The 72,089-nt window shown below is 40.0% G+C and overlaps 5 protein-coding genes across 5 annotated transcripts; 2 read left to right on the top strand and 3 right to left on the bottom strand.

Annotated features, from left to right (window-relative positions):
- The first annotated feature begins 7,785 nt into the window (after positions 1-7,785).
- LOC114583160 (vomeronasal type-2 receptor 26-like) lies at positions 7,786-10,736 on the top strand. Its single transcript, XM_077918173.1, has 2 exons — positions 7,786-7,894; positions 9,844-10,736. The coding sequence occupies exons 1-2, from the start codon at positions 7,822-7,824 to the stop codon at positions 10,734-10,736; spliced, it is 966 nt and encodes a 321-aa protein (XP_077774299.1). The 5' UTR covers positions 7,786-7,821.
- Positions 10,737-19,487: 8,751 nt separating this feature from the next.
- LOC144325317 (vomeronasal type-2 receptor 26-like) lies at positions 19,488-20,378 on the top strand. The gene has a single exon (XM_077918172.1). The coding sequence runs from the start codon at positions 19,488-19,490 to the stop codon at positions 20,376-20,378; it is 891 nt and encodes a 296-aa protein (XP_077774298.1).
- A 3,218-nt stretch (positions 20,379-23,596) lies between these two features.
- On the bottom strand, positions 23,597-46,033 carry LOC114583162 (vomeronasal type-2 receptor 26-like). Its single transcript, XM_077918171.1, has 7 exons — positions 46,024-46,033; positions 45,047-45,098; positions 42,932-43,223; positions 39,443-39,765; positions 34,596-34,782; positions 32,899-33,025; positions 23,597-24,510 (listed from the first exon to the last, which is right to left on the bottom strand). The coding sequence occupies exons 1-7, from the start codon at positions 46,031-46,033 to the stop codon at positions 23,597-23,599; spliced, it is 1,905 nt and encodes a 634-aa protein (XP_077774297.1).
- A 978-nt stretch (positions 46,034-47,011) lies between these two features.
- LOC114583163 (vomeronasal type-2 receptor 26-like) lies at positions 47,012-59,089 on the bottom strand. The gene is made up of 8 exons (XM_077918170.1): positions 58,497-59,089; positions 55,649-55,762; positions 53,581-53,872; positions 52,735-52,865; positions 50,697-51,309; positions 49,110-49,340; positions 47,993-48,119; positions 47,012-47,916 (listed from the first exon to the last, which is right to left on the bottom strand). The coding sequence occupies exons 1-8, from the start codon at positions 59,087-59,089 to the stop codon at positions 47,012-47,014; spliced, it is 3,006 nt and encodes a 1,001-aa protein (XP_077774296.1).
- Positions 59,090-59,802: 713 nt separating this feature from the next.
- LOC114583164 (vomeronasal type-2 receptor 26-like) lies at positions 59,803-60,704 on the bottom strand. Its single transcript, XM_028704509.2, has one exon. It carries the CDS (start codon positions 60,700-60,702, stop codon positions 59,803-59,805), a length of 900 nt encoding a protein of 299 aa, XP_028560342.2. The 5' UTR covers positions 60,703-60,704.
- Positions 60,705-72,089: the final 11,385 nt, after the last annotated feature.

Genomic DNA, 72,089 nt, shown 5'->3' with positions numbered 1-72,089 from the left:
TGTTGAGGGGTGTGGTGTATAGCCTCAAATGTTCTGGGCCGAGAGGAAGTTCCCAGGCTAGTGTGCCTTTTCTTCTTTTGTTCCTTAGTTGCTTGAGGGATATCTTGAGTGATTTCTTGAGTGATATCCTGAGTACCACTTAGGTGGGTCATTAGGTGTGGATTAGTTGCTAAAGCCTTTGTGTCTTGACCTCTTGAACTTTGTGAAGAGTTTTTTCTGAGAAGATGGCTGTAGTTGTGCTCTGGCTTGGCTTCGTGTATAGGGGCGAGCTGTGGTTTTGTGGCCTGTGCCAGCCAGATCTGTGTAGGGATTGCAGGGGGGTGCAGCATCCGGAGGTGCCATCATGGTTTGGCTACTGGATGGTGTCTGTAATTTATCTGTGGAGAGGGTCTGGGTTTGGGTCTGGTATGGTTGATTGGTGATGGCGTTCTGTGTGCCTCTGGATCCAAACCCAGACCCTCTCCACAGATAAATTACAGACACCATCCAGTAGCCAAACCATGATGGCACCTCCGGATGCTGCACCCCCCTGCAATCCCTACACAGATCTGGCTGGCACAGGCCACAAAACCACAGCTCGCCCCTATACACGAAGCCAAGCCAGAGCACAACTACAGCCATCTTCTCAGAAAAACTCTTCACAAAGTTCAAGAGGTCAAGACACAAAGGCTTTAGCAACTAATCCACACCTAATGACCCACCTAAGTGGTACTCAGGATATCACTCAAGAAATCACTCAAGATATCCCTCAAGCAACTAAGGAACAAAAGAAGAAAAGGCACACTAGCCTGGGAACTTCCTCTCGGCCCAGAACATTTGAGGCTATACACCACACCCCTCAACAGTATTTATAGGAACTCAAACACTGAGATCCTGCTCTGTTCCAGTAACAAGAAGCCGAAAGCACCAGCCTGAAGATGACGAGTGAGACCTCGTCGAAACGTCGCCTAGACACCCCAACTTTTACACGGGAAGACACCCGAGGACACCAAAACCTGCATATATATATATATATATATATATATGGTATCCTTTGAAGGAAGGGTGGAATAATGAATAAATAAATAGCCCTCCAAAAAAATCATTTCACTTTCTTTCTTAAAGACCAACACAACTAAATTAATTAATTATTTTTGACCTATATAAGACAGTATACTGTATTATGGTAAATTGGAATAAAATACATGTAGTAGTGAAAGTTAAAATTACAGTGCATTCTACTTGGAAAGAAAAAATAATTTAAAAATGTGTATATTGGGCAAAAACTGTGTACAAAATGTTCATATAAAGAGAAAGGCACACTAGAATTTTCATGATATTTTTTAAGGGAACTAAATTTAACAATGGAAAAATGAGAAACCGCGGAAGACCCACCCAGGTGCAACCATATTTGCATTGAAACCATAATTTTCATTTTTATCTATCTCAAATTTCTTGAGATGCAACTTCAAAATAAGTATTCCCCTAAGGAATTCATAGAGCCAAACATGTTTGCTGAAGCAATACCACAGAGGCACTTTCTGAAAACAGGTAATTTTCATCCACCTCCCTAGATCATTAATTGGAGTGTGGTCAGTTTTGCTCCCTTTAGAATACACTGCCAAGTTGTGCAGGCACTAGCAAAACAAAAAAATCAAGAGCACAGTGAGTGGTTTAAATACCCCCTACACTGCTTCTACCTGGGGCATCAATATCTGAGGCCTTAAGGTTTGTATTTCTGGCTGCAGAGTAGAGTATCAGTGAAGTGGAATCTGACTGGCATACTCCTAGACGTTCTAAGGAGGATGGGTAAACAAGGAATTCGGTGTTTTGAGGGAAGATCTGGGGAAAGATTTGCATTTGCGATATTACTGGTCTTGTTGCATATTATGATGCCTCACATGGCACACAAACGTAATCATTGCATTATTAGTGATCCCATCACTGTTCGTCACAGGTATCTACAGTCTGGTGATCTCATAATTGGTGGAATTATTTATCAGTTCTTGCTGCCTGATCAACTGCATAGCTTTGATAAAGACCCTCATGATGAATTGATTGAAGAAACTCTGTAAGCCTGCCTTCCTGTCTGTCCTCCCTCCATCCCTTCTATTAAGTAGAGCTTTCCGGGTCATATACTCACAAAGACCAGCTGCATGGATGGAAATAAGCAACAATAATATGTGAACTGTTTTCTTTGCGTAGAGTATATGCATGGGCTGCAGCCAGTAAAAAAGAGCATGTATTAGTGGGATTGCCATGGGCACCACAAAAGGCTCATCCATGATTAGGTTTGCTCTGCACTTTCCAGGTCCAGATTTGAGTGTGTGTTTTTGTCCTGGCACTTTGTTCTGGAAAACCCGTTTTTTAATGTTGAATCAGAACAAATTGCAATCGATGGAAAATCCGCTGTGATCGAGCAGTAAAACACGGGTTTACCTGGGGAAAGCAGCAGGACATAAAAAAACAACAACACCAACCCACTGAGAGCTGGACCCAGAAATCCCAGACCTGTGCCCAGAAATGCAGCCAAAAAGGAAGTGAGGATGAGCCCTGAGTGTGGGCAGAGGAGGCTGAAGCCTCTCCTTCTCTGCTGTGACCTTAGTAAAAATTGCCCTGTGCTATTATGTGGGAATATATCCTGAAATCATGGCTGAGAAAGGAGAGCTTAAAGCTTCCCTTCCCAAATGATATCCCCTACACAAACACACACTCACGTCTGGCATTTAATTTTTAAGCCCTCGTGCTGTGAATACCAATCATGCCATAGTTATCAAAAATTGTCCATTAAAAGAAGAAACAATATTTTTCATTTCAGGACAATTTCTATCTTAAATTCAAGCTTTTAAAAGATTGAACCCTCAACTATATCGGAAACCAAATATTTTGCTACTGAAAATAATCTCTGAAATAATTAACTGAAAAGTTGGATGAGCTGCGTCAAATAATTAACTGAAAAGTTGAGTGAGCTGGGTCAAATAATTAACTGAAAAGTTGAGTTACATCTGCTGCAGCATATGCTTTTGGTGAAGAGCAACAGTGTAAAAGTTTTACTAAGAACAAACTCTTACTTTCATCTTTCATCCAAATCTCATTATAGTATACTGACTAAGAACTATCTGCACACTCTAGCATTGGTGTATGCTGTGAAGGAGATAAATGAAAACCACTATATCTTACCAAATGTTACCTTGGGCTTCCATATCTATGAATGTTATTCCATTGCACATTGGACCTACATTGGCATATTGCAACTTCTCTCAGCAGAAAACAGATTTTTCCCAAACTATAAGTGTGGTGTTCAGAACCAACTGATGGCTGTCATTGGGGCTCTTTATTCTGAAACCTCCCTCCACATGGCAACACTATTGGGCATGTACAAAGTTCCACAGGTAGGATATATCATGGCCAGTCACATATGACTTTGTGCTGTGGATACATCATGTTTGAGATAAGCTTTCAGATCTGCACATATGACATACAGCAAAGCTAAATGACAAAATCACTTGATCTTGGCTTGTGGTTTTGAGCCCCATGTTGGGTGAAAGATTCCTGTATTGCAAGGATATATCCAGTAAAGCCACTTGTAAAAGGGGGTTTGACCAAATGGCCATTGTAGTCCCTTCAAACTCCATAATTCTATGTTTCTAAGGCAAAATGTATTTGGCCATCACTGTGCACACCCCTGTATAAATGATATATAAATACATTATAAACATAAATAATTATATAAAAATAATAAATTAAGTATACATATATAAAATTATATTTACAGATTATAAAAGCTAATAATTAACTTATAAATAATAATTATAACTGTGATGACATTTAAAATGAATATTTATTACTCATGTAATATAGAAACACATTGGAATGTGGATTCAAATTATACTGAAATATAGTAATGGTTAGTTGTTATTATGTTATTACTTCAGGGAATCAAAATGCACAGTCAGGCTTCTTTATTTCTCTTAACGTATCCCATTCCATCCTATCCCCCTTATATCTTTCCACAGTTCACATATGGCTCTGTTCCACTGATACTTGATAAAGCTGAAACTTATTCATTCTACCAGATGGTCCCAAATGAAACTTATGAGCATAAAGGAATTCTCCTGTTGCTTTTGCACTTCCAATGGACATGGGTTGGGGTCATTGCCACAAACGATGAGAATGGAGATAGATTTGTGTGGACAATAACAGCAATGTTTCCCCAACAGGGAATCTGTTTTTCCTTCATAGAAAGAATTGAAGTAATTTATATCAATGATCTGATTGGAGCTATAGGTTCAATGGTGAGAATATATAATGTTTCCATGGAGAGTAATGCCAATGCAGTTGTTGTGTATGCAGAAAACATAATAAATTTCAGGTGGCTGTTATACATTCCAGAAATTGAATATGCTATAATGCCGCCCAAATGTAAAGTGTGGATTCTAACAGTCCAGCAGGAACTCAGTTCATACCCTTATCAAAAGGGCTGGGATTTACAAGTCATCCAAGGTGCTTTGGGCTTCACCATTCAGTCCAATGAAGTATTAGGATTCCAGGATTTCTTACGGACCAGAAACCATCTGGGGACCAAAGAAGATGGTTTTATCAGTGATTTCTGGGCACAGGCATTCAAGTGCCTTTTACCACATGTTTTTGTTAGCACAGAGGGTGAGAAATCCTGCACTGGAAATGAGAAGCTGGACAGCCTCTCTGGGGATTTTTTTGAAATGAAGATGGTTGGCCACAGCTACAATATCTACAATGCTGTCTATGCTGTGGCCTATGGCTTGCATGCCATGCAATTATTCAAACACAGAAGAGCAATGAATTTTCAGGATCCGCAGCCCTGGCAGGTAATGGCCCAAGCATGGAAATATGAGTTAGCACCATGTTTGTGTGTGTTTTTTAACAATTCCTCCATATGCAGCGTTTTCATGAACTTATTTTCTTTACCACTTTCATATCACCATATTTCAATGTTAAATGGAGAGAGAGAGAGAGAGATGATAGATACTACAGATATATATTCACTAATACCTTTTTATATGGAAACTGTTGCGTTTTAGGAGCACTACACACATTGTAGTCCTCCAGTTATCTATTGGCTCCAGAAAAGTATTCTTTTCTCCCAGCACCATCAAATATTTCATTCTGATATTTCTAAAAGAATCCAAAGGAAGGGGAATGAATTCTCATGCACACTCCATTCCCTTCTCCTTCATCTACATCATTCTTTTCTGATCAGGGAATCAGGAATGAATTATTTGATAAAGTGACGGTCGTTAGCCCACTATAACACCAATTTGTGAAAGTAATATTGTGAATGATGAGTGGTGAAGAGTCCAACGTTAGGAATGGGATAAAATGCAGCTCCAACCATTGCTTTTTCCATAGTGAAACACTGGCTATTGCTGAAAAGCTGCCTATATGGGATGTATCTGGAATCTTCTAGAACAACATGATAGATATCCTTTTGTGCTGTATTTCTTCACATTTCTTCTTTTGGCCTTCTTTTTATACCACAGGCCTTTGATTAGGGAAAACAAAACTTAAAATAGTCTGGATATGTTCTTTGGCTTACAGGTCTCCCATTTACGCACTAGTCTGCTATGCATTAATGGAATGGTGTTCTTAAATCAAAGATGTTTTGAATCATAAGCTATTCTAGGCTCGGTAGATCTTGTAGAATTTGTATCAAGTGGAGTAGACAGTACTGATATTATTAGAAGACAGTTTCATATGTAGGCCATCGAAAGCTTTGCAGAATATATATTTTCTTTCTCATCTTAGCTCCACCACTTTGTGAAGAGAGTCTCATTTAACAACAGTGCTGGCGATGAGATTTCTTTTGATCAGAATGGAGAACTGGAAGCTGGATTTGATATTATCAACTGGGTGACTTTCCTAAATCAATCCTTTCGAAGAGTGAAAGTTGGGAGGTTGCAAGCCAGAGCAAAAGCATTCACCATTAATGAAGGTGACATCACATGGCACAGTGGTTTCAAGCAGGTAGTTTCAAGTAATTTTGAAATCTTGCCAATTAAGGCCAAACAGTAAGGGAACATTCCTAAGGATGGAAACCCACCACAAATTATGCCATCTTAAATTAAGCAAACATACCTTACATAGAATCAAAATTCCATGCAGGAGCAGGGCTACCATTGGCTGATTTGGTTTGAGCTCAGCAGAGGGAAAACAAGACTTTAAAATACAGTACAGTTAGAGTTACACCAGAGTAAAGGAGCAGATCCCACATTGATCTGATCATTTTTACTTGTTCAGCCATCAATTGCTGAACAATACCAACAGTCACTGGGAGATCCAAAAGCATTTTTACTACCCTGGATGCTTTTGATGTTCTGTTTAATATTAGCAACTCAGCTTACTTTAACATTTCCTTTTCTTTTTTATAATTTTTATTACACATTTTTTGGTTTACGAAAGTAATTTCCACCTAAGAATTATAGCTGCAATGTATTAATTCATTAAAAAAATCATTTTTCATGGCTAGCGATAGCCACTTCACTTTCATTTTCTTAGTTTTTTAGTACAGGAAACAGAAAAGAAATAAAGATTTTCACACAGGGATTCACCTCATCTGTTTAATCCTTCTGGTCAACCATAAATCAAGCTTATCACTCAGTTTTAGACATTTAACAATCAGTTTTCCTATCACTTTTTCTTAAGTGAGAAAAGATGGTAATGTAATTGCAAATTTCCAGATTGCACATTTCCTCCACAAGAGGATTTCCTCCTCTTAACAGTTACAATTTTCCCTGTCCCAGAAGTATTTTAAAAAGAGTCTTCTTTACCAATAAAAGTGATCGTGCAGTGTTTGGGCATGTTAAGAACTTCTCAGCTTGCCAGCTTGCTCTAACACAATCAAAGCATTTGAAGTTAACTTCCTAGATCACCCTTATCTCCAAACTAATAGTCATACAATCTGCCTGACTAATCAGTCACCACATAATTATCTTCAGTCAGCCAAAGCCAACAGAGAGACAGCCTAACTGCTATTCCTCTATCCCAGAAGTCCTCAAAAACTGTAATGATGGATATTGCCCTTTTTGGCTTCTAACAATGCGAAGTCATTTGAAAACAATGAGTTCCTGATTCTTTCCATTTGTGTACAGTTGCAAGGGGTTGCTAACATGGTGTAGCCAGGATTTATGTTGGCGGGGGGGGGGGGCAGAACCTCAGTTAGTTAAGTATTTTTATTGATTTTTTATTTTATTTTGAGGGCAGCTACCCCCTGCCTCCATGTCTCTGCCCATGGTTGCAAAGTAGAGTAAAAGTTCAAATATATTTGAACAAAAGAGCACATATCAAAATGATAACTTTAAACAATGCTAGATCCTAAATGCTGACTAGGAAAACATTCTAAAGTTTAAGATAGAACAGAGGCTGATATGCACACAAAATTATGTTCAGAATACACCCACCGAAATCAGTAGACCCATTGAAATCAGTAAATTAAGACACTGTCATTGCTTTGCTGAAATCAAGTCATGTATTCAGTTTTCTGTCTTTCTACCATTTTATGTTGAAAATTAATGGAAGAAGATGGAAAAGTAAAAGAAAGAAAAAGGGGAAAGAGAAAGCTATAATTCAGAGCCCTGAGATACATACAGAGATATAGAGGTAATTGAGTTTGTGTAAAATGTCTATGTAGTTGCCCAAATATATTTGCTGAATAATTTTTGTTTGTTGTTTTGAAATTTCTGGGTTACCGATTATTTGTATCACTGGTATGTAATGACAAGGTTTTCATCATTTTCTCTCATTTATGCAAAGGCCCAGCCTATTTCTGTATGTTCAGACAAGTGCCATCCAGGTTATAGCAAGAAAATGAAGGAAGGGGCACCATTTTGCTGCTATGATTGCATCCCCTGTCCAAATGGGAAGATTTCAAGCCGTGAGGGTAAGGTTTTTGGTGTACAGGGTTATCATACATTCCTGAAGAACTTATATGAAAGATCCATGGACAAGTGACAGTTGAGGGCAGAGCACAAAGATTTCCCCCACCTTTCCCATCCCCTAACAGCAGACATCAGTTTCCACATGAAGGAGTAAAAATGCTAGTTTTCATTAAAGGGTAGGTGAAAATATTGTAGTGACAATTGAGGTTGTGCTGCTGCTGATGTTGTTTTTCATTGGCTTAATCAGAATCAGAATAGGCTCTGGATCCATTCCAGTCCGGCTTCCGCGCTGGTCATGGGACCGAGACGGCTCTGGTTGCCCTAACAGATGATCTCTGCAGGCAGCTGAATCAAGGCAGGTCGAGGCTGTTGATTCTTCTAGACCTGTCAGCAGCCACAAACTCCTGAACCACCGCCTTGCCGACGTGGAGATCCAGGGCACAGTGCTTCAATGGCTGCGCTCATTTCTCTCTGGTTGGGAACAGAGGGTGGCGCTTGGGGGGGAATTGTCATCGCGCCACTCCTTGGTGTGTGGAGTGCCTCAGGGTGCAATACTCTCCCCGATGCTTTTTAACATCTTTATGCACCCCCTCACCTAGCTTGTCCGGAGTTTTGGGCTGGGCTGCCATCAGTATGCTGATGACACCCAACTCTGTTGATGGATGGCCATTCTGACTTGGCCCCAGACACACTGATCAGATGTGGCTGGATGGTTTGGAAGCTGTGGCTGGATGGTTACGTGGAAGCCGGAAGTTAAATCCTTTGAAGTCAGAGGTCCTCTGGCTGGGACAGGACGATATGGGATTGAGGGGGTAACTCCCATCTCTTGCGGGGGTGCAATTAGTGCCAGCACCGTCCGTTAAGAGTTTGGGTGTAATCTTCAATACCTCCCTCTCCATGGAGGCGCAGATTACAGCTATAACAAAGGCGGCATTTTTTCATCTCCGCCAGGCTAAGCAGTTGGCTCCTTACCTCTCTCGCCCTGACCTAGCCACTGTGATCCACGCTACGGTCACCTCCAGACTGGATTATTGTAACTCGCTCTATGTGGGGCTGCCCTTGAGACTGACCCAGAAACTCCAGCGGGTGCAGAATGCCGTGACGAGACTTCTTACGAGGTCTTCGCTGCGAGATCACATTCACCCGGTGCTATACCAGCTGCACTGGCTCCCGGTGGAGTACAGGGTCAGGTTTAAGGTGCTGGTTTTAACCTTTAAAGCCCTATACGGCCTAGGACCCTCGTACCTACGGGACCGCGTCTCCTGGTATGTCCCACAGAGGAACTTACGGTCTTCAAATAAAAACATCCTGAAGGTCCCAGGCCACAGAGAGGTTAGGCTGGCCTCAACTAGAGCCAGGGCTTTTTCAGCTGCGGCTCCAATCTGGTGGAACTCTCTGTCACAAGAGACTAGGGCCCTGTGGGACTTGACATCTTTCCGCAGGGCCTGCAAGACAGAGCTGTTCCACCAGGCCTTTGGCCAGGGCACAGCCTGATTCCCTCCTTTGGCAATCTTCCCAGAACTTTAGCTTAATGGTTGCCATCAATTTGATTTTAATTAATTGTTATAATGAAATGTTTTTTAGAATGTTGCACTATTTTATTGTTGTTAGCCGCCCTGAGCCCAGCTTCAGCTGGGGAGGGCGGGATATAAATAAAATTTATTTATTTATTTATTTATTTATTTATTTATTTATTAATTATTATTATTATTATTATTATTATTATTATTATTATTATTATTATTATCATTACTACTATTACTATTATCTCCAGAAAGATTTCTCTGAGGCTTTAAAAAAATCACCAAAATCCAATTCATACTCTATGATAAGCTCTCATTGCCAAATAACACTGTCACAAGCCAATTACATTGTTGGAGTATTAGAACAAAACAAATACAATTAGATTTGAGAAACAAGAATAAACCTTTTTTTCTCTTCCAATTTTCAGACATGGATGACTGTTCTGAATGTGCAGAAGATCAGTATCCCAACAAGGACCAGGATCTGTGTGTTCGCAAGACAGTAACCTTCTTGTCTTATGAAGAACCACTTGGGATCATCTTAGCCATTTTTTCAGTTTTCTTTTCGTTCTTCACTGCTTTGGTTCTAGGAATATTTATCAAGCAACATGACACACCCATTGTCAAAGCCAACAACCGAAGCCTTTCCTATACTCTCCTCATTGCCCTCTTGTTCTGCTTCCTTTGTGCTTTGCTTTTCATCGGCCCACCTCTGAAAGCAACATGCCTTCTCCAACAAATTAGTTTTGGTATAGTTTTCTGTGTTGCTGTTTCTTGCATATTGGCCAAAACCATGACAGTGGTTCTGGCTTTCATGGCTACCAAACCAGGAAGCATGATGAGGAAATGGGTGGGCAAACCACTGGCCATATCCATTGTCCTTTCATGCTCTCTTATCCAAGCATCAATTGGTGTCATATGGTTGGCAACCTTTCCACCATTCCCAGATGCTGACATGTACTCAGAGACTGAAGAAATTATACTGGGATGTAATGAGGGGTCTGTGATTATGTTTTTCTGTCTTCTTGGCTATATGGGTTTTCTTTCCATTGTCTGCTTCTGCATAGCTTTCCTTGCCAGGAAGTTACCTGACAGCTTCAATGAAGCCAAGTTTATCACTTTCAGCATGCTGGTCTTCTGCAGTGTTTGGTTGACCTTTGTTCCAACCTTCCTGAGTACCAAGGGAAAATACACGGTGGCTGTGGAGGTCTTCTCCATTTTAGCCTCTGGTGCTGGTTTACTGGCTTTCATCTTTTTACCAAAATGTTACATTATTGTTTGGAGGCCTGATTTGAACAAAAGGGAACGACTAATTAAGTGAAAACATTAAAATTAATAATTGTAAGCAGTTCTTTTATATAAGACTGAATTTCAGCTTCTTCTTTTTTACAGCATTTCATTCAATATCTGCAAACACAAAATTCTCCATGTCTCTCATGTATACAGAATCTATCGATTTCTCTTCCCCTTCTGCTGTCTCAATCTGTATATTTTCATCTATAAGGGAAAAATCCTATAGCATGATCTGTCAGCTTCGCCTTTGAGCCAGTGCCACCGACTGGGCTCAACCTCTTCAGCCCCGACTGGGCCAGGCGAGCTGGAAAGCACTTCCAGAGACCTTCCACACAGGAAGCAGGTCTAAGTGCTGTGGACTCACAACTCAGAGCTGTGAGCACCAAACTCACTTCCAGTAGTCAGCGGAGAACAGCAGAGCATGAACCACACGAATGACAGCTCCTGTAGAATAACTTCTTTTATTCTCTACAGCTACTATACAAACTAACTACAGACTAAATGGAGACGCTGGACTGCACTGAGTGTTGCAGCTGCATGAGCAGCGACCTTATCTATACACAGATAACACTCAGACTCCCCCTTTGAAGTCAGGCTGGAGCGGAATAAGTAATGAGAAAAATCCGCCCCCTCCTTTCTGAAACATCAGCAGATTCTAGCAATGGGAGGGGTGAAATATCCTTAAGATCCACCAGCATGAGTTGGGTAAGGATCCAAAAGATCTCAAGCAGAACTGGTAGGTTCCCAGTACAGTCAGGCTATGCTGTTGAAACTCTTCATCCATGGCTCAGTCAGAGATAAGGTAAAGGTAAAGGTACCCCTGCCCGTACGGGCCAGTCTTGACAGACTCTAGGGTTGTGCGCCCATCTCACTCAAGAGGCTGGGGGCCAGTGCTGTCCGGAGACACTTCCGGGTCACGTGGCCAGCGTGACATCGCTGCTCTGGCGAGCCGGAGCTGCACATGGAAACACCGTTTACCTTCCCGCTAGTAAGCGGTCCCTATTTATCTACTTGCACCCGGGGGTGCTTTCGAACTGCTAGGTTGGCAGGCGCTGGGACCGAACAACGGGAGCGCACCCCGCCACGGGGATTTGAACCGCCGACCTTTCGATCGGCAAGCCCTAGGTGCTGAGGCTTTTACCCACAGCGCCACCCGCGTCCCTTTCAGTCAGAGATACACAAGTATAAACCCCCTCTCCCAGCTCACTGGGATTCAGCTCTTTGAAATTAAATGTGTGTAAGCCATGAAAAGGGGGTGTTGTGGAGGCAGGATTGGGGGGAAGGGCTAAATTGGATCCTAAGCACATTCCGCCAGTCATGTGAGCTGGCAACTTGTCATAATTTGGGATATCAAGAAGGATGGTGCAACTCTAAATATATGGCTGAAAAATTGTGTTGCAACATTTTTTAAGATGTGTGTTTGTTTAAGTAGCTGAGCTTTCTTGGGAGATTTTTAAAAAATTAGTCCCTTTGCCATATGTACAGGTTTTCCTGGAAATTTTGCATCTATATATGGGATCTTTTGAAGGAAGGGTGGAATAATAAATAAAGAGACCGCCCCACCAAAAAAATATTTGTCATCTTTTTTTAAAAAACACCAACACAACTAAATTAACTATTTATTTTTGACCTATGTATTTTTGACCTATGTATATTGTATTATGGTAAATTGGAATAAAATACATGTAGTAGTGAAAGTAAAACAACAGTGCATTCTATTTGGAAAGGAAAAAAAATAAAAAATGTGTATATTAGGTGACACTGTGTGCAACATGTGAATCTTAAGATATATGCACACTAGAATGTTCATAATTTTTTAAAGGAAATAATAATAATCACAAAGAAATGTTATGAACTAAATTTAACAATGGAAAAATGAGAAACCGAGGAAGACCCACCCAGGTGCAACCATTTTTGCATTGAAACCATAATTTTCATTTTTAGCAATCTCAAATTTCTTGAGATGTAACTTCAAAATAAGTATTCCCCTAAAGAATTGTCTTTCATAGTGACAAACATGTTTGCTGAAGCAATACCACAGAGGAACTTTCTGAAAACAGATAATTTTCATCCACCTCCCTAGATCATTCAATTGAGTGTGGTCAGTTTTGCTCCCTCTTGAATACACTGCCCAAGTTGTGCAGGCACTAGCAAAACAAATAACCATGAGCATAGTGAGTGGCATAAATACACCCTACACTGCTGCTACCTGGGGCTCCAATATCTGAGGCTTTAAGGTTTGTATTGCAGGTTGCAGTGTAGAGTAAAGTGGAATCCCACTGGTATACTCCTGGAGCTTCTAAGGAGGATGGGGAAACAAGGAATTTGGTGTTTTGCAGAAAGATCTGAGGAAAGATTTGCATTTACGATATTACTGGTCTTGTTGCATATTATGATGCCTCACATGGCACAGCAAAGTAATCATTGCATTATTAGTGATCCCATCACTGTTCGTCACAGGTATCCACAGTCTGGTGATCTCATAATTGGTGGAATTATTTCTCAGTTTTTGCTGCCTGATCAACTGCATAGCTTTGATAAAGACCCTCATGATGAACAGATTGAAGAAACTCTGTAAGCCTGCCTGCCTGCCCTCCCTCTCTCCTTTCCAGCCTTCCTCCATTCCGTTAAGTAGACCTTTCCAGGTCACAAAGACCAGCTGCATGGATTGAATTTAGCAACAATAATATGTGAACTGTTTTCTTTGCGTAGAGTATATGCATGGACTGCAGCCAGTAAAAGAGCATGTATTAGTGGGATTGCCATGGGCACCACAAAAGGCTCATCCATGATTAGCTTTGCTCTGCACTTTGTAGGAAAAGGTTTGGACTTTCCACATCCTGGTCTGGGTGTGTATTTCTTTCTTTTTTGGTTGTTTTTAATGGGACTTCCCCCTGGAAAATCTGTGTTTTACTGTTGAATCAGAACAAATTGCAATCCATGGAAAATATGCTGTGATCCAGTGGTAAAACATGGGTTTTCCTGGGGAAAGCACTGGGACAGAAAAACAAAACAAAAGACCCCAATGAGAGCTGGACCCAGAAAGCCGGGACCTGTGCCCCAAAATGCAGCCAAAAAGGAAGTGTGGATGAGCCCAGAATGTGGCCAGAGGAGGATTAAACCCCTCCTTCCCCACTGAGACCTTGGTAAAAATTGCCCTGTGCTGTTATTTGGGAATAAAGCTTCCCTTCCCACATGCTATAGTTTTCATGATAACCCCTACACACGCACGCACACACATCTGGCATTTAATTCTTAAGTATTCATGGCATGAATACCAATCATGCCATAGTTATAGAAAATTGTCCATTAAAGCAATATATGTGTGTGTGTGTGTGTGTGTGTGTGTGTGTGTAAAATTTCAGTTTTCTGACAAGACCATTTCCATTGTGAATTCAAGCTTTTAAAAGCCCTCAAGAATATTAGAAGCCAGTGATTTTGCTACTGATAGTAATCTCTTCCTAATTTTCCTAAAGAATACTAGCAATTACATCAATCATTACAAACTCAGGCTTATACTGAATTGTAGTCCTTTACGTCTTTCCAAAAAGCTTATCACCAGTCACCAAGCAGTCATAGAATGGGTTTGCATGCATCCCTATTCCAAATATATTCCCTATTGCATGCATCCCTATTCCAAATAACTGAAAAGTTGGGGTGCGGGTATCTGCTGTAGCATATGCTCTTTGTGAAGAGCAACACTGTAAAAGTTTTACTAAGAACAAACTCTTACTTTCATCTTTCATCCAAATCTCATTATAGTATACTGACTAAGAACTATCTGCACACTCTAGCATTGGTGTATGCTGTGAAGGAGATAAATGAAAATCACTATATCTTACCAAATGTTACCTTGGGCTTCCATATCTATGAATGTTATTTCGTTCCACATTGGACCTACCTTGGCATATTGCAACTTCTTTCAGCAGAGAACAGATTTTCCCCAAACTATAAATGTGGTGTTCAGAACCCACTGATGGCTGTCATTGGGGCTCTTTATTCTGAAACCTCCCTCCACATGGCAACACTATTGGGCATGTACAAAGTTCCACAGGTAGGACATATCATGACCACTGATAGTCCCCAACCCCAGATATATATGACTTTGTGCTGTGGATACATCGTGTTTGAGATAAATTTTCAGACCTGCACATAAGACATACAGATAAATGACAAAGTCACCTGACCTTTGCTTCTGGTTTTAAGCCCCATGTTGGGTGAAAGATTCCTGCATTGCAGGGATATATCCAGTAAGGCTACTTGGAAAAGGGGGTTGTTACTAGATGGCCCTTGTGGTCCCTTCCAACTCCACAATTCTGTAATTCTATGATTCTAAATGGTAAAATGTATTTGGCCGTCACTGTGTACACCCCTATACAAATGTTATATAAATACATTATAAATGTAAATGATTATATAAACATTATAAATCAATTATACAGTGGTGCCTCGCAAGACAAAATTAATCCGTTCCGCGAGTCTCTTCGTCTTGCGGTTTTTTCATCTTGCGAAGCACGGCTATTAGCGGCTTAGCGGCTTAGCGGCTATTAACGGCTTAGCGGCTTAGCGGCTTAGCGGCTTAGCGGCTATTAACGGCTTAGCGGCTTTAAGAAAAAGGAAACAAACTCGCAAGAACTCGCAAGACGTTTCGTCTTGCGAAGCAAGCCCATAGGGAAATTCGTCTTGCGGAACGACTCAAAAAACGGAAAACCCTTTCGTCTAGCGAGTTTTTCGTCTTGCGAGGCGTTCGTCTTGCGGGGCACCACTGTATACTGAAAGTATATAAAAGTATACTGACAGCTTATTAAAAATAACTAATAACTAACTTCTAAATAATAACCATAATGGCATTTAAAATAAATAAGTATTACACATGCAATATAGAAACACACTGGAATGTGTATTCAAATCATACTGAAATATAGTACACTCAGGCTTCTTTATTTCTCTTAACATATCCCATTCCATCCTATCCCCCTTATATCTTTCCACAGTTCACATATGGCTCTGTTCCACTGACATTTGATAAAACTGAAACTTGTTCATTCTACCAGATGGTCCCAAATGAAACTTATGAGCATAAAGGAATTCTCCTGTTGCTTTTGCACTTCCAATGGACATGGATTGGGGTCATTACCACAAATGATGAGAATGGAGATAGATTTGTGTGGACAATAACAGCAATGTTTCCCCAACGGGGAATTTGTTTTTCCTTCACAGAAAGAATTGAAGCAACTTCTTTTAGTAATCTGTATGGAGCTATAGGTTCAATGGTGAGAATATATAATGTTTCCATGGAGAGTAATGCCAATGCAGTTGTTGTTTATGCAGAAAACATGGTAACGTTCAGATGGCTGTTATACATTCCAGAAATTGAATATGACATAATGCCGCCCAAATGTAAAGTGTGGATTCTAACAGTCCAGCAGGAACTCAGTTCATACCCTTATCAAAAGGGCTGGGATTTACAAGTCATCCAAGGTGCTTTGGGCTTCACCATTCAGTCCAATGAAGTATTAGGATTCCACGATTTCCTACAGACCAGAAATCATCTGGGGACCAAAGAAGATAGTTTTATCAGTGATTTCTGGGTACAGGCATTCCAGTGTCTTTCACCCCATATATTTGTTAGCACAGAAGGTGAGAAATCCTGCACTGGAAGTGAGAAGCTCGACAGCCTCTCTGGGGATTTTTTTGAAATGAAGATGGTTGGCCACAGCTACAATATCTACAATGCTGTCTATGCTGTGGCCCACGGCTTGCATGCCATGCAATTATTCAAACACAGAAGAACAATGAATTTTCAGGATCCGCAGCCCTGGCAGGTGATGGCCCAAGCATGTCAATATGAGTTAGCACCATGTTTGTGTCTGTTTTTAACAATTCCTACATATGCAACATTTTCATGAACTTATCCGCTTTACTACTTTCATCTCATCACCATATCTAAATGTAAAATGCGGATAGATAGATGATAGATGATGATAGATGATAGATGATAGATGATAGATGATAGATAGATAGACCGATGCTTGCTAGATGATAGATAGATACTGTAGATAAAAATATCCTAATACCTTTTGATATAGAAACTGTTACATTTTAGGAGCTCTACACACATTGTAGTCCTCCAGTTTTTTATTGGCCCCAGAAAAGTAATCTTTTCTCCCAGCACAATCAAATATATCATTCTGATATTTCTAAAACAATCCAAAAGGAGGGGAATGAATTCTCATGGAACTTCCATTCCCTTCTCCTTCAGCTACACTCTTCTTTTCTGATCAAGGAATCAGAAATTAATTATTTGATAACGTGATGGCTTTTAGTCCAGAATAAGAGCAATTTGTCGAATTAATATTGTGAATGATGAGTGGTGAAGAGTCCAACATTAGCAGTGGGATAAAATGCAGCTCCAACCATTGTTTTTTCCAGTGAAACACTGGCTATTGCTGGGAAGCAGCCTATATGGGATGTATCTGGAATGTTCCGGAACAACATGAGAGATATCCTTTTGTGCTGTATTTCTTCATGTTTCTTCTTTTGGCCTTCTTTTTATACCACAGGCCTTTGATGAGGCAAAACAAAACTTAAAATAGCCTACATATGTCCTTTGGGCTTACAGGTCTCCCATATACTCACCAGTCCAGTATGCATTAATGGAATGGTGTTCTTAAATCAAAGATGTTTTGATTCATGAACTGTTCTAGGTCCTCTTGAGTCTGCCCAGTAGATCTTGTAGAATTAGTGTCAAGTGGAGTAGACAGTACTGAAATTACTGAGAAGACAGTTTCATATGTAAGCCATTGAAATATTTGAAGAATATATATTTTCTTTCTCATCTTAGCTCCATCACTTTGTGAAGAGAGTCTCCTTTAACAACAGTGCTGGCGATGAGATTTCTTTTGACCAGAATGGAGAACTGGAAGCTGGATTTGATATTATCAACTGGGTGACTTTCCTAAATCAATCCTTTCAAAGAGTGAAAGTTGGGAGGTTGCAAGCCAGAGCAAAAGCATTCACCATTAATGAAGGTGACATCACATGGCACAGTGGTTTCAAGCAGGTAGTTTCAAGTAATTTTGAAAGTTTCCAATTAAGACCAAACAGTAAGGGAACATTCCTAAGGATGGGAACCCACCACAAATTATGCCATCTTAAATTAAGCAAACATACAGTACATAGGATCAAAATTCCATGCAGGAGCAGGGCTACCATTGGCTGATTTGGTTTGAGCTCAGCAGAGGGAAAACAAGACTTTAAAATGCAGTACAGTTAGAGTTACACCAGAGAAAAGGAGCAGATCCCACATTGATCTGACCATTTTTAATTGTTCAACCATCAATTGTTGAACAATACCAGCAGTCACTGGGAGATCCAAAAGTATTTTTACTACCCTGGATGCTTTTGATGTTCTGTTTAATATTAGCAACTCAGCTTACCTTAATAATTCCTTTTTAAAAATAATATTTATTACAGACTTTCTTGGTTTACGAAAGTAATTTCCACCTCAAAATCATAGCTGCAATGTGTTATTTCATTAAAAAAAATCATTTTCCATGGCTAGCAATAGCCACTTTACTTTCATTTTCTTCAGTTCTTTAGTAGCAGGAAACAGAAAAGGGAATACAGATTTATACACAGGGATTCCCCTCATCTGTTTAATCAGACTGTAGATTTCCACCACAAGATGGGGAGGGGTCTCTTTACAATTACAATGTTCCTTGTCCAATAAGTATTTTAAAAAGAGTCTTCCTTAGCTATAAAAGTGATTATGTGGTGTTTGGGCATGATGACAACTTCTCAGCTTGCCAGATTGCTCTAACTCAATCAAAGCATTTTGAGGTTAATTTAAAATGGCCTCAATCAAAGCATTTCAGGTTAACTTGCTTGATTACACTTATCTACAAACTAATAGTCAGACAACATGTCTGACTAATCAATCGGCACATAATTATCTTCTCTCAACAAGAGATAACAGATAGATAGCTGAAATGTCATTTCTCCATGAGTAGACCCATTGAAATCAATAGACCCATTTTAATCAGTAAACTCAGACACTGCCATTGTTTTGCTGAAATCAAGTCATGTAGTCAGTTTTCTGTCTTTCTACCATTTTATGTTGAAAATTAATGGAAGAAGATGGAAAAGTAAAAGAAAGAAAGAGGGGAAAGAAAGCTATAATTCTGAGCCCTAAGATACATACAGAGATATAGAGGTAATTGAGTTTGTGTAAAATGTCTATGTAGTTGCCCAAATATATTTGCTGAATAATTTTTGGTTTGTTTGTTGTTGTTGTTTTGAAATTTATAGGTTAGCCGTTATTTGTATCACTGGTATGTAATGACAAGGTTTTCATCATTTTCTCTCATTTATGCAAAGGCCCAGCCTATTTCTGTATGTTCAGACAAGTGCCATCCAGGTTATAGCAAGAAAATGAAGGAAGGGGCACCATTTTGCTGCTATGATTGCATCCCCTGTCCAAATGGGAAGATTTCAAGCCTTGATGGTAAGACCTTCAGTGTACAGGCTTAAATTTAATGTAGTTTCCAAAGCACATGGCAATTCAAGTTGTGATGTTCTTGTTGATGATATTGTTTTTAATTGGCTGAATCAGAATCTCCAGAAAGGCATAACAAAATCCAGTTCAAACTCTATGATAAGATCCCATGCCAAATAACACTGTCACAACCCTATTACATTGTTGCAGTATTAGAGCAAGAGAAATACACTGAGGTTCGAGAAAACAAAATAAACCATTTTTCTCTTCCAATTTTCAGACATGGATGACTGTTCTGAATGTGCAGAGGATCAGTATCCCAACAAGGACCAAGATTTGTGTGTTCACAAGACAGTAACCTTCTTGTCTTATGAAGAACCACTTGGGATCATCTTAGCCATTTTTTCAATTTTCTTTTCGTTCTTCACTGCTTTGGTTCTAGGAATATTTATCAAGCAACATGACACACCCATTGTCAAAGCCAACAACCGAAGCCTTTCCTATACTCTCCTCATTGCCCTCTTGTTCTGCTTCCTTTGTGCTTTGCTTTTCATTGGCCCACCTCTGAAAGCAATATGCCTTCTCCAACAAATTAGTTTTGGTATAGTTTTCTGTGTTGCTGTTTCTTGCATATTGGCCAAAACCATGACAGTGGTTCTGGCTTTCTTGGCTACCAAACCAGGAAGCATGATGAGGAAATGGGTGGGCAAACCACTGGCCATATCCATTGTCCTTTCATGCTCTCTTATCCAAGCATCAATTGGTGTCATATGGTTGGCAACCTTTCCGCCATTCCCAGATGCTGACATGCACTCAGAGACTGAAGAAATTATACTGGGATGTAATGAGGGGTCTGTGATTATGTTTTTCTGTCTTCTTGGCTATATGGGTTTTCTTTCCATTGTTTGCTTCTGCATAGCTTTCCTTGCCAGGAAGTTACCTGATAGTTTCAATGAAGCCAAGTTTATCACTTTCAGCATGTTAGTCTTCTGCAGTGTTTGGTTGACCTTTGTTCCAACCTACCTGAGTACCAAGGGAAAATACATGGTGGCTGTGGAGGTCTTCTCCATTTTAGCCTCTGGTGCTGGTTTACTGGCTTTCATCTTTTTACCAAAATGTTACATTATTGTTTGGAGGCCTGATTTGAACAAAAGGGAACGACTAATTAAGTGAAAATATTAAAATTATTAATTGTAAGCAGTTTTTTTATATAAGACTGAATTTCAGCTTCTTCTTTTTTTACAGCATTTCATTCAATATCTGCAAACACAAAATTCTCCATGTCTCTCACATATACAGAATCTATCGATCTCTCTTCCCCTTCTGCTGTCTCAATCTGTATATTTTCATCTATAAGATGCAAAAAATTAAATGATGGCTGCATTACAGTTCACATACTGTTTTGTAAAGTGTGAATTAGTTATGTTCATCTTTCAATTTGAATTGAATTAAATTTCTCCTCTGTTTCCAGAGGCAGAAAGCAGGGAATGTTAGGGGATCCAATCAGAGCTGAGGTGGGGTGGTAGCTTTATGCTAAAAGCCATAAAAGACTTGTGCCAGTTCTGCTACACTCAGCAATTCAGTTTAATCAATATTTATTCTAAATAGTTGGATTTAATTTTGATGATGTAGTTGCTAATGAGGATCATATCGTTAAATTGTTGGTAGCTCAGTCTCCTGCAGAAAAGACCAACAACGGCTCTTCCAGCACATTAAAGATGAACAAATTAATTATGGCATAAGCTTTCTCCTGAAGCACATGTTTTGGGTCAATTGCAAATAAGTGGCAAGGATTTGTTCCAAGTACAGAATTTCCCTGTGATGTTGCATGCAGCTCTCATTGTAGTGCCCTTACTAAAAACTACCAGCATACTTTGGCCTTGACATTTGTGGTCAAAGAGATCAATCAAAACAACCAGCTCCTGTCCAGTGTTACCATGGGTTTCTGCATCTATGACAGCTACTTCAGTGAAAGGTGGAGCTATCATGCCACAATGGAACTTCTCTCAACACAGGCCAGATTTGTCCCAACTACAAGTGTGATGCATGGGATAATCTGAGAGCAGTCATTGGAGAACTTTACTCTGAAATCTCCCTGTTTTAAGCAGTGCTTTTTTCTGGGGGACACAGGGTTATGCACACCCCTAAACATTTTGTGAATCTAAGTTTGGCCTCACTGAGGGGCAGTATTTCAATATGAATAGGAAAATGAGAGTACCCCTAAACAGTTTTTAGGAAAATAAGCACTGATTTTAGGTCTCTACAAGGTTCCACAGGCAAGATGCAAGTGTGTATAGTGTCTTTTCAGAGATTTTTGTGTAGTTTGGGGATGAGAGAAAGAAATGTTTGAGATGAACATGTAGACTGTCCATTCTCTTTAAAAACCCATCACAACCATATATATAATTTTCATCCAGCATAATTTGTTCACACACAAAATAATATGTCGAACAATAAACATGCAGGATTTTTTTAAGAGTTAAAATTCTTACCTGTGACTGGACTCTGCTATAGGTTTGAATCCTCTAATTTTCTGTTCTCTTCATTTTATATGATTTTATGTGTTCTTATATTACTGCTTTAATCGCTTCAATATACTGTTAACTGGGAGCAACTGATGACATTTTTAAAGAACTTGGTAATTATATTGCAAACCCACTCACAGCACCCCTACTCCTGTGGGCAAAAATGAAGCAACACTAGGTATAAACAACTAGACAAGACACTATTTAGGAATTTAAAATTGGTCACAACTTTTATTGATTACAGATGTAGGTAGACTTTGACTCAAGTACTGGGCATATAGACATTATCAGCCGCCAGGTGGAGGACTAAACCTTACACACACACACACGTCTCTATTTCTATTTCTGCTTCCATTTCATCATTCTCTAGTTCAAATATGGCTCTGCTCGATTTATTAATGAGGACACCGAAGACCTTTCATTTTACCAAATGGTGCCAAATGAGGCCCATCAATACAATGGGATTCTCTGATTGCTTGTGCATTCCCGCTGCCCATGGGCAGGGGACCTTGTTGCAGAAGATAGCAATGAAGAAAGATTCTTGGAAATAGTGATGCCATAGTTTTCACAGTGTGGCATCTGTTTTGCTTTAATAGAAAGAGTCAAGGCAATTTACATCACTGATGTATTTGACATGCTGGAATGGGGAGCATAGCTTAATAATAATAATAATAATAATAATAATAATAATAATAATAATAATATACCCCGCCCATCTGGCTGGGTTTCCTCAGCCACTCTGGGCGGCTTCCAACAAAATATTAAAATACAATAGACTGTTAAACATTAAAAGCTTCCCTAAACAGGGCTGCCTTCAGATGTCTTCTAAAAGTCTAATAGTTGTTTTTCTCTTTGACATCTGATGGGAGGGCGTTCCACAGGGCAGGTGCCACTACCTAGAAGGCCCTCTGCCTGGTTCTCTGTAACTTGGCTTCTCGCAGCAAGGGAACCGCCAGAAGGCCCTCGGCACTGGACCTCAGTGCCTGGGCAGAACGATAGGGGTGGAAACACTCCTTCAGGTATACTGGACCAAGGCTGTTTAGGGCGTTAAAGGTTAGCACCCACACTTTGAATTGTGCTCAGAAACATACTGGGAGCCAATGTATAATATTATGGAGAGCAAAGCCCATGTGTTCATGATCTCTGTAGAAACACAGTCTATGATAAATTGGAGATGGTTGCTACATCTACCCGAAATAAAATAAGTCCCCAGCCCCAATCTGACAGAACTTGAAGGATCAGCAACATGCAACAACCAACAAAAACACGATCATAGAAAGTGAGATGGTGAAGGGGGGTGGGTATATATATATAAAACCATCCATCCTTCTGCCTTGGGTTGTCTTTTTTCAAAAAACAAACAAAGCCAAGCCAAAGGTTTATTCTTTTTGCAAGCTGGTAGGAACTGGAAAATAGACAGGCAGCAGCGTAGCTAGTGATCCCTGCCCAGGAAGGATTTTGTCACCCACTCAGGGATGACACCTGGAGTGGACCACACCCATCGCCCCGCCCCCTTCATACACCCCTGTGGACAGGGTGGGGTTAGTGTGGCTGGGGCTAGGAAGGGAAGTCTGCAAAGTTAAGAGCCCACAGATTTTCCTTGTGGACTTTCCTTCACTGGAGGTTTTTAGCAATCTGTCATGGGTGTTTGAGTGGAGATCCTTACCTTGCAGAACATTGGACTAGATGAAGAGGTGGTCTATTTTCAGTCTCCACAAAAGTCTCTGAATTTCAGATTAGAGTTGGGTGGAATGATTTTTTTAATTTATAATTGAGTTTATGAACCATCACAGTTGTCTCTTCAGAATGGCATCAGCATTTAGGTCAGAAACAAAGGTCACACACACAGTTTGTATTGCTAGAAAATTATATTGTATTCAGGTTTTTTTTCCTGAGGAGTTGCTCCCTATTGTTCAGCTCAGGCCTCAGCACAATAATGTAGCATTTCGGGGAAAATATACAACCCAGCAAGCTAAAACTGGATGATAAGATGGAAAAAATTTCCACAGCCACCATGTATTTTCCCTTGGTGCTCAGGTAGGTTGGGACAAAAGATAACCAGACACTGCAAAAGATCAACATACTAAATGTGATAAACTTGGCTTCATTGAAACTGTCAGGCAACTTCCTGGCGAAGAAAGCCACAGTGAAGCTAACAATGGCCAGGAAGCCCAAGTACCCCAAGACACAGTAAAACATAGTCACAGACCCTTCATTGCATTCTAGTATAATTTCCTCAGTCACAGAATGCATGTCAACATCTGGGAATGGGGGAGAGGTTGCCAGCCATATAGCACAAATACCTGCTTGCATAAGGGAGCAGGAAAGAACAATGGTGTTTGCCAGTCTTTTCCCCACCCATTTCCTCATTTTAGAACCAGGCTTGGTGGCCATGAAAGCCAGAACCACAGTGACAGATTTTGCCAATACAGAAGAAACAGCCATGGAGAAGATGATGCCAAAGGCAGTTTGTCGGAATAGACACCCCAGTATCCAAGGTCTGCCAATGAAGAGCAATACACAGAGGGGGCAGAGCAGGAGGGAGAGAAGGAGAAGGTAGGTAAGATTCCTGTTGTTAGCTTTGACAATAGGAGTGTCATGATACTTCATAAATGCCACGAGCACAAGAGCTGTGATTAAGGAACATGAAAGAGCACAAGTGACTAAGCTGATTCCCAAGGGCTCTTCAAAAGCCAGGAAGCTTACAACTTTGGGAGTGCAAAAATCCCGATCTTCATTTGGGTGACGGTCTTCTGGGCACCAGAAACAGTCGTTCATGTCTGAAAAACAATATTCCCTGTCAGTCTTCCCAAACATTTCCTGATGGTAAATTGATATTGCAATCTGAATGGCTGGCCCTTTTGCTGCCTATGTGAAAGCAGAATGTTTCTATCCTATAACACAGGTTTGGGGAAGCCTTGTTCCATGTCCAATACCTTTTCCTGGCAGCACAGGGGCCGATAGGCTGCAGCAAAATACTGGGCTCATGTTTTGCCTGGTATCTTGCCCATGCCATGGGCTTAAAGTTGTCCCATTAGCCGATGCAAAGGGGAGTGGAAATATTTCATCAGTTGTATCATGGGGTGAAAGTGTCCTGAAATGCCATTGCAGTAGCAAATGTGTGTATGTGTGTGTGTGTTTGTGTGTGTGTGTGTGTGTGTGTGTGTGTGTGTGAGAGAGAGAGAGAGAGAGACCCATCTTTGAAATGTTTTAAGAATTTTGAGTCCCGACTTCTAGCTGCCTTAGTGGCACAGCTCTCACGATAGCGGAGACCATTGGCAAAGATGAAACAAGGATGATTTGAGGGTAATTGTCCTTGCAAACTCCCCCCAGGGAACAGGGGATGTAAGCTTTACTCAGATCATCTCAGTACCTGCCTTTTGCTCTGACATGGAGGTGAGTGGCAGGGAGACTCTGAGTGCAAAAGCACTTCACTTCTTGGTCACCCTCCAATGCCACCATTAAGAGCAGCGGTTCTTCTGTTCATTAAGAGATTAATTAGGATTGATGCACAGACGCGTGCTGCTAATGATGGGACAAGATTAAGGACTGCCAAATTGAAACAGCTACAAGGTTGTACAGATTTAAATTGGAAGATGACTTCATTCGAGCAACAAGTGTGGGGGAGCCAATCACTTCATTATAAATACTTTGTTACATAAATGACTCAGCAAACCCCCTGACAATGTCAAAAAACTTTGGTCTTCAAAGCAAGTGAAGAAGAAGAAGAAAGGAGATGGGAGTACAGATATTGATACTAATGACATACGGGACTGTGTGAGGAAAATACTGTATTACGTTTGGAATCATTATAAAAAGGGCTTGGAGCCTCTGCAGAGTTAATTCTTTTACTTGCCACCTCATTGAGGGGAGGAGGGACTGGACTTTGAAGACTTGCTGGGGCTCTGGTGGGGAACTAGATCATTCTTGTATGGATAAATATAATTAATTGCTTCGACTGGATGTGGAGGGGAGAACTTGGAGGCCTGCCAGGGCTTTGGCAGGATGTTGGGTGACTCCCTGCTTGAAATTGAAAATGGAATTTTACAGCTGCAACATAAGAGTTGGAAACAAAGAGAAAGACCTCTCCAGAGTAACTCTGAGTCAACAGAGCTGTAAGACACAAAGGAGATCAGGAATAATTAATATGGACTTCCGGAGGCGGCGCGAAACGGTGATGGCGGTCCTCTTCGTTCTCTGAAGAGGGGCTCCGCAGGAAAGGGTCGTTTCGCTACGGCACAGCGACGACCCAATAAGATAAACCACGGGTAGAGTGAGCCCGTGGCCGTGGGACTCGGCGGGCACCTGGAGCGACCCCAAAATCGCGGAAGGGACCCCGTAAGGGGCTCCGGAGCGAAGGAGGGGTAGCGGTGCTGTGAGTTCATCGCTCTTTCTGCGGAAGCGAAGCCGCGCGGCTGTCACAGATGAGCGCCGACCTTTCTTCCTTTAAAGATCCGGCTGAAACAACGAACCCGTGAGTAAGGACATTAAATTCGGAAATAAATTGTTTCTAAATTGGCTGAAACCGGGAGACGATAAAAAGGAAGTCCGTCTTCCGGTGCTGCTTACAAGATCAAAGCAAAGGATCCACCAAGCGTAAAGCAGCGGAAAAGGGGAACTTTAAAGAGAGCCTTTCATGCACTCTTAGAAGTAGCGGCGGAAAAGGAAAGTGAGTAAATCTTAAAGAAAAAGTTGGAAAAATCCCCCTCGGTTAAAGGCTATTGAAAGTCAATTTCTAAACTGCTGGGCTGCCGGAGGGAAACTGCTTTAACTGCGGAACTGTTACAAACTTTCATTAAAAGTGTTACTTTTGAGCTTAAATGAACTGGAGGAGATACAAGTGGCACGCACCTTGTTGAAACTTTGTTAAAAGTTAAAAGTTAAAAGTACTCTGCAAGATTTTCTTTTGCTATTATCCTTTTTGAGACTATTGTGTGCTTTTAACATTGCAGGGACTTTAATGGCGGAAAAGTTGCCTTCTTCTCTTTGAATTTTGGTTGTACTCCCCCTAGAGGACTTGGAGATTATAAAGGCCTGGGAACAGCTTTCTATGTTTACTCTCTCTTACTGGATTGTTTTGAAACTGGACCTGTCTTTCCCATGGGACAATAAAAATTTGACCTTGAACATTGACTGATGAGTGGCACAGGAAAGACAAGGGCAGCTAAAGCGAAGGAAGCCAAAGAGAAAGAAAAAGAAAAAGAAAAAGAAAAAAAGCAGACACAGCTAGTACAAACAACTCTGACCCAGGGACGTAGATCTTCGGTCCCAGCTGTGCTGGGCTCACAAAAGGCAGAAATCGAAAAGCCTAAAAATTCTGCAGAGGAAGATATGGCAGCAGGAGGATCGGAGGGAGTTTTGAAACAAATTCTGGAGCAATTGGCAGCTTTAAACCAAAAGGTTGACAACCAATCATTAAAAATAGACCAAGCCACATCCTCAATCCAGAAATTGACTGATCAGGTTTCCCAGCACACACAAGCAATTGAAAAATTGCAAGGAGCCACAGCTGAAAATCGTAATCTAGCTGGGGAAGCTATTCAAATTGCAACGGCAGCAAAAAAAGAGATTGAGGAGGTTAAAGGAGAAGTCAGACCTCTGCATAAACAAATTGGTGAACAGCAAGCCTATCTTTCGTTGGTGGAATTGAAAAACCGGGAGAAGAACCTCAGATTGAGAGCTATTCCAGAAATTGAACAAGAAGATCTGATTGGATTCTTGACAACAGAATTCTCAAAATTCTGGAACATAAAGGAAGAAAGTGATTTTAAAATAACTTCAGCTTTTCGACTGGGAAGATTGGTAAGGAAGGACAGGCCCAGAGATTGTTTGATAATCTTGAGATCAAGGGAAGAGAGAGACAAAATATTAGGCCTTCACTTTGCAAACGCACTGGAGATACAGGACAAAAGGGCACAAATTTACAGAGATATACCAAAACAGTTACTGGACTTGAGAACCACCTACTCAGAACTGGCAAAATTGCTGAGACTCAACACAATTCGTTATAGGTGGGAGTTTCCACAAGGATTATCTTTTACTTACAAGCAGAAGAAGGTAAAAATAAGAACACCAGAGGACTTACAGAAGTTCCTGCACGACCACGGAGAAGATCTCCAAAAAGAAGCAGCAGCACATTGGCCTCTACCAAAATCTGGGATACCGCCTGGAGGCGGACCAGGCCCTTCACCCTCGGAACCAGAGGACAAAGAAGAAACACCACTCTAGGTGTAACATAATAGTACAGGATGTCCCTGCAGCTACTTAGTTGGAATATAAATGGCGGAAACTCCCCCGAAAAGAGAAGGAAGATATTTCACATATTGAAGAAAGAACAATTGGACATTATTTGTTTACAAGAAACCCATGTGACCAGGCTCCATAGGAAAGTTTTAGTTAATAAAAGACTAGGCCAAGAATTTATTTCATCTGACAAGGTTAAGAAAAGAGGCGTGGTGATATATGCTAAAGAGAGCCTGGCACCAAAATTTGTATTCAAAGATGAGCAAGGAAGAATTTTGGCGATTGAAATTCAGACACAGGGAGAAAAAATTTTGATATTGGGAATATATGCGCCAAATGATGGGAAATCAGAATTTTTTAAGAAGTTGCAGGAGACTATGCTGGACTATTTGGACTACAACAACATCATAATGATGGGAGACATGAACGGAGTGGTGTCTACGCACATGGATAAGTCTCAAAACCAAAATCTAACATCAGATGGAAGACTGCCTAAAACCTTTTTTGAACTAATTGACAACTTGGATTTGATTGACATATGGAGGACAAAGAACCCACTAGGTAAAGAAGGGACTTTCTTCTCTGAGGCCCACCTGTCTTGGACACGGATCAACCAAATTTGGACGTCTAGAGGGCTGGCACCCAAGACCAGAAAGGTGGAAATCTGCCCAAAAACATGCTCCGACCATAACGCCTTGAAACTAGAATTCAGACTTACTGAAACCGGTTCCTTCAGATGGAGGATGAATGACACCCTTTTAAGAGATCAAGAGATCGTCAAAAAGGCCCAAAAAACGTTAAAGGACTATTTCGAGATAAACTTGAATACTACAGTAGAAAAAAGAACGATTTGGGACGCTAGCAAAGCGGTCATGAGAGGGTTTCTCATACAGCAAAACTCAATCAAGAAAAAGCTCTGGAATGGAAAGAAGGAGAAAATACTGGAGAAGATACATCAGGGAGAGAAAAAATTAAGAACTAACCCAAAGTCAAAGGAGGTGCTGAGAGAAATCAAATTCCATCAAGCACAATATTCCAAATTAATAAATCAAGAAATTGAATGGAAAATTAAACAGATGAAGCAAAAATCGTTTGAATCAGCAAATAAATGTGGAAAGCTGCTAGCTTGGCAGCTGAAAAAAAGACAAAAGTTAAACACAGTTACAAATCTAGAGATTGAAGGAAGAATGATCCAGAAACCAGAGGAAATTAGGAAATGCTTTCACAGATATTTTAAAGAACTGTATGCACAGGGGCCTCAGAAAGAATCCGAGATAGAACAATTCCTTAAGACAAATGGATTATCTAAAATAACTCAAGATAAAAGATCAATCTTGAACTCTAAAATAACTCCACAGGAAATCGAAGGTGCCATTCAGAGTATGCAAGTAGGCAAATCTCCAGGCCCGGATGGGCTTACCTCCAAATACTATAAGACTTTGAAGGATTATCTGATACAACCTTTGATGGAAGTATGCAACCAGATTATGGATGGGAAGAGGGCACCAGAAACGTGGAAAGAAGCCTTCATCACATTGATACCTAAGTCAGAATCTGAAAAGACGCAGCTTAAGAACTACCGTCCCATCTCACTCCTGAATGTGGATTACAAAATATTTGCAGACATTTTGGCAAATAGACTTAAAAAGGTTTTAAATGAAGTAATTCATAAGGACCAAGCAGGCTTTCTCCCTGGTAGACATTTGTATGAAAACACCAGAAACATCATTGACATTTTGGAACTTCTGCAAACCAATAGGAACACAAGGGCGGTGTTAATCTTTATTGATGCGGAGAAAGCATTTGACAACATATCTTGGATGTTTATGAAGAAGAACTTGGAAGGGATGGGAGTGGGACGGGGGTTTGAAAATGGAATAGATGCTATTTATTCAGAACAGAAAGCCAAATTAATAGTGAACAATGTGGTGACGGAGGAATTTAAAATTGAAAAAGGGACACGACAAGGGTGCCCTCTATCCCCTCTTTTATTTATCTCAGTCCTGGAGGTGCTACTGAACATGATTAGGGAGGACCGGCTGGTACAAGGGATAGAGGTCGGAGTGAAACAATATAAATTGAAAGCTTTTGCAGATGACTTAGTTTTGACATTACAGGAGCCAGAACCCAGTACAAAAAGAGTTCTAGAACTTATAGCAGAGTTTGGTCGGGTGGCGGGATTTAAGTTAAACAAACAAAAAACAAAGGTTTTGACCAAAAATTTGACATCTACAGAAACAGAGGGGTTCCAGAGAGAAACAGAACTAAATGTGGTGAAAAAAGTGAAATACCTAGGGATTCATTTGTCTTCCAAAAACTTGAATTTATTTAAAGATAATTATGAAAAATGTTGGTTGGAAATTAAAAAGGATTTAGAAATTTGGTCAAGATTGAAACTTTCCTTGTTGGGTAGAATCGCAGCTATAAAGATGAATGTATTGCCGAAAATGTTATTTTTGTTCCAAACCCTACAGATCGTGGACAGAGTGGAATGTTTTGGAAAATGGCAGAAGGACATATCTAAGTTTGTCTGGCAGGGCAAAAAGCCTCGAATAAAGTTCAAAATATTAACTGACTCGAAAGAAAGAGGAGGGTTTGCCCTGCCGGATTTGAGGTTATACTACGAAGCTGCAGCCTTCTGCTGGTTGAAGGATTGGTTTTTGCTGGAAAACACTGATGTCCTAGATCTGGAGGGTTTTGATAATGCTTTTGGTTGGCATGCATATTTGTGGTATGACAAGGTCAAAGTTCATAAACTGTTCAAAAATCATATTGTCAGAAAAGCAATTTTTGCAGTCTGGATGAAATATAAAGACTTATTAGAAAGTAAAACCCCGAGGTGGCTATCACCGATGGAGGCCAAGGCCCGAAAAAGGCCCAATATGGAGGCTCATTGGCCGAAGTATTGGGAAATAATTGAAAAAACTGGAGACAATTGGAAGTTGCAGAGCCAGGACAAATTAAAAAATAAGGTGTGAGACTGGCTACACTATGCTCAAATTCAAGAGGTTTTTAAAATGGATAAAAAAGTTGGGTTCCAAGTGGAAAAATCGAATTTGGAGATAGAATTGTTAGAGCCAAAAACTAAGATATTATCAAGAATGTATAACTTGCTGCTTAAATGGAATACACAGGATGAGACAGTTAAATCTGCTATGATAAAATGGGCACAGGATGTTGGACATAACATTATGTTTGAAGACTGGGAAAAGTTATGGAACACCGGAATAAAATTCACGGCATGTACTGCCCTGAAAGAAAACATTATGAAAATGGTATACCGGTGGTACATGACCCCAGTCAAACTTGCTAAGATATATCACCTGTCAGATAACAGATGTTGGAAATGTAAGGAGGCAGAAGGTACTTTTTTTCATCTCTGGTGGACCTGCCCAAAAGTGAAGGCTTTCTGGGAAAAGATTTATAATGAATTGAAAAAGGTATTTAGGTATACCTTTCCCAAGAATCCAGAGGCCTTTCTGCTGGGCATGGTGGACCAGAAAGTGCATAAGAAAGACAGAACGTTATTTATGTATGCTACTACAGCAGCAAGAATTCTCATCGCTAAGAACTGGAAGACACAAGATTTACCCACTATGGAAGAATGGCAGACGCAGTTGATGGACTACATGGAATTAGCTGAAATGACCGGCAGAATCCGAGATTTGGATGAAGAATCGGTTGAGGCGGATTGGAAAAAACTTAAAGACTATTTGCAAAAACATTACAAATTGTATGAATCTTAAGATTGTGCATGTTATTGGAAATGTTATGCTTTAGCAAATATGATTAAGCAAATGGCTAAATAAGGGATAAAAGAGAAAAAAAGAAGACAAAGTGAACCAAACATATTATGTTTATTTTTAAGGTAACAAATTTGAGATACAAATGTATTGAATACGGATACATAATAATTGAAAGTTGTAACAAGGTTTGAAATAAGGTAACAAATTGCTGATATTGTCATTACAAAGAATGCAGATCTGGAAGGTGTGGGGAAGTACAATGTTTTTTCTTTGTAAAAAAATCAAAAATTGTTTCTTGTATTTGATTTATTCTGTATGGTTTGGAATCTACAAAATTATGAAAAGAAACACAATAAAAATATTTTAAAAAAAAAGGAATAATTAATATGGACATAATATTTGATAAAGAAATACAGGAACAATTGATGGAAATTAAAACCTCACACAGTAAGAAGAAAGGAGAACTTCACTTGTGAATTTACAAATTACTATATGTGTTAATGTAAATTGGAGCTAATTATTGTAGCTGTGGTAGAAGGGATTTTATCAAGAATGGATTGTATTTGGTTTGAGCAATAGTCTGGAGGCAGAATTAAAGGGAATCAGACCTTGAAGTACAGCATGTGGGAAGCCACACAAAAATTATAATTGGCTAAGTAATTGATTTGTATTTGAATTGATATTGCTATTTGATATTAATATAATATGGAACATATTGCATTTTGGTAATTGAAAATTAATAAAAATCATTTAACAGCAACAAAATGAATGGGAGGATATTTCATTTCTTAGCCACAATGCTGTACCCAAGCATTGCTGAACCAATCAGTACTCATGGTGCACTTAGGTCTTCCATATCTGACTGGGAAAGATGCCAAATCAGAATAGGGGCATTTTGAATATATGAAACCAGTCTTATTCATCTCTTGTCATCGCTTGTCAGCGAGTTTCCTATCAACCCCTACATGCCTTCAAATTGCATTTTGTATATTGCTGAGATTCACCCTGAAATTGTTTTTCAAAGAGATTTCAAAAAATGACTTTTATATGTGGGATTATTCTTAATTGATTTTACTATTGATATTTTATGAGAAGCAATTCATAAATTGAATCCAACAAACAAACAAGCAAACAAGCAACAAGCAAACAGCTAACATATGAGGTCCATATACTCCTTACCTTTCTGGTTAGAAATCTTCCCTTCTGGACATGGGATGCAATCATGGCAGCAAAATGGCACCCCTTCTATTCTTTTTTTGTGATAACCAGAATGGCAACTGTCTGTACACACCGAAATAGGCAATGTCTGACCCAGAAATAAATAAAATGATGTTACCATTTAGAATATAAGCAGCAGGAAGTTGTATTTTCTCGGTAAATCTGTAGTTCAACAGTAGGCATTGAGATTTTAGAAAACCTTTGGTATTTGAATCTTTACTAAGGATTGTAGGCAATATGAATGAAATCTACCTCTAGTTTCATACACACATTGGACCTTGGCCCAAAATGTTATCAAAGAAGGGAATGAGAGAAATCATGAGCTTCATTCATTCATTTATTTTTTCCCCAGGTTCACTCTGACCTGTATTCCATTCCTCATAATTTGGATATATTAGGATAATTGCTAAAACTAATTCTGAGATTGAAGCAAGAACAGTTTGCTTTAGTGTTCTTTCCATTCATTTCTCTGTTTTCCCATAACAACAAAATTGATGTAGCTGTTATGGTATAGTCATAATGAGAACGGAGGCACATGTTGACCTAACTGTAAATGTAATCCCTTAGTTTGCATATATTCTCTCCCTCTTTCTCTTGGATTGTTTTATCAATGTGCAAAGGATACAGACACAGTGGTATAACACCATATAAAGATTATATTTATATTAGATGAAAATATGCATGACCGTTTTGGCCATCACATCCCCCCCCACCACATACATGCTGTTTCATATGTAACCTCTTTGTAGTTTTTTAAATATATATTTGAAGGTTAATTTCACAGTCTCTTCTTGACTTCTCGTTACTAAAATACTTATAAACAATATTCCCTCTCTAATTTTAGACAGTCAATGAGAGGAGAGTCAGTTACAACCCACTCAAAGCTTCCTGAATGTGCTTACCTCAGCTACTTAAGATATATTGACAAGGAATCACCAAATAATCAAATCCTTAAAGCAAACAATAAAGCAGCAGTAAACTGTAGCAGTAAACCCTTGATATAAGCATATGTATGGATTGGAATAATAACAATATCAACAACAACAACAGCAGCAGCAGCAACAACAATCAATAGCTAATCAGGGCCACCCTTTAAAAATCAATTTAGCCCCCTACAAGGGTAAGTGAGATTGAAGTGGGTGGGGGGTAGCATCCCTGTAAATGTGATCACCTCTTTACATCAATTGGATATATATGGCCATGTTGAGCAGAAGCACCCTCAACCACTCTTTGGGTGGGAAAACATGACTTCATAGTATCGAAGGAGGGATGGCCAGTGCTTTTTTTCTGGGAGTAGTCAAGGTCACACAGTACTGGCACCTTCCTCCACCCCAATGTTAAAAGTGTGGCACTTACTGTAACAACTTCATGGTGATCAGCCTGGATAGCTCTGTTGGGTGGTTAAAGAGTACCAGCACTTTTTTTCTTGAAAAAAGCACTGCGGATGGTTGTACTCACATTCAAATAGTAGTAAAGTATATCCCTATCTGAGCATTCAGAGCCCTGTGTATAAACATTTGTGTGAGGGAGAACAAAGGTGCACTATGAAGTCTCTCACTCTCCTGCACTGCATTCAGCCTGTTTACAGCACTTCACAGTAGCAGAAGTGGGGGAAATCCTCTACTCATGAAAAACTCTGATCAAACGTCAAATCATACCTGGTTAAATCCAATGTGCCATGTAATAGTAGACTCATTAATAGTGAATTCTTTTACGGGAGTCTGGAGATTCACTTTTCCAACTTTCACTCTGAGGAAGGATTGATTTGGGAATGTGATCCAGTTGACAATGTCAAATCCAGCTTCCAGGGCCCCATTGTGATCAAAGGAAATTTTGTCCCCAGCACTGTTGTTAAATGAAATACTCCGTAAAAAGTGGTGGAGCTGGGGGGGGGGGGGATGGTGCACAAGAAGAGAAATGCAGGAATGTAATAAGTTGGAACAAACTGATTCCAGAAGTTGTAGGAATTCCACTCAAATACACACACACACACACACACACACACACACACACACACACACCAAGTATTGTAGCATTTTTGGATAGGCAAGTGAACATACTGTGGAGGGACCCACTTCCTATTTCTACTAGGTCCTCTTGCTATACTGAAAGATCCCAGATAAATTATCTGAAATCATTACCTGCCATGGCAACCAATTCTTAAGCTTCTCTTCATACACCATTGCTATTGGGCTTGAATTTGCCACACACCTTATTTCTGGAAAACATCTCCAATCAATTTTCCTCAGAGAGGGTTTGCTTAGAAGTTTGACATGCCTATAAAAAGGTAAAGGTACCCCTGCCCGTACGGGCCAGTCTTGACAGACTCTAGGGTTGTGCACCCATCTCACTTAAGAGGCCGGGGGCCAGCGCTGTCCGGAGACACTTCCGGGTCACGTGGCCAGCGTGACAAAGCTGCATCTGGCGAGCCAGCACAGCACACGGAAACGCCGTTTACCTTCCCGCCAGTAAGCGGTCCCTATTTATCTACTTGCACCTGGGGGTGCTTTCAAACTGCTAGGTTGGCAGGCGCTGGGACTGAACGACCGGAGTGCACCCCGCCGCAGGGATTCGAACCGCCGACCTTTCGATCGGCAAGCCCTAGGCGCTGAGGCTTTTACCCACAGCGCCACCCGCGTCCCGGTTTGACATGCCTATAGGGTACACATAATTAGTATGACCTTCTGGGGAGAACTACATAGAATTTATCTTCCTCACAGGCTCAGGACAGAAATATTAAGATTTATAATATACATAAACAACTTACAAATGAAATGCTAATCATAATCATAATCATTGAATAAGATACAGTAAATTAAAACAGCCACCTCTGTGTTCCCCATTACCTGTGCTTTGTTGAAACTTTGGTACTTATTATCTGGCCTCTAGGCCTTCCAGAAAACAAAGTCCCATTATTTCCTAGAGACCCAGGTCATTTATTAAATATTAACTCACAACAATAGAGCAATGGCAGCCATGTAGTAGAAAAAGTACATGAATTGGAAGACCATGCTATTTTGTGGCTATGATTATTCACCCAGACATGACATAATTCACCAGTGCAAACATCGCTTCTTCAATGTGACTGCTGGAATAGTCTACTTAGAATTTCTAATGTTTCAAGAGTAGAGCTTTCAGAGTAGACTGCCATAAGACAGTATCATGGGCATTACAAAAAGTGCTGATACCCCATAATACTTATGTTATGTGTCTTAATAAATTTCTATACAGTTTAGGTAGTTCTGATCCCATAATTCCCAAAAGAAAAACTTCTGTTTTTTTAAATAAGTGTTATCTTAAGCATCTTTTTCAGTACATTACAGTGGTGCCTCGCAAGACGAAAATAATCCGTTCCGCGAGTCTCTTCGTCTAGCGGTTTTTTCGTCTTGCGAAGCAACCCTATTAGCGGCTTAGCGGATTGCTATTAGCGGTTTAGCGGCTATTAAAGGCTTAGCGGCTTAGCGGCTAAAAGGCTATTAGCGGCTTAGCGGCTATTAAAGGCTTAGCGGCTTAGCGGCTAAAAGGCTATTAGCGGCTTAGCGGCTTAGAAAAGGGGGGGAAGTGAAAAAAATTGCAAGACTCGCAAGACGTTTCCGTCTTGCAAAGCAAGCCCATAGGGAAAATCGTCTTGCAAAGCGCATCGAAAAACGGAAAACCCTTTCGTCTAGCGGGTTTTTCGTCTTGCGAGGCATTCGTCTTGTGGGGCACCACTGTAGTTATCATTTCCCAGTAAGCTTTAACCTTATTGCAAGACCACCACATGTAGGTAAGATTAAAATGTTTAACCAATAAAACTCTCCTTCCTTCCTCAGCCTCTTCAACTAGCCCACCAATTAATCTATCTTTTAGTGATAGTTCACAAAGCCATATAATCGAAACCCACACAAATCCAAAAAGAGGAAAAACCAAAACCAAATGTATCTGCCAAAAAGAAAAACCACAACTTCAGAAACTTTATTTAGTGTCAGTCCCCCCCCCTCCCAAAAAAAAAAATCACGCTTTTGAAAATAATACCAGCACTTCCCAATATTAAAGTTCTAAAACCTATACACAATATCTATCTCTTTTGAATCACACAGAAAAGGAAAACAAAGGAAAAGGAAAAAAGATTAGCTTGTCAAAGCCGCTATGATACACTTGACAATAGATAAAGGACATAATATAGATTTTAGCCTCTGGGAAAAACTTTGGAAAAGCAATTTGAAATTTACAGCACGTTATTCTTTGAAGGAGAACTACTTGAAAACGATTTACAGATGGCATTTAACTCCAAGAGGGCCTGCTAAGATGTATAAGACTGAATCAGATAAGTGCTGGAGATGCAATGAGGTTGAGGGGACGTTGTTTCACATGTGGTGGACTTGTAAAAGGGTAAAAGAGTATTGGGAAATAATCCATAATGAACTGGAAAAAATGTTTAAAAGTACCTTTCCGGGGGAAAACAGAGTCCTTTTTGTTGGGGATAATTCGGACGGAAATTCCCAGGTGTCAAAAAAGGTTATTTATGTATGCCACTACTGTGTCCTGTGTTTTGTTAGCCCCCAAATGGCGACTAAAGAAGAATGGCAACTTAAGCTGATAGAATATGTGCAGCTTGCAGACTTAAATATAGAATAAGAGAACAAGAACATACATACACTTGAAAACAGTGTGAATAAATTTTGATGGATGTAATAATGGAATACTGAATGGTTTAGTTTTTGTAAAATATGCAGGGATTTATGATATGCAAAATAAACCATGGAAAGAGAAGAAGGGAAGTCACTGATATTTTAAGGAAGTTTAAATGAGCATTTTAAATTGTAAAACAGAAAATTTAATAAAAATTAGATATATTTAATTCTGAGTAGGCCTGCTAAGAACTGAGGTTTATGAAGATCCCCCCCCCCCCATATATATATAGGGGGGAAAATCTTCATAAAACTCAGTTCTATAAATCATAAAAGCCAGGCCCTCTTTTGTTCTTCCTACTACTCAAAATAACTTAAGTCCATTTGCAAATTGGTGGACCTGCTGGAAGATACTCTCAAAAATAAAATTTAAAAAAGCATCCAGTTCTCAACTTTTAACAGTCTTAACTCAGTTCATTTACTGGTATGCTTCTGTTCTAAGACATTAATGGGTATATATTTATTCTTTATTTTACCTGCAGATTTTATTTTATGCAATTCTGTACCTGTGTCCAGGCGGGGGACCTCCTTTTTTCCTCCCTGATGTGTCCCCAATTATCTCATAATCAAAAATTCATATATTCTTTACCTTTCAATTTGGTTCCTGATCCTTTTATTGTAGAGAGGCTGCTGTTTTGATGACAGATCTCGAGGCTTCTTGCTGTGTGGTCTTGTTCTTGATGTGTGTCTGCGCTCAATCGTGGAGCCCTTTCAGCTCCCTCTGGAGCTTTGAAAACTCTTTGAGAGTGTTCACTGACACTGCAGGACCCTCTGGAACCCAAAGGTTTTACTTTGGGTTTTGGGGGGATTTTTCGAGAAGGTGCATTGTCTTCACAACCTTCTTTTCTCCTCCCAGCAAGCAGATAGTTCGGAACGAGCAATTTCTGCCGTCCGCCACTGCCTGCGACAGACCCAGAAGTCTCCTCTCCATAGAATTAGCAGACATTCTGTCCAATTTAGCACAACTGTCTAGAATTTGGGCTGGAAATGGTGGAGCAAGAGAAGCTAAAATATCCCAATATTTGGGAGAAGATCGTTCAGAGGTGCATAGGGTCTTAAAGGTGCAGGTATTTATTACATAACAAAATCCATTTTAATGTGTGGGGCCAACATCAGCTATGATAACTGTTTACCTGTACATATCTATCAATCTGTCTATAAACACACACACACACACACACACACACACACACACACACACACACAGTGTTTGAAACACATGTCCTAAAATTTGTGGCTATGAATATTTTCACAAAGCAGTGAAATATGAAAATATCCTGCAAGAATTAACTCAAAACATTACCTGCCAAGGCTGTTGATTCAGAAACTTCTCTCTGTCTCTGTCCACGATAACTCTATGTTTTGACTTGAATGAAAGCATGGCATGCAGCGCATGGGTCACAGCATAGACAGCATTGTAGATACTGTAGCTGTGGCCAGTTATGCTCATTTCAAAAACAGGATCAGGGAGGCTCTCCAGCCTCTCCTCCCCAGTGCATGTTTCATCAAACATCTTCTTCAACACTGAGAAATGACAGAGGAATGCCTGTTCCCAGAAGTCCATGATGAAACCATCTTCTTTTGTCAAGAGAGGACTTCTACTCAGAAGAAATTGCTGGAAGCCTTGGGGTTCATTTGTGTGCACTGTGAAAGATAAGGCACCATGGATGATATGGATATCCCAACTCCTTTGGAAATAAAATGAGATGAAATCCATCTGTGCTGTCATAACCCACACTTTTCCCTTTGGCCTCACTGTCATGTATCCCATCTCTGAAAATTTTCCCATCCATCTCATATATATAAGAGACTCAATTTCTCCATGAAAGACCAACGTGTTGGCTTTACTCTCCATTACAATGTCAAATGTTTTCCACATCAGCTGTATCAAGTTAAAATAATCATTGAAATAAGTCATTTTGGGAATTTTTTTAATAAAGTCGAAACAGATGCCATTCTTCCAAAGCATGGGAAGCATTGTCTGCTCAAATCTTTCTCCATTGTCATCTTCCACAGTAATGATTCCTACCCATGTCCACCTGAAATGCAAAAGTAACTTCAGAATTCCTGTGTACTGAAAGTTTTCATTTGGGACCATCTGGTAGAAGGAAAGCCCCTTGAATTCATCACTCATATCTGGAGCAGAGCCGTAGGTCACCTACATTTCAAATCAGGGCAGAGGAGAGGCAAAGAAAGAGACATGGATTTTTAGAATGAAATAAAATTGTCAAAGTTTATTAAAGCAAGATAGGAGTAGACTTCTAAATGTCTTAAAGTTAATATTAACTAAAATTGATTAAACCTATACTGAATGCTATGAAATGCTGCTGGGTGATATTTTGAAAAATTATTTTTTTTTTCTTGCCCAGAAGTCCCCAGAGTGAATGTTGGAAGTGGTTTGAAGCCAAATTAAAGTAACGCTAATGCTTCCCACCCAGGACTGGTGACTTGTTAGGCAAAATGCAAGTACAACAATAATAATAACCTTGTAATAATAGTGACTGCTTAGAACACCTGTATCTTTTCTTTAAAAAAATTATTAAAGATTTTATTAGTTTACAAAAGTATGTGCATTGTCTCTTTTCTCGGGTTGTAAAGTCTTTTCTATATATCAGATACATATGATGTGAGACATTGGTGATGTATACAGAATAAGGTTGGGGAAGAAGAAAAGAGGGGGGAGGTAGGTTCATTTGGGAAAGGGGGATCATTTTGATCATGGCTAGCTTATCTAAGACAGTGAAGTTACTATTGTTCCATCTCCTCAGGTCATTGCTAATTTGTTGCCACAGGGGTTTGTAGTTGTGGAGGTAACACCTATATCTTGATAGAGCACCTGCATAATCACTGAAATAGCTGACAATCTTCATAGTTTATAAAGATAATTGTCAGAGACCGCCTCCAGGTCTCAGCTCACAGAAGACCAACGCTAGCCAGTAGAACTGTACAGAAGTCTTTATTGACATTTAGTTTCCATTTTCAAGCACTAGCGTGCGTCTCTACGTCTAGACCCTAGACCAGCGAAGCCTCGTCTGAGTCTCCGCCCCCTGTACACCAGCTTAAGACTCTAGCCTTACTCCACCTTCTACGTTTCTCCTTCCTCCTCTGGGTCCTACTACCCCCCTGGGTGCCTTCCTTCCTGGATGCCTCGGAAGCGGACCCTTCGGACTCCTCCCCTTCTCTCCGGCGGGCTTTGGGACCCGGCTCTCTCTCCGGACTGCCCCTTGCGCCCCCCTCTTGTACATTTGAACTTGGCGCGCGCGCGCTGCCCCTGACCTTCCTTTTGACCGTTACCTCGCTCTCTGATGCAGGCGTGGCTAACCCTGACTCCTGTCCTTCCGCTGACGGAATGCTGCCTGCTGCCGATGTTTGGGACTCCTCCCCCTTACTGCTCTCCGGTGGAGAAGCTGGTCCCGATCTCCAGCTGCTGCTCTCTGAGTCCCCTCTGGCCCCTCCTTCCTGGGGTGTTCCCTCTGGCAACCCCCCGGCTCTGACCACTGGAGCCCCTTTCTGTGAATCCTCTGATTCACTGGAGAGACTTAGAGACCTCGGATGGCTATCATCGCTGACTTCTCCCTCCGAACCCTCTCCCTCGGTCTCTAATTCCTCCCTTTCCTGTCCCTCTGCTCCTGAACCCCTGACAATAATGATTAAGTGAGGGAGGCATTAGATTGGATGAAAACTACTTTCGAAAATCAATCAAGTACCCCATAAATTTCATGATATAAATAAATAAGTTCATCAATAAACACTAAAGAACAATAAATAATTAACAATTTATCCTTTGGGGGACATGAAGGTGTTGATTAGTACATGGTATTTATTTTGAATGAGAGGATACTTAGTACATATATCTTCTTATGCCATTTTATCAACTGTATTGCAATTGTCAATCTTTTTGTTTATGAAAGATTTACAATCTACCTTTATTTATTTTTTAGAAATGTGCACACACACACACACACACACACACACACACACACGTGCAATACATTTTGCTGATTTGATTCATTGAAATTTCCCCCAAATTTCTCAGACATTTCTATTCAGAAGCAACCTCCAAATTCATGTTCCCTTTGCATAAATTATGTGCAAACTAAATATTGTTAGAACCATCCTAATCATTTTTGATATCCCCATCTCTTCAAATTCATCATAGGTTGAAAAAGTCACAGTCAGGCTGTGCAGTATTAAAAAAAAATGCAGCTTATATTAGGAGGCAGGAATCATATATTCATGTGAAAACAAGATATAGCAACACATGTATTTTGTCCCTAAAATCAGCCTCCATTCTGTACCTGTGGTCGTAAAGTAGACAGTGTAACATCAGTTCTTTAAAAAGTGATCTGTAGCTACAGATCAAAGAAATTATAGGCTGCTTAACTTAATGTCTGTTTTGGGGGAAATGGTGGAAAGGAGTATGAAAAGCAGAATTACCCCAAATCACCAAACATATAGAAGAAATCATGCTGAAGAAAAACAACATGTCTTCTGTAAGATTGAGTCCAATCTAACTAGCCTTTTCTAAGTAAGTCAAACAAAGCATTACAAGAAAAATTACAGAAGTACAAACACCCTCACAAAGAAGCAAAAAATATATATGGGAAGACTTAAAACAGGTAAGTAAAGTAATTTATACCATTAAGAAAGTCAAATTTCGCATTGTACCATGGAGAGGGAGCCCTGTGTTTCTGTATCTGTTTTATATATAATAAAATCCCTCCTAACATTTTTCAGGATGCTCCAAGCCTTTGGCAACACATAATTTATGATTTTCCATTTTTTCAGCTAGTGCTAAACTCCACATATTTTTATACCACAATGAGAGTTACCAGGGTGCCAAGAACAAAAACATAACAACCTCAAAAATAAATAAGATCAAATGGTCAATAAAGCCTGGATATAATCTAGCAACCAAGTAAGCCTTGTGCAACCAAAGGATGAATGCCGAATAAACAGATCATGGGGAGGAGCCCTTATCCCTTAACATAGAAAAACCAGGCAATTTACATTAGGAGCACAGCAACAAAAGCACTTTGTATAATATTTCGCAAATTGTTTAAGGTAAAGTTGTAGCCCTTAATTCAATCCATATCAAGATCTGCCTGATTATTACATATACACCCGAGATGTCTCAAACCAGCAAGTGTACGTGTATATTGCCTTCATATGAACTATTATAGTGGTGGTGATTTGGAGAGAAGTTTCAGACTCAGGTCCCCGATGGATTGCAAAAAGATATCAAGATCTCCCTGATTACTCACTTGTCGATAGATCAACAACAAGACACTTCTTAAATTCAATTGTATATGTGCACTGCCTACCTGTGGAATATTATAGATCTGTATGATGGTAGCAATATGAAGAGACGTTTCAGATTCAAGTCCCCCAACGACTGCAACCAGATTGTTCCAGGTGTCACATTTGTAGTTGGGGATAAGCCTTCTGCTTGTGCTCAGAAGTTTTAAGGTGGCATGATAGGTCTGCTTTGTATTGAAAGTGGTGTCGTAGATATGGAAGCCCAACGTGACATTAGGTAGGAGGTGGCTGTTTTCGTTGATTTGCTTTACGGCAAATGCCAAGGCCAGGACATGTTGGTAGTTCTTAGTCAGTACACTGCAATGAGAGTTGCATGTGGTGTCACTATGCCAAATGCTATTCATGCTATTCTTGATCAGGAGGTCCTGATTCAAAATGCAATGCTCATTTCACCATACAATATCAAACAGATTGTTATTATTATTACATGCGATAAAAACGAATGCTATAGATTTGTTTGTGTTTTGGTTGTATTATGTAGATGAAGGGTGTTATAAAAATTTAATAAATATTATAATTAATAATAATCCCTAGAAGTCTGCAGAAAGTTTCAGAATGAGTTGTACATCCTTTCAGCTACATTCCCAAGTTTTCCATGATGAATGACCAGTGGCGTAGCATGGGGGGTGCAGGGGGGGCTGGCTGCACCGGGCGCAACATCTGGGGTTAGGGCAAATCCACAGGTTAGGGGGCGCAAATCCACGGGTTAGGGGACGCAAATCACTTGCCTTGCCCCGGGTGCTGACAACCCACGCTACGCCACTGTGAATGACCACTATTCTATCTGTCTACAGAGAAGCATATTTCTAACATGAGTTCTACCAATAAAGTTCATTTACCACCACAGAGCTGAAGTTAATATTTAAAAGTATTCAAAATTCACAAAAACTTTTTATTTTTAGTCTGCCCAAGAATTAAGAATTCTGAATTAGCCTTTATAGTGTGAAATGTATATTGCTTTTAAATATATTTTTAAAATGGTAACAACTACATCAATAAATAGAGATACATGAACAAGTGTTTCTGAGCTCATATTACTAGCGGTGAAAAGAAATTTCATCCACGTTTAAAATTGAATGTACCAAATTCATGCTTTGTGAACTAAAGCAAAATCATTCTCCAAGATCTGCAGTTTTCAGAATTTTGCAATGCATTTCTGCAGTCAAGTAATGTGTTCAAAAATGAATCTACAGGGGTAAAGTGTGCATAAATTCATTTATTGGTGAAAATAATGGACACACAGGCATTTTATTAAGGTAAATTGGTCTGCAAAAATGAGTTTCTTAGTGAAATTGCATACAAATCTGTATGTTAAGAAAAATTTGCACTGATGAGTTTTCATGAGGGCCCTTTTCTTTTTTAAAAAATACACACAAATGAGTGGAAATGTGGAGAACTAAACTTAAGATGGGGAAAAATGAGGAATAGAGAGAGAGAATATTAACAAATTTATCCATTCCGACATATCTGATATACAGCAGTTATTGAAAAATGCCTTGTATATATGTGAGTATTGTACTTCTTCAAGTAAGTAACAATTTTAGATTTAAAACCTTATGCATGACATACTAGTCCATCATTAATCCGAAGAACGTCTTCTGAAGGACTTGGGGGTGTTTTAGGTCCCCTGGATTATAATAAATATAAAAGAGGAAGGGTGTCCTATCATTTAACCTTAATTCAATGTCAAAACAAAATCATATTTTATTTTTTTAAAAGGATACATTTTGCCCCAAAGAAATTTCCAATGTATAGTGTGGTAGAATATAGACTCTAGATCATATGTGTGTCTGTGGTGTCACATGTACTGTGTAGGACATGCCCAAACAACCAGAGGCTGAAAATTCAGAGAAGGTAGTTGTTGTTTATCTCTGTGCAGTAAACGTTTGCTCCTGCCTTTCTGCATATTGAGTAAAGTGTTCTGACAATATTGTAAACTATCTAAAAAAATACTTCATTGCAACTGAAAACTAAACAGTTTGGAGAAGATTCGACAATATTCACAAGCATTTTGAGGATTTAAAAATAAATTAAAATAATTCACCAGACTGAACTGATATTAATAAAATTTGGAGCATGCAGTTGTACAATTGTATGAAGTATATTGTGGGGGGACTTACACAGACTCTTCAATCACTGCCTCATTGGGATGGTGTTTGAAGGAAGTCAGCTCTGAAAGGATAAGTGAATGTGACACAATTCCACCAACAATGAAGTCTCCTGGTTGATAATATTTCTGAAGAATTGGAAGACGATCACTGATGGTGTGTGGCAGCAGCAACAGTGCCAATGCCACTAATAAAAGCATCCTGCTGCAAACTTCAGTTTTGCCTCAGGTTTTCCTTTTAAGAAGTCACATTGCTGAAAATGAACCCGAGGAATCCCTTGATTGGTTTCCGAGCTTTTTGCCAGCAGTAAATGAGGTTAGATATTTGCAGAGACATTGAGGAGGGCTTAATTATATAAAAGAACAGATTGGTGGGGTCACAGCTCCCTCTAATCTTCAGTTCCAACTCAGAATTCCTTGGGGCACTTTTATATAACATCCTTCATAGACATAGGTATTAATTTCGCCAGCAACCACTAGAACTCTCTAGAGGTTTTGGCAAGATTAATTATAGGTTTTTTTTTTTTATTACAGGGCAGACAATCAATGACTAAAATTGAGATTTAATTACAGTGCTGCTGAAATTATGTTTGCCACATCTTTAGTAGAATGACAAAGAATACATGAACAGGAAATAAAACTCCACCAGAAAACATTGCAGAAAAATCAAGACCTAACTCTTGTGAGTCATGAGAAACTTAACTAGACTATGCACATAACAAAAATTATCAATATCTGGGAACATATTCAGAGACAGTATCACAGCAAGAGATGTGAAGGTATTGGGGGGGGGGACTGAAGAAGATAAGGAATGGACCTTTTTAATTTTCCATTTTAATTTTTTTTCTGAAAAAAAATTGAGGGCAACAGAAAAATGGGGGGAATAGGCTGGCAAGCAAGCCCCGATAAGAAGTAATGACTCTGGCAGTTTTATGTATGTTTATTTACAAAAAAAAAACCCCAAAAAACATCCAGAGCATGGTTTCTTACCTGCTCGCATTGATGATAGTTGGTCAATCTGAATCTTCGCCCCTCCCACAGCAGGAAGGATGCCAAATTCCTGTCTTTCCACCTTTTCCCTTCTGTTGCCCTCTGATCTTATCCAGACTCCTAGAATGGGGACTGAGATGCTGGCCTCTTGCCTCCCCACTTCCACTTGACACAGTCTCAGACCTCTGCTTATTTGCTGATTGCCTAGCAGTGCTCTGGCTGCATTCTAACCCTTCCTCTTCTTGAGAGCTAACAGCCTTCCCTGGGAAGGGGTGTATGTCAAACTGCCCTTTCTTGACTCTGTCAGCCAGCTCTCATCTGCAGAGTCAGTCCCTCGTTCACTTAGTTCAGTTTCTGAGTCTGACTCTTCCCTCTGTGGTTTCTGGAAATGTTGGACCTCATATTTCATTAGACCTAGCCAGCATGGACAAAGGCCAGAAGTTAAAGAAGTTATAGTTTGACAACATCTATAGGGTCACATGTTCCCCACCCCTGCCCTATAATATTGTCATGCTTTTTATACACTCTGAACGCATAAAAGCAAGTCGGAAGGCATCCACCCCATTTTAAGCTGCCTAGGCTATTCATTCTACCCTGTTCATCAGTGTGAACATATCTAGCTTTTTGTTTTGCCAATATGTGTGTGTTACTCTATTTCTTTTAGTCTTATTATTTAGTCCATATATATTCCAATTTAGCACTTTAAGATTGATTATAGTGTATTAAGATGTTTATACAGTTCTGCATGGGCCACTTCAGGTTTCATTCATTCATTCATTCATTCATCCATTCATTCATCCATTCATCCTCCTCTTCTTTCTCCTCTTTTTCTTCCTCTTCTTCCTCCTCCTGTTGAAGTTCCCCAAATTCTTTTTTGATACCGTATTGTGTAGGAAACAGCAATATGGTGCAGTTGCAGGCTAGGATAATTCAAACAGAAAATCCAGCCCATGTAGGCATTGATGAAAACTTTTGTTACAATATATGATTATTTGAAATTTTTGCTGATTAGTAGTTCCCTTTTGTTCAAATGAGGCCTTATTACAATGATGTAACATTTTGGGAAAAAGATGCAGCCCATTACCCCGCTACTGGAGGCTAAGATTGAGAAGATCTGCACAGCTACCGTATATTTTCCCTTGGAACTCAGGTAAGTTGGAACAAAGGAGAACCAAACACTGCAAAACCCTAACATGCTGAAAGTGATGAACTTGGCTTCATTGAAACTATCTGGTAGCTTCCTGGCATGGAAAGCCACAGTGAAGCTGGCAAGTGCCAGGAAACCCAGGTAGCCCAAAGCACAGAAAAACATGGTACTTGAACCCTCATTACATTCCAATACAATTTCATTAGTCGTTGAATGTTTGTCAACATTTGGGAATGGGGGAGAGATTGCCAACCATATAATACAAATCATTGTTTGGATAAAGGAGCAAGAAATTACAACAGAGGTGGACAGTTTTCTGCCCACCCACTTCCTCATCCTGGATCCTGGCTTGGTGGCCATGAAAGCCAGAACCACAGTCATGGTTTTTGCCAGCATGCAAGATACAGCCACTGAGAAGATGATGGCAAAAGCAGTTTGTCGGAGGAGACACATTACCTTCTCAGGTCGTCCAATGAATAGCAATGCAGACAGGAAACAGAGCAAAAGAGAGATGAGGAGAATGTAGGTGAGAGAACGGTTGTTGGCTTTGACAATGGGAGTGTCATAGTGCTTTGCAAAAATGCCTAGCACCAGAGCTATGATCAAAGAACATGAAAGAGCACCAGTAGCTAAACTGATCCCCAAAGGTTCTTCATATGACAAAAAGGTTACAAGCTTAGGAATGCATGTCTTTTTATCCTTGCTTGGATAATGATCTTCTTGGCATTGAAAACATTCAGCCATGTCTGGAAGAAAAGAGGAAATAATATTTCCCTGAATTATGTACACATTTTTGATAGTACTCTACAAAATCATTCTTACCATTCTTATCAGATATCCTCCCTTCTGGACATGGAAAGCAATCATAGCAGCAGAATGGCTCCCCTTCCTTCTTTTTCTTGCTATAACCGGGAAAGCAGGAATCAGTGCATACAGAAATAGGATATGTCTAATGCATCAAGGAAATAAGAGGGTGTTAATGTTTGTGTCACTTTAATGCCAGTTGTTTGTTAAGCAAGCTTAGCATGATTCAAATAGAATATGGAGAAAAATTGAACATTGTAAAGTGCAACAATTGCCTCTCGTTATATCCTATAGTGTGGAAGTTACCCATTGATATACATCTATTTATTTATATAATTTACTTTATTTATTAATTAAATTTGGATACCGTCTTTCATCTGAAGATCTGAGGAAAGTTCACAACATAAAAGTACAGAATAAAACCACAAAGTACATAATGAAAACAAGAAGAACAACATAAATCAATAACCTCCACCCCCCAACATCTAAAACAACATTGACTGTTAATCAGCCAAATACCTTGTTGAAGAGAAACCTTATTGCCTGACACCTAAAGATATATAATGAAAGTGCCAGACAAACCTCCCTGGGAGAACATTTGCCAAACATGGAGCCACTGCAGAAAGTGCTCATTCTCCTGTTGCTACTTTCCGACTCCTTGTGGTTGAGGCACATGAAGAAGGGCCTCAGATGATGTTCACAGTCTTGGTCAGTTTATATGGGAAAAGAAGGTCTTGAGGTGAGCCATTTATAGGTCAAAACCAGACCCAAGCTAGACACCAAGATACCACCACATAGAATGTATTGCAGTAATCAAGACTTGCATCTCATGAAGTACACAGTGATGGGGATACACAGTCCATTCATTGTCTAGGCAGTTATATGATACCCTTTCTCATTGTGTGTCATGTATTGTAAGTCTTAAAATATTGCCATTTAATTGCTTCCTGGAAAGAGAAGGGAGAGCTAGAAGAGGCATCTACAGTTCCAGTGGCAATTTTGTGATTGGTGATGGCGTTTCTGTGCACCAAATGGCTATACACAACAGAGCATTTCATATGTGAAAAGTTTCTTTGGTGTCCCTGTGAAAATTCAAAATGAGGTTACTTCATTAACTATTGTATTTAAATCCTACCTCATTAAAACATCTGTGCCACACAATGGCATCTTCTTTAATGGTGATTGCTTGGTCTTCACTTGGAGCTTTGAAATGAATCTTTCCAACTTTCACTCTAACAAAAGATTTGTTTGGGAATGTGACCCAGTTTACAATATCAAATCCTGCCACTAATACCCGATTTTGGTCAAAGGAAACCACATCCCCAGCACTGTTGTTAAATGAGACTTGTTTGAGAAAGTGGTGGACCTAGATTGAAAAGGAAAATACTGACATTTAATAAAATGGTGTTAATGTACAAAAAGAAGCCAAACCTTTCTCTCTTAAACAGTAAATAACACGTATATAATAATCCACACCTTTTCATTGCAGTAAATCACCTTTTCCAAAGTTAAGGAAAATATTAAATTAAAAACAAACTTTAAGAGAAGCAGAGAGGGAATATAGAACATTTTCAAATTCACCCATGCGCCAAAAAGCATAGACAGGACCAGATGGGTTTCTTTGCAACTTAAAGGTAAAGGGACCCCTGACCATTAGGTCCAGTTGCGGATGACTCTGGGTTGCGGCGCTCATCTCACTTTATTGGCTGAGGGAACTGGCATACAGCTTCCAGGTCATGTGGCCAGCATGACTAAGCCACTTCTGGCGAACCAGAGCAGCACACAGAAATGCTGTTTACCTTCCCACTGGAGCGGTACCTATTTATCTACTTGCACTATGACGTGCTTTCAAACTGCTAGGTTGGCAGGAGCAGGGACTGAGCAATGGGAGCTCACCCCATCACGGGGATTCGAACCACCAACCTTCTGATTGGCAAGTCCTAGGCTCTGTGGTTTAACCGACAGAACCACCCACATCCTTTGCAACTTACAACCAAGCAAATACAGTTAAGGACTTCACCACATAACATTTGAGGGAGTAGCTGGGGGAGCGAGCTGTCCTTAAAAGGTAGTGCCTTCCACAAATGCTTCCTTATGCTACTTTTTGGGGTACATTTTGACTGGGCATTTCATGTTCATTTTCTTAATTAAATAGGCTTGTAGTGACCTGAGTTCTTATTTACCTGTTTGGTTTATTTGGCATTTACTGTAAGAAGGTAAACATAACAAGACATGGTGAGTAAAAAGTGGCATAGAAATATAATGAATGAAATGAACCTCTCTACCAGTTATTATTGTCAACTCTTCATTCTGGGTGTGGGGCAATGTATATTGGGCTATATAGTTCCCATTTTCAGCTCGCTCACGTTGTTGGGCTTCAAATAAGATTAGCTGCAACCAGCATTACTAATGGCCAGGAATCTCACAAGCTGGAATCCAACAACCTCTAGAGTGCCAGTTTCCCCATCCCTGACTTACACTCTTTGCAACAACACTATACCTAGTTTTACATCCCTAGTCCTTGCTCTATGTACATCCCATGTACAACCTATGAACAGCAGCACCCAGGAAATTATTATGAGTGTGGCCTAGGGCACTATGAGGACTATTATCACCAACTCTTCGATATACAGCTTCATCTGGATTAGAGAATAGCATAGGTCATTAGGAAAAGTGCAGGCAAATACAGAAAATGCAAGGAAATGACATTGCCAGCCATTACCTGCCATGGTTGATTCTTCTGAAGTTTCTTTCTTTCTCCCTCTGCCATTGTTCTGTGTTTGGATGTGGATGAAAGCATATGCAGCGCATGGGCCACTGCATAGACAGCATTGTAGATACAGTAGCTGTGACCAGTCATGCTCATTTCAAAAATATGTCCAGGAAGATTCTCCAGACTCTCATCTCCAGTACAGATATCACCCACCACATCATCCAAAGCAGAGCTTGGGAAAACACAGCCAAATGCCTGTTCCCAGAAATCTCTGATAAAACCATCATCTGCTGTGCTGGAAGGGTTTCTGCCCTGAAGAAATTTTCTGAATCCCTGTACCTCATTGGAGTGAATTGAAAAAGATATAGCACCATGGAAGGCTTGGATATCCCAATCACGTTGGTAGGAAAATGATTTGAACTCTATCTGTGCTGTCAGGATCCAGACTATACCTCTTGGCATTTGTGTTGTAACTTCCACTTCTGGTAGATATAGCACCCATCTCAAAAATATTATGGAATCTGCTTCTCCATAGCAGACAAATGCATTGGCTGTGCTGCTCATAACTCTGTCAAACATTTCAGCTGCTTTTTTTATTATGTCTCCATTCTCATCATCAAAGCTGAAATTTTGGGGACACGTTTCTACAAAGGCTAAACATATGCCACTCTGGGATAATAAGGGAAGCATGTGTTGCAGAAACATTTCTACTTTATCATTGTCATCAGCAATGAATCCAATCCATATCCATTTGAAATGGATGAGTAACTGGAGAATCCCCAGAAACTGAATGCTATCATTTGGGACCATCTGATAGGATGAAAGGAATTCAGTGATATATGTCCTCCAAGAAGTGGAACCATACAAAAGCTAAAGGTTTATTGGAAGTGGAGTGGGTAGAAAACCAAAGAAATATTTCTTTATATATTAAAAGAAAACATGTATTCATTCCTTTCAATGCTATCTCAAATAGATTAAATTTGGACAAAGGTTTTTTTTATTTTTTTGTTTTTTTTAAGTACACTGGCTTATCAGTTCTGGGCAGACTGTGTCATTCCAAAAGCCACTGTTCTTTAATGAATCTGTTAGTACACTAATTCGCTTGATTTTGAGATACGAAATTTTATATTCTGGCATGATGTTAAGGATTTAAGTCATAATTTTGGGACTATGAACAGGTATACTTCTTTTTCTTAATGGAGAAACAGGAAACTTTGTGTTCTTCCTGTTGCTCTTGCATTAGACCTCACTCTTATAGGCTGGAGGAGTACCATCATAATCAAGGAGGAGAAATGATTTGTGGCTAGATTAAAGAGCCCCTTCCCCATTTCAGGTTAGACTAGAAAAATGTTCTGAATGAGTTTACTACATTACTAAATGGGTGGGGGGATAGGATGGCTTGATTATGTCGTTCAAATGGGTTACATTATTTCTATTTAATAGCAAATGTGGGCAAATAGTAGTCAAGACACCAGGACAATGGGAGGCCCTTATCCAGATTTTGCATGCATCACCAATTAGATGTCATGTGTAGTTCCTTCTGATAATAACAATAAGCAACTCTTGGTGGCTTCCAGCACATATACAAAATAAATAAAATGTCAAACATTAAAAACTTCCTGATACAGGGCTGCCTTCAGATGTCTTCTGAAAGTTGTGTGGTTCTTTATCTCCTTGACATCTGATGGGAGGGCGTTCCACAGGGAAGGCACCACTGCCAAGAAGGCCCTCTGCCTGGTTCCTTCTAACTTCACTATTTGCAGTGAAAAAGATGCCAGAAGACCTACGAATGAGGAACTCAGTGTCTGGGCTGAACAGTGGGGGTGGAGACGCTCCTTCGGGTATACTCAGGTTTCCATTTTTTTTTATTAAATAAAATGACTTGTCAGTGGATCAGTTAGATAATTGGTCTTATATAAGGTTCACTATAGATATTAACGTATATAACATCACATATACCCAAGTGTAATAAAACCAATTCTTACATATTTGGAGGTCAAGGTGTTACCCTTGACAGCATCCTTGTGGTTATTATTAACATTTGTACATTTCTTCTTTGTCACTAAATAAAATGTCCTTCTTTGTAAGAGTAGGGCTATGGCAGTGAAAGTTGTGATCCCAAACCAGAACAGAATTGTACTGAGCACTATAATTACTCAGCAGCAAAAATACTTCCTTCTAAAAGATTATAAAGGAGAATGTGAGATCCAAATGCAAAAGGATAGCAATTGGATCCAGGAATGTTTGAAATGTCCCTCACAATGAACAATAGAATAATTAATGGGCCTAAAGAACTTTAAGCACTTTTGAATAACTCTTCACATGTATATGGCCTAAAAGAATATTTTTGGTTTTCCCCCCACCATTTAGAAGTACTGTTTTCCCTTATCTGCATATCTTCTTCTTCCTCCTCTTCTTCCTCTTCTTCTTCTTCTTCTTCCTTCTTTGGCAATCACTCGTAGCCAAGTAAGATTGTCTTCCATAAACATGGTTTTAACAGTTGGTCTATAAGTGACTGTGGAGACCAATTCTGGATCCCCATGTCCTTCCACAGTGGAGACATAGGTCTCCAGATGGGAGTTGATCATGGCGAGGGTGTGCCAAGCATGCCTTCCTCTTAGCACATTTCTCCCTTGTGTTCTGAGTTCAAGCATCTTCAAAACCCATGACACAACTGGAGCGCTCGCAGGCGAGTGTTTCCCAGTTGTTGGTGTTTATACTACATATGGCATGCTACGTATCTGCATATGGCATTCATATAAATGGAAAGGTCTACATGTTTACATGAAATGTACCTATCCCTGTCTCTCAAAGATTAGGCCACATCTGGTAAAAAAGAAAAATGGTTAAAAACAACGACCATACATTTCTAAACTCCGCACACACATCCTACCTGTGGAATCTTGTAGATACTCAAAACATTAGCTATGTGGTGATACATTTCTGAGTGAAGTGCCCCAATGACTGAAAGAAGATGATCTTGGAAGTCACATTTATAGTTGGGGATAAATCTGTCTCTTGTTGAAAGAAGTTTCATTGTAGCATGATAGGTGAATGCAGCATTGGAATAGATGTCATACATATGAAATCCCAGGGTGACATTTGGTAGGATCTTGGGGTTTTCGTTGATCTCATTTATAGCAAACACCAAGGCCAGGATGTGCTGATAGTTCTTAGTCACTGCACTATGAAAAGATTTGCATTTTGTTCTATTTATTTTCTACACTTTGTAATAGTATTTCTATTACATCATGCACATTTCTTCTTATTATTAAGTTGTTTATTGTTGCTGGTTTTGAACATTACAGTACTGGAGTCCAGTACTTCATAAATTAATCATTTATTCAGGTGCTCAGCATTATGTTGGCATATCAAATATACATCAACAAGTAAGGTACCATGTCTCCTGGATCAAGAATGAGTTCAGAGCTGTAGTCTTCATAATTTATATTATAATGATAATTTATATTATTTTATCTAGTTATTTAGCCTTCTTTCCCCTCCCTTATCAGCAATACAACAAAACGGATCACAAAATTCTATTTTCAAATGCCTATTTGTTCTATTTTCAATTGCCATCTAAAGACATTAGTAAAATATAACTATTTAATGGCCATAGAAATATAGGACTGGATCAAATTACCCTTGGCATGATGTTATTGAGAAGTGTTGTAACAGAAAATGCTATGTTTTGTGTCCCTACCTTTATCACCTTCAGAATTGGAGTAATGTCACCAAACTGTGCCTGCCTGAAACCAAATCATAGCATTTTGCAGCTTTTGGACAACATAGAGCACATTATCTCTATCTGGAAAACTTGCAGTGTGTAGATCACTGAGACTAAACTACCTGGACTAAGCTATATCCCTGTTCTGGGATTTCTAGTTGACTGGACTCAGTGATCTCTTTGTTATACAAAGCAACTCTGTCATTCTCTTTCCTTCCTATGGAGATTATATTCTGAGGTAATTGTTTCTCACTGGCTCTTTCCATTCTACTAGCTTTCCATTATGCCCACTATATCAATGATGTCTTCTAAGACTAAGTACTCCAATTCACCCCATTGGAGGCGTCTGACATTAATGTATAAACACTTGCATAAAGTTTTTCTTTACAAGTCTTTTCAGCACTCGTATTTTAATCTGTGATGCATTGGCCTCTCTGAATTGATTTCCTGTGTCCTTCTGCAGCTGCTCGACCACATTATCTCTATGTGGAATATTTCCAGGGTATGTTCTATTGAGACTCTATATTCAAGTTCTAAGCTTAAATATTTCCTGTCCCATAAACTGAAAAAGTACTTAAAATGTCTCTCTTTTTCTCATTTATTTTGCTACTTCTGAACCATGGGGAATTATGAAAAAAACGGACTGGATATTTGCTTCAGTTTAAGAAAGCTAACCCAAACCTGTGTGAAAGATTGATAGCAAGAGGAAGGAGGAATGTTTCAACTATGGCTATCATGCACTAAGGAGAGGATTGGACCAGATGCTTTTCAATTTCCCTTCCAACTTTATCATTCTATAGGGATGACATTAGTTGACATTAGTTGCCAGTTCAGAACTTGTAATGCTAAATGGTAGCTTCAATTTCATGAGAGAATCAGTTGAATAGGCAGCATGTGTCTACTCCAATGAACAGGGAATCTGAGACTTGGGTCCATCCTTCTGCCATTGACGGTCATGCAACTCCAAAGTAGCAATGAAGCTGGATTACCATACCATATCAATATTGCCTAAATCTCATGCTTGCTAAAGCTGTGGTCCTTAACAGCTGTAATTTCTTGTCATCTTGGAGTGTGAGTCAACATAGAAATACATTAACACATCATGCTAAAAGGTTTAGTAATGAAAATATATCTTTCATGCACTGCTACAGAACAAATTTGCCAACTCTACTGTATTGGGAGCTTGTAAAATAGAAAATATCCTAGGTATACTGTAGAAAAAAGTATTTCTTACATTGCTTCTTCAGATAGTTTCTGGGGAGGTTGTTCATCAAAAGCCTTTGGACTGGAAAGGATTATGCTCTGAGAACCAATGCTTCCAAAGATGATGTCTCCAGGCTGATAATACCTGTGAAGAATATCAAAGGGATCCTGCATTCCATATTTAACAACAGAAGTGGCCAATATTTGGGACAGTAGGAGCATATGCAATACCACTGATGCAGGCATCCTGAATACTAATCTTTACTATTGATAGTACTCCCTGTCTTCAGATGTAACATAATTATCAGTGTTCCTTCAATGTTGAGCCTTGTATGTCCCTGCACCCTAATTTTGGAGTTTAAGATCTTGCATCTCAAACAGGAAACCCATGGAGCTTTATCTCTCCCAAATTCTTCTCCTCAGTTCAGAATTGTATGGGATTGAGTTATATTTATTCCAAAGTTACAGTATTTTAATTAGTTCTGTTATTGACTATGCTACTATAGCTCTCAGGGGGATTCTGCAAGCAGCAGAATCAATTGCAGTTTGTTAGCTAATTGCAGGGGCCTCAGATGAAAGATGTATTCTCTGGAGAACAGTGAAATAAATACATGATTGTCATCTCTGAAGGAAAGTATTATCTCTTACTCAGTGGGGTAGCCTTGAGTAACAAGAAGAAAATGGGGCTAGTAGTTAAAGAAATTGATCTGGATCCAAATCTGGAGCCAAAATCAAAAACATGAGAAGCTGCCTTAAACTAAGCCAGACAATTTGTTCACCTAGCCCCATATTGTCTACACTGACTGGCATTGGTTATCCACCTTTTAAAACAGGGGTCTCTGAATCCTACCCACAGATACCAGCATTTGAACCTGGTACCATCATTATTGTTAGCCGAAGGTCTACCACTGAACTATGGCCTATTCCCCAAATTGGTAGATGTAAGCAGTGCTTGATGAAAGCAGTGGTGACAATATGTTGGAGGACAGGACTGTATGTGTTCATTAGCTTGCAATGTATTTTCCAAGTTGGTCCATTGGAGTTGGTCAGAGTGGAGGAAAAACTACTGCAGTGTTAAAGGGTGATTCCACTGTCACCCCAGTCACCTTATGTAGTTGGAATGGAGAGGGGGCTGCAATTTAGTTCTTCACCTCAACAATAAAATTTCTTGGTCTGTCCCTGCTACCTCCCCTTATGTGTTTTCTCCACACTTGATGGTTATGATTGTAGAGGGCTTAATTGAATGCAGATTGAAAAAAGATTATGGGTAAATTTATCACAGGCTTTTCTCTCCCTCCCCACCCTTTAAGGAAGGAAGGAAAATTAAATAAATAAATAGTGAATTGGGATTGAGACATGAACAACATATAAAATTCTGGTGTATTCTGACTAATTTAGTACAAAGTTATGGCTCACTGAGGGAGCAATCCTACACACAAGAAGCTGGTATAAAACAATTTGGTGTATGTTAAGGTGGCATAAACTTACAGCACTCCCTAACCATGCTCAGCTGTAGAGCTGTTGCTCTGCCTGAGCCTGACAGTGGGAGTAGGTTTCTACACCGGGTTGCAAGGTTATGTGACTGAGCAACACAGTATATTATGACTATCCCACACATAAAATATTACTGTAATGTCATCGGAACTTAGAAAGCAGTCACACATTGAGTTAGACCACTGTTCAGTTTAGCTCAGGACAGTTTACAGAAAGGTAGTAATTCTTAAAAATTTCACATGAGGTTGCTCCTCACCCTGCCAGCCATTGGTTGAACAAGAGATTGAAGTACAGATTATCTGTATGAGAAGCACTGAACCACAGCTCAGTTTTGATCACAATGATGTAACATTTTCGGAGTAAAGATGCAAGCCAGCAACTCAAGGCTGAAGGCTAAGATAAAGAAGATCTCCACAGCTACCCTGTATTTCCCCATAGAATTCAGGTAGGCTGCAATGAAGGATAACCAAACACTGCAAAATACTAACAACAACAACACTTTATTACAGTCGTAGACCAGCATAAGGAGGCAGGAGTACAATCTTTTAAAGTCATTGAAAATAAAAAAGATCAAAAAACAAACAAACACTAAAAGAAGTTAAAACAGAATATATATAAGAATCCAAAAGAAGCTAAGAAGGTCTTAAAGAAGGGTTAGGAACATCATACAAGAGTGAAAGAGAACAAAAGGCTAGTATATACAAGACCACAGATATCAGTCTACAGAGCACTCCAGTATGGGTGCCCATTGCGTGGACAGGTGGAGTCCCCACCTCCACCCCAGGCGACTCCCGAGTGGAATAATGACTCAAGACAACGTGCTATGGGATTAAAACTGGTCACAACTTTATTAAGTTTCAGATGTAGGGAGACCTTGGCTCAGGCATTGGGCATTTATCCTTCCCAGTCCCCAGCCGGGGATCTGGGGGACATCAGGGTTATCCAAAATGTGTGGGGATTGGGCTGGCTCTGGAGAACATATGTTCAAGCAGAGAGCCCACCCCCTGTTTCACTGCCATCGCAGGGGAGAGCAATAACAACCTCTCGGCATATGACCAATGCCTCCCCTCAAGACCCCTTTAAAGGGGAACCCTGGGATCACCGCCACAAGGGGGGGTCACCACTTCACGCCCCCATTTAGGGAAGATAGACTAAAAGATTCCACCCAAGGCCTGAAACCGATTCACAGGTAAGATCCACCCTCTGTTGTGTGGGCCCTATCTGGCCGATCCCCTGGCAACGCCTCCCCAGGTGGGATTGGGCGACTGGCTGAGGTTACCACAGCCTGTTTCCACGTGAATTGAAAACCATCGTTCATAGTTAGTGGGGCAAGGCCAAGGGGAAATAAAGATAGTCTGAGCCAGTAGTTGAGTATGGTCACCCACACTGAAGTCTCCACTTTTATGAAACCTTTCTCTAGTCTCAGGGTGGGATTAGAGACACATTGTGGGACTTGAAGGGCTGATCTTAGAAATTTGGATTGTACAAATTCTAGGGATGAAAAAATAGAGAAGGGGCCCAGCTGGGCACCATAGACAAGTTGTGCTATTGTTTTGGCTTCAATGAATTTGAGTGCTGCAGGTATATAGTGGCCACCTCTGGTTTTAAGAAATTTAAGGATTGCAGATGAGCTTGTCTGTGCAGTTTCAGCAACATGTTCCCCATGGGCTTTCCTACTGCTGGTAGAGTGAAAAACTACCCCCAGGTATTTGAAACAAGAGACCTGCTCAATCTTGTGGCCATCTATGCTCCAAGAGCGGCTCAAAGGCCTTTTGGCAAATGCCATGAGCTTAGTTTTCTGATAGTTGAGTTCTAGCTGGTCCTCCTTGCAGTATTGTGTTAATGTTCCCAGTGCTCTTTTGAGGCCAAAAGGTGTTCTTGAAAGTATTGCTGCATCATCTACATACAGCATGACAGAGATGTGTCTTCGAGCAAGTTTTGGGGGGTGAATGTTTATGTTGTGGAGATGGCCCACCATGGAATTAATGTAATAATTAAATAAGAGTGGGGCCTGTATGCAGCCTTGCTTGACACCTTTCTCAGTTTCAATGGCATCAGTAAGATGGCCCCAGGGGTTACATTTTACTTTGAGTGAGGTCCCTTCATGAAACGTACATATTAGATGAAGCATTTGTCGGTCTATTGAGGTAGCCTCCAGTTTTTCTGGATATGGAGTCAAATGCTGCTTTGAGGTCTATGAAAGCATCATAAAGGGGGGTTGTTTTACAGGAGGAGAACTTTTCAATTAGGTGCTGAAGTACTGAGCACTGATCAGTAGTGGATCGAGCATCCCTAAAGCCAGCTTACTCCAATCAAGGAGTTTCCATTGTAGGTGTCTTGTGCAGAGTTTTCTGATGATGCCGAAGAGACTAATCCGTCTGTAGTTTGCAGGCTCCTCCTTTTTTCCTTTTATATATAACATGCTGAAAGTGGTGAACTTGGCTTCATGGAGGTTCTTGGAAAGGAAAGGCGCAGAAAGCTCAAGGCACAGTAAAACACTATGGTTGAGCCCTCATTTCAGTGGCAGAAAGGGAATTTCAAGATGTCTTTATAAAGGGAGACCAATTTCAAGAACATCTTGCCTCTAAAATTATTTATAAATTAGTAGGCATCTGTAGAACTCTAGTGCATGTACAGGCTGGGATAGCTCACAGAACAACACATCTGTTGTATTTATTACACAGTGAAAAATCAAGGTTTTTTTCTTATTAGTTGTTCCCTATTGTTCAGCTGAGGCTTCATCACAATAATGTAACACTTGGGGAGAAAGATACAGCCCAGCAACCCAGAGCTGGAAGCTAAAATAGAGAAGATCTCAACGGCAACAATGTATTTTCCTTTGGTGCTCAGATAGGTTGGAACAAAGGACAGCCACACACTGCAAAAGACCAACATGCTGAAAGTGATAAACTTGGCCTCATTGAAAGTGTCAGGTAACTTTCTGGCAAAGAAAGCCAGAGTGAAGCAGATAAGTGCCAGGAAACCCATGTAGCCCAAGACACAGTAAAACATGATAGTGGAGCCCTCATTACATTCTAATAAAATTTCATCATTCATGGAATGAGTGTCAGTATGTGGAAATGGGGGAGAGGTTTCCCACCATACAACACAAAGCCCTGTTTGGATAAGTGAGCAAGAAAGAACAATGGAGGTGGACAATCTTTTCCCCACCCACTTCTTAATCCTGGATCCTGGTTTGGTAGCCATGAAAGCCAGAACCACAGTCACCGTTTTGGACAGCAGACAAGAAACAGCCACTGAGAAGATGATGCCAAAAGCAGTTTGTCGGAGGAGACACGTCACCCTCTGAGGCTGGCCAATGAATATCAAAGCACAAAGGAAGCAGAGCAGAAGGGAGATGAGGAGAGTGTAGGTGAGGCCTCTGTTGTTGGCTTTCACAATGGGGGTGTCATGGTGCTTCCTGAAAATCCCTAGCACTAGAGCTGTGATCAATGAACATGTGAGAGCACCAGTGGCTAAGATGATCCCCAAAGGTTCCTCATATGACAAGAAATGTATACGCTTGGGAATGCATGCATTTTTATCCTCATTTGGATAATGATCTTCTTGGCATTGAAAGCAGTCAGGCATATCTGAAAAAAGGAAGAAATGTTGAAGTCTCTACTATATCAAAGTAGGTTTTTATAAAAAGAAGATTGATTTGAGAATTTGTTTTTGTATAAAGTGACCTATATAATGAAGAAATATAACACATGCACTATATTACACTTACTGAACGTTCAATTCTGCATGGGTTGTAAAATGTGTGTACATAACAGTTGTCACAACCATGGTTCATTACATATTCCAAAAGAATTATCTCATTTCAAAGCATTTTCCAGAATATCTAGAATAATTTATCCTATTAGTCCTAGCCCCTTCAACTCCTCTAGCATGTCATCATTTGAAACTGTAACAATGTAAGGCTCATTGTGTTACTTCCAAATTGTACACACATTTCAAATACAGAATGATCTATCTCCTCTTGTTGAATGTATCATGGACCATTTTGTCCCACCATTTAGCCCAAGAGAAGTATCATGGGAGAATGGCTGGCTAGGCCCTATTATGTTCAAGGATCGAGCCTATCAGAGGACACGGAATTGGGTTTTCTTGAGGCATCTGTTCCCTTCTGTACCAGTCTCAATATAGTTTTCTGCTTACTCATTCCTCTGTATCAATTTGGGATTACACATTTATCTTTTGGGAGAAGGGCAACTGAAAGCAATTTTTTTTTGGGGGGGGGGCTTTTCCATAGACATAGCCAGGATTTATTTTAGGAGAGACAGGTATTATGTTGGGAGGCAGAACTGAGTTATCTGTGACACAATTGGTCAGTTAGTTAAGTATTTGTTTTTATTTACTAGATTGGGGGGGGGCAGTTGCCCCCCCCCACACCTATGCCCATGGGGTTTTCCATTATTAGACTACAGTTAATGCAGGATGTGCTGGTTTAATTTGGTAATTGGCTCTTTTACCTTCGTCACGTGAATTTGACCTAAATTTGGCAAGTTCGTCATATAGGGAGGAGGTGGGTGCTTGGAGTTATTCCCTTGTGAAATAATGCTTTCCCAACCTTCCTCTTATTGCTAGCTGCCTTGAAGTGTGTTAGGGAGTGGGGTCAAGGTTCAATAAGCTCCTTCTTTCCAAATGCTGCCCGAGTGATATGGGATGAGTGAGGAGTGAGGAGTCCCCTCAGCTTGCATTGGATAAGGGCCAGCAATGAAAAGCACTGACCTATAATCTCGAGCCAGTGTAGTGCTGCGGTGTTGCAGAATTGGTGCAAACTTTAGTTATGCTTGCATATAGGATTGGATTATTAGTTATCTTGTTGCAAATCTTTAATTATAGTTAAATTAAGTGTTGAGCTATTACCCAATGGGACTGGAACCTCAAATCCTCCAGCTATCTCTTTCCTTACCTCAGGACTCCTCACAAACCCCACAGAGCTCAGCATCCTACTAGAGCACTTTTGTCTGGATGGACTGTGCCTTTTAACAATGATAATGCCTCTTGCCAGCCTGGACTGAGAGGGAAGAGAGGAGTGTGAAGGTGCACAAATTTATCTTCTGTGTAGCTGGAATGTAGCCTATTGTATCAAGGCAAGAGTCATAATCTGATCTATCTACTTTTATATCTGGATACATCCCTGAAAATCTGTTCATAAGAGTATGTGGCCCTTGGGCTTAACATTTTCCCCACCCAGGTTTTAACCATCCTGCTATTGTCTGTTGTCTCATTCTGCAGTAGGTATGGGTAACCTTTGGGCCTCCAGGTGTTCCTATACTACAGTTCCCATCATCACTGGCCATTTACATGAATGCTGGGGCTGATGGGAATTGTAGTTCAGCAATATCTGGAGGGCCAGAGGTTCCCCACACCTATTCCAATTATCTGTTGAGATTACTTTTTGATGTCGAAGCCTGCATGCATTATTCTCTGAATTATGTACAACTTATTTGATAACCCTGTGTGCAACCAATCTTACCTTTCTCATTTGATATCTTATTTTCTGGACACAGAATGCAGTCGTAACAGCAAGACAGCTGTCCTTCCTTCTTTTTCTTGCTATAACCTGAATCGCAGTGATCGTTGCATAGAGAAAGGGGCTGTACCTAATCCATAAGTGAAAGGGGAGAATGTGAATTTTGTGTGGTTTTAATACCAAGGTGTTTGATAAGTAAGATTAACACCATTCAGATAGCAAATTGAAGATAAGCACACTCAGAAAGTGACACAGTTACCTCTTACACTGTGAAAGTTACCCATTGGGATGTATCTCCTTTCCTTTCAGTACAGCCCTCTTACAGTGACAATGCTTCACTGTCCTTTAATGAATGCTAACACACAGGCACTAGAGGGAGACAGCCATGCAAAATATCTGTCATTTTTATTATGAATAGAGGAAGATCTTCAAAAGAGGATGCTCATTTTGTTAAAAAAAATATTAATTACTAACAGTGATTATTTTATTTTATTTTATTTATTTTCCAGTGGGTTTCCTCAGGGAAAGCAGTGAGACAAAAATGAAAATATTTTATAAAAATAAAAACCAAACCACTCAGACATGGATTTCAAAATCCCGGACCTGTGCCTCGAAAGCATGACACAAAAAAGGTAGTGTGGATGAGCCCAGTGCTTCTGTAAGGAAACTGCACAAACTGCTGTTTCCAAGTCCTACCTGGTTAAACCAGCTGTGCCACACAATGGCATCTTCATTAACAGTGAATTCTTGCTCTGGAATTGGGGTTTCAGGATCCATCTTTCCAACTTTTACTCGAACAAAAGATTGGTTTGGGAATGTGACCCAGTTTACAATGTCAAATCCACCTATTAATACTCTATTTTGGTCAAAAGAAACCACATCCCCAGCAGTGTTGTTAAATGAGACTTGTTTCAGAAAGTGGTGGATCTAGATTGAAAAGGAAAACACAGGTGCTTAACAAAAGTAACTTGAACCATTATCTCTGAGATATAATAGTCTGCCAGTGTGGAATGCATTGGGTTGCTATTTTTTTATCCTGGACCTTGTCAACACCAGTGAAAAGGTTTCCATACTGTCGTGGAAAAAACATTATATTTATTCAATATAACATCTTAGAAGATCTGCAAGCCAACACACATAATTATACTAATCAAAATATAGTTCAGGTAGCGAAGTCACTAAGATGGGAGAAGCCATGTCTCCCTCTCCCTCCCTCCTTCCCTCTCTCTCTCTCTCTCTCTCTCTCTCTGGCATGTTTCTAATTGAAACCTGTGGTCTTGGAACAAGGGACCTCCTTGCTTTGAGAGCATCGGGTATTTAAAGTTAACAAGTGCCCAACAGCCCCAACAGCTCAGCATTCACCCTAACACACATGCAAAGCCCCCTTCTCCCAGTGATCCCAAACAAGGCAGTGTAAAGTGGCCAAAGAGAACCCTTAACCCAATACTGCCTTACCATCAGTTCACTTATCTTTACTGGCAGCCTATCAGCTAATTAAACCAATCAAAACTCATTGCCACTCCATGCAAGTTGCTCTCAACAGCTTGAAGTAGATGAATAAGGGGAGCCCCCAGGCCAATTCGGAGCTCCTGCAAAATTCCTACTCAGCTCCCAAATGGGCAATTAGCAAAGTCCATACTGCACAGGGAAGGAGGGAGGGAGGGAAGGCACTCCAAAGAGAAGACTAGAGTGTTTCTCCCTCTAGTGGGCTGGGTTGGCCAATCTTCTCACATAGGCCAACCCACCCACACCCACCATGACAAATCAACAGACTCTTCTTCTGAGGGGGAGCTGGGGTTTGCCCCAACTTGAGTATGAGGATGTCACAAGTCACACTGAAACTCTTCTATCTCTATATGATGTTACTTATATTAAATACAGTGGTACCTCAGGTTACATACGCTTCAGGTTACAGACTGCTAACCCAGAAATAGTGCTTCAGGTTAAGAACTTTGTTCAGGGTGAGAACAGAAACCAGGCTCCGGTGGCGCGGTAGCAGCGGGAGGCCCCATTAGCTAAAGTGGTGCTTCAGGTTAAGAACAGTTTCAGGTTGAGTACGGACCTCTGAAACGAATTAAGTACTTAACCGGAGGTACTACTGCAATGTAATATATCAGTAGTGAAATGTTATTAATGACAACACCATTTATGTTTGAATATTTCTCACAGGCCTTACCTGCCATGGTACAATATTCTGAAGTTCCCTTCTTTCTTCTTCTGCTATTATTCTATATTTGGATCTGGATGAAAGCAGGGCATGTAAAGCATGGGCCACTGCATAGACAGCGTTATAGATACTGTAACTGTGACCAGTCATGCTCATTTCAAAAAAAGGCCCAGGAAGGTTCTCCAGACTTTCATCTCCAGTACAAATATCACCCACCACATCATCCAAAGCAGAGCTTGGGAATACACAGCCAAATGCCTGTTCCCAGAAATCTCTGATAAAACCATCTTCTGTTGTACTGGAAGGGTTTCTGCCCTGAAGAAATTCCTTGAACCCTTGAACCTCTTTGGAGTGGATTGCAAAAGATAGAGCACTATGGAGGACTTTGATATCCCAATGCCGTTGGTGGACAAATGATTTTAACTCCATCTGCGCTGTTAGAATCCAGATCCTACCTTTTGGCTTTTGTATTGTGTCGTCCACCTCTGGTAGAAATAGTACCCATCTCAAAAAGATTATGGAATCTGCTTCTCCATAGAACACCAATGCATTGGCTGTGCTGCTCATGACTCTGTTGTAGGTTTCAATCCCTTTTTTCATTACTTCTCCATTCTCATCATCTTCATCAAAACTAAAACTTGAAGGGCATGTTTCTACAAAGGCTAAACAGATGCCCTTCTGGGAAAATAAGGGAAGCATGTGTTGCAGAAACATTTCTACCTTATCATTGTCATCAGCAATGAATCCAAACCATATCCATTTGAAGTGAATGAGTAACTGTAGAATCCCCAAGTACTGGAGGATATCATCTGGGACCATTCGATAGGAGGAAAGAAATTCAGTTTGAAGTGTCCTCCGAGACATAGAACCATACAATAGCTAAAGGTCAATTTGGAGAGTAGGCAGAATTATTATCTTACCATAGGGAAAGTTGTGGTACTAAGCTGCCATAGAGTCATGTCACTCATCAAACAATATAGTTCCTTCTTACGGATTGTAGAGGAGGAGTATGTAGTCCAATGCAAAAGAAGGATAACAGTCCAATAACGTATAAACAGCCCTCAACATGAACAGTATAAAAATTAAAAGACATAAAGAATTCTAAGCCCATCTGAATCATCAAATGAAAAATTCACGTGTACATGACCTGATCTCCTCAGATGTGTTGATAAGAATATTACTAAAGCTTATATAAGGAAAGGTTTCTATTCACTATGTAATAAAGATAAACATTATTTTGATTTCTCTGAATAACATGTTCAATGAAATGATGAAACATATTTGTTTATACCCATTGCTGTCTTTGAATGGTTATGACACATCTGAAAATAAAGAAGAAAATGGCATAAAATGTAGATTCCTGAATCACACAAGCACTCTACCTGAGGAATCTTGAAGATACTCAAAACATTTGCTATCTGGTGAGATGTTTCTGAATGCAGTGCCCCAATGATGGAAATCAGATTTTCCTGGATGTCACATTTGTAGTTGGGGATAAATATATTCCTCGTGGAAAGCAGTTTCATTGTGGCATGATAGGTCAATTCAGCACTGGAATAGATGTCATAAATGTTGAATCCCAGGGTCACATTTGGTAGGAGCTTAAGATTTTTATTTAACTCCTTTACCGCAAACACCAAGGCCAGGATGTGCTGGTAATTCTTTGTCACTATACTGCAAAGATATTTGCATTTAGTGTTACATGCATTTTCCACATTTTATAAAAATATTTCTACCATGCTGTGCACATATTTCATTATTACTATTCACCACAATGTTGCTATAACCTAGTACTGTGTACTTATTACTGACTGCCTACCATTAATATCATCTATTACATTTCTATACCACTCTTCATCCAGCATTGGAGCCTACTCCAGCATTAATTATCCCAGGTCTAAGGGTGAGATCTTTCCCATAAACTGCTACCTTATCTTTTTAACTTGAGATAGCAGACGTGCATGTTTTACCACTGAATGATGGGTCTTCCACAGAGGGTCATAGGTTGTGCTATAGGGTCCCCCAGATAGCCTCTTCACAGTTTCAGGTGACTTAAGGATAGAACAATATAATGCATAAACTTTATCCACAGGATGGTAAAAACCCACTACCACCATCACTGCAAAGAATAATAGAATCAAGAGTTGGAAGGACCCTGAAGTTCATCTATTTCAACCCCCTGCAATGCAGGACTCTAAACTAAAGCATCCATGACACATGGTCATCCAATCTCTGCATAAAAACCTCCAAGGAATAAGAGTTCATTTTATTGGGCTGCTGAAAAATGCAGCATGTCCAAAACTATGCTAAAGAGGGTAAAATCATTTCTTACACAGGCTCTTCAGATAGCGTCTGTGGAGGTTTATGTATGAAGTCTTTTGGACTGGAGAGGATGAGACTCTGAGAACAAATAGCTCCAAATATTATGTCTCCTGGTTGAAAATATTTGTGAAGGATATGGTAGGGATCCTGGATTCTACATTTAGCAAAAGGACTATTGCCGACTATGAGGAAAATCATCAACTGTAACACCACCGATGCAGCCATCCCAAATAAAAAAAAAACCCCACTCTTAATCTAGATTACCTTTTCTGCAGAAGTAAAACTATGATTAATGTTTCTTAGCAGCAGAACAACATGTGTCCCTGCTTCCTACTTACTGAAATTTAAAATGTGATGGAACACTGTATTTCTATTCAGAATTGTATGAGAGAGAGTTCCCTTTATTCCATCAGTCTCAGAATTTTCCCCCCATTTTGTTATTGACTAGGCTAGTCTAACTCTTGAGTGGATTTTGAAAACAGTGACGATAATTGCAGTTCACTGAATAATTGCAGAGGACTCAAATTGCATGATTGTCAAGTCCAAAAGGAAGCGTTTTCTCCCTATTAGTTGGACAGTACAGAACAATAATAAGAAAATTATACTAGCAAAATTAAATAACTTATGCTGAGAGTGGGGGATGAGAAAATTTGAGTTTTGTTCAGGCCTTTGGTCCATCTAATCCATTATTGTCCACATCTGGGTTCAACAATATTATGTCCTTGCATGCCCGTCTGTCTGCCAGTACCTCCTATTGTGCCAATGAAAGGTTTCAGTAGATAATGCTTCAAAAATCCATAATGGAATAAAAACTGCTCAATGTAGCTTGACCTCTCCTATGCCACCTAAAACATGCCCACATTTCATTGCATATGCACCCTACCTTCTATCAGAACAGAGGAGCAAAACACACTTCTTTTTAATTAAAGTGTTGCAGATCAGATATGTAGGTCAATGTGGTTTTTTGTGGTCCATACTGAATTTAATTCACAGTCTTCTGTCATAATTTCATGGATATTTTGGCAATCTGTAGGCTGGGGAGTTATAGAAAGATAGCACTGTTGGTTTCTTCCAATGTTATGATTAGTAATATGGAAGATAGGTTTTATATTTTGAAGAAAACACACAAACATATATAATGACTTTTATTTTACTCTGTGACAGATATGAGCAAGTCTCTTTTTAATTTACAGAAGAAACATATAATTTCTTTATTAATTGAGAATACTCATACTGCAAGAAACATCAAGATACTTCTCAAGGACAGCTCTGTGTAGAGCATGTTTCAGTCTAACTTAAGCAGGAGAATATTATGGCATGGGCAGATGGGGCTCGTCAACCTGGGAAAGTAGTCCATCTAGGAGATGGAAAACTGATCCCAAACCTACACTGCCTTGCAGGACATATTTGGGAGAAGAAAATGCTAAGCAGTCAACCCTACACAAATCCTGAGTGGATGGCATCTTGTATGCATCGTTCTGGCAACTCCTACAGCCAAGCTGGTACCAAACATATTCCAAGTGGAGGAGGACAGGTTTGTCATCTTGGCACCACCTTTTCTGGTGGGCAGCATTGTGGCCGGGCATCCAGGACCCGATAGTGTTCCAGCATGGGGGTGGAGATTGATGCCCCTTGCTTGCATCACCCCAGCCGTGTCACCAGCACTGGGCAGGGCTACACACAGCATGGTCAATCAGCTCTGGTAGTATGTGTGGCCTCCTTTTGCTGGGTCTCCCTACCCACCCACACTCTTTTTATGCTTTCTTCATGTATGACCTTGCTATGGACATCTGTTGGCTGCCTTATTGTTGGGGCCAGGTAGGAATTTTCTTCACTTAGCAAATTGGCACCAGCCATTTGGTTTTCGCCTGCCTGGTAGCAGTCGTCACAACTTTGTTAGGTTAGGGTAAGCCTTTGTTTGGATGGAGGTGAGGCTGTAGACTCCACCTGCCCCTCCTCATCAAGGATATGCTGTTAAAGGGATCTAGGGTTGTGGATTCTGTCTGATGCCTGGATGTGGGCTGGGCCATGCCATGAACCCAACGGGGACCCCTCGGGGGTGCCCTTATTTTATGTATGTCATAGGGCTCCCCCTACTTGTGGTTTACCTTTAGTTGGACTCCATGCAGATGGGCAGGAATCGAGATATATCATGGATTCACCCAGTGCCTTAGCCAAACTTCTCACATCTGTAACCAATAAAGTTGTGGCCTTGCTCCTCCCCAAACTTAAATGCTTGTATCAATGTTTTTATTATCAAAGGGAAATGTGGGGCCCAGAGCCTTGGCATGCAACTCCATATACACTGCCCATGCTTGTGCCCCAAGAGGTCACTTCAGTGCTGCTAATGCAGCAAAAACAGCATAGTTTGACTTCACCCCCCCCCCCGAGGCGCACTCCATTGTCTTCCTAGACAGAAGGATGCCAATAACATTAAGAAATGGGTCGCTGCACCCTGGGAAAAGGTAGTCATTGTCATACCACTCTCCCCTCACAAAGGATCATCACTCTACCCAGGGATCTTCTCAGATCTATGTAGATCTTTTTAAAAACCATTGCAACTGGAAAAGTGTTTAAATGACTACATAAATTAGCTACTAAACACTTCATTGACTTTTCCTAATTAACTGCTCTCTTGTGTTTAGCTAGGGCCTCAACACAATAATATAACATTTAGGAGAAAAGATGCAATCCAGAAGACCACCACTGGAGGCTAAAATAGGCAAAATCTCCACAGCCACCATGTACTTCCCCTTGGAGCTCAAGTAGGCTGCAACAAAGGATACCCAAACACTGCAAAACACAGGCATACAAAAGTGATAATTTGGCTTCGCTGAAACTGTCAGGTAATTTCCTGTCAAGAAAAGCCACAGTAAAGCTAGCAATGGCTAGCAAGCCCATATAGCCCAGGACACAGTAAAACATGGTGGAAGATCCCTCGTTGCACACTAATACAATTTATTCAGTCACTGAGTGCATGGAGGAGAGGTTGCTAACCACACAGCACAAATGCCTATTTGGATGAAGGAGGAGCAAAACACAATGAAGTTGGACAGTGTTTTCCCCACCCATTTTCTGGCTGTGCTTCCTGGATTCTTGTCCATGAAAGCCAGAACCACAGTGATAGTTTTTGCCAATATAGAAGAAACTGTAACTAAGAAGATTGCGAAAAAAGCAGTTTGGTGAAGGAGACACATCACAGTTTTAGGTTGGCTAATGAACTGATAATATCAATGAGCTTGATAATATATGTTTATTGCTGTGGCTGACCCATTTCACTCAGATTAATGCCTTGCACTGGCTGATGTCACAGGCTTCAATATTTGTGCTGAATCCATGTTCATAGTTACATGGCATTCATGACAGCCAAGAAACTTTTTTCAGTATCTTTCATTGTGTGATTAGGGCTGAATAATTGATTTGTCTGATTCTTGAACCAAATCAGGCCATTTGTAACCCAATTGTGCTGAATCCAGATTGCATCGAGGCAGCTACAAACCACACCATTAGGTGCACCTCAATCAGTTCATAGTGAATTGTGCTGATGTGGAACTAAAAAGCAGTATCTCTAAAGCCAGACAGAATGCCTCCAAAGTGTTGCAATTATTATCTACACCATGTAAGGAGAATGGTGGGGTAGGGACAGGGTGAGGGAGGAGGAGATGGAATTCAATCACCAAGAGCTCTAGCTTCCAATCCAGAGCTAGAATCGTACTCAACACACTCCAACTTCTCATTTCCCCCAATATTAAATACAGTTCTCCACATTTCCATATCAGTCAGAGATTTTCCTAAGTGAAAAAAATAAAAGTCCTCATTAAAATTCACCTGTGTTTTTTCTCTCCATAAAACTGTATTCAGTGGTAACAACTATGAACACACAACAACCTTCTTAGGAAATGGAGAGGCAATTTATAAACAGCCTATCTGGAGATCACTAACTATAGTAGAAGACACAGTCATTTGATTCTTACATCTTTCCTTTTTATTGACTGCTCTCTATTGTTCAATTCAGGCTTCAACAGAATAATGTAACATTTGGGAGAAAAGATGCAGCCCAACAACTCAGTACTCGAGGCTAAGATAGAAAATATCTCCACAGCTACCATATATTTCCCCTTAATGCTCAAGTACGTTGGGATAAATGATAACCAAACACTGCAAAACACCAGCATGCTAAAAGTGATAAACTTGGCTTCATTGAAAGTGTCAGGTAACTTAGACACGTCACCTTATGAGGCTGTCCAATGAATAGCAATGCAGAAAGGAAGCACAGCAGGAGGGAGAGGAGGAGAGTGTAGGTGAGGTTCCTGTTGTTGGCTATAACAATAGGAGTATTGTGGTGCTTCATAAACATTCCTAGCACTAAAACTGTGATCAAAGAGAATGAAAGAGCACAAGTAGCTAAACCAATCCCCAGAGGTTCATCATACATTAAGAAGATTAAAACTTTGGGAATGCAGAAAGTCTTATCCTCGTGAGGATAATGATCATCTGAGCATTTGAAGCAGTCATCCATATCTGAAAAAAGAGCGATTGTGATTTCAGTCATGCAAGAATACCCTATAGTAATTCTCTCCTAATACTTGATATGGAACAAATATTATGTGTATCAAGTATTACAATTATTATTGTAGTCACTACAATAATTAAAAAATCTCAGTTAACCAATTTCTTTTTTATCTGTTGCAGTGTGATATGTATAAATGTGATACACTCTTTTGATTACACTTGTGGGATGGGACTCTGCATTTCAAAGAAGGTCAGGGAAACCTTTTCAGTATCGGAATCATTGGAGAACCATGGTGACAGACCCTGAGCCATGACAGAAAATAATCTTTATAAGCTCTGATTACCCTCTAGGAAACTCTCAAACAGTCAAAAACATGTACAATGAGTATTGTTACATATAGGTTTAGTTATCTTTATAGTCCACATTTTATCAATGATTTAATTAGCACTGCTTGAGTGCTAAAAGCAAGGAGCAGATTATTAAATTCATGC

The sequence above is a fragment of the Podarcis muralis genome, chromosome 13, assembly GCF_964188315.1.
Source record: "Podarcis muralis chromosome 13, rPodMur119.hap1.1, whole genome shotgun sequence".
Classification (NCBI taxonomy): domain Eukaryota; kingdom Metazoa; phylum Chordata; class Lepidosauria; order Squamata; family Lacertidae; genus Podarcis; species Podarcis muralis.
This window is presented reverse-complemented; position numbering and strand designations above follow the sequence as displayed.

Coding starts and splice junctions, on each gene's coding strand:
- LOC114583160 (XM_077918173.1), top strand. CDS start 7,822: ATGAAGGAAGGGGCACCATTTTGCTGCTATGATTGCATCCCCTGTCCA. Junction 7,895..9,843: donor GAAGATTTCAAGCCGTGAGG/GTAAGGTTTTTG, acceptor TCCAATTTTCAG/ACATGGATGACTGTTCTGAA.
- LOC144325317 (XM_077918172.1), top strand. CDS start 19,488: ATGGATGACTGTTCTGAATGTGCAGAGGATCAGTATCCCAACAAGGAC.
- LOC114583162 (XM_077918171.1), bottom strand. Junction 34,783..39,442: donor ATGGAGAGTAAAGCCAACAC/GTTGGTCTTTCA, acceptor ATTTAACAACAG/TGCTGGGGACAAAATTTCCT. Junction 24,511..32,898: donor GAAGATTTCTAACCAGAAAG/GTAAGGAGTATA, acceptor ATTGTTTTTCAG/ACATGAACGACTGTTTCTGG.
- LOC114583163 (XM_077918170.1), bottom strand. CDS start 59,089: ATGGTGGGCCATCTCCACAACATAAACATTCACCCCCCAAAACTTGCT. Junction 52,866..53,580: donor GTATCTACAAGATTCCACAG/GTAGGATGTGTG, acceptor ATAATCTTTTAG/AAGGAAGTATTTTTGCTGCT. Junction 47,917..47,992: donor GAGGATATCTGATAAGAATG/GTAAGAATGATT, acceptor CTTTTCTTCCAG/ACATGGCTGAATGTTTTCAA.
- LOC114583164 (XM_028704509.2), bottom strand. CDS start 60,702: ATGCCTGACTGCTTTCAATGCCAAGAAGATCATTATCCAAATGAGGAT.